Source organism: Labrus bergylta, chromosome 3 (genome assembly GCF_963930695.1).
Source record: "Labrus bergylta chromosome 3, fLabBer1.1, whole genome shotgun sequence".
Taxonomy (NCBI): domain Eukaryota; kingdom Metazoa; phylum Chordata; class Actinopteri; order Labriformes; family Labridae; genus Labrus; species Labrus bergylta.
The window spans coordinates 35,594,150-35,666,001 of NC_089197.1; the positions used below are offsets into that span (position 1 = coordinate 35,594,150).

General features: G+C 41.4%; 3 protein-coding genes and 1 long non-coding RNA gene across 9 annotated transcripts in view; 1 reads left to right on the forward strand and 3 right to left on the reverse strand.

The window, feature by feature from the left end:
* The first annotated feature begins 3,628 nt into the window (after nt 1–3,628).
* On the forward strand, nt 3,629–10,831 carry LOC109989610 (L-amino-acid oxidase). Of its 2 annotated transcripts, XM_020641442.3 has the most exons (8): nt 3,629–3,725; nt 4,150–4,204; nt 6,767–6,990; nt 7,335–7,447; nt 7,961–8,162; nt 8,233–8,301; nt 8,437–8,573; nt 9,446–10,831. In XM_020641442.3, the coding sequence occupies exons 2-8, from the start codon at nt 4,174–4,176 to the stop codon at nt 10,245–10,247; spliced, it is 1,578 nt and encodes a 525-aa protein (XP_020497098.1). In that variant the 5' UTR covers nt 3,629–3,725; nt 4,150–4,173; the 3' UTR covers nt 10,248–10,831. The 2 variants fall into 2 exon arrangements, with proteins under 2 accessions (XP_020497098.1, XP_065809295.1); XM_065953223.1 differs by having other exon boundaries at nt 3,683–3,725; nt 4,150–6,990.
* A 2,004-nt stretch (nt 10,832–12,835) lies between these two features.
* LOC109989612 (uncharacterized) lies at nt 12,836–17,583 on the reverse strand. Its single transcript, XR_010665990.1, has 2 exons — nt 17,226–17,583; nt 12,836–15,982 (listed from the first exon to the last, which is right to left on the reverse strand). It is a non-coding gene; the product is annotated as an uncharacterized lncRNA (long non-coding RNA).
* Nucleotides 17,584–20,443: 2,860 nt separating this feature from the next.
* Nucleotides 20,444–60,536, reverse strand: crtc3 (CREB regulated transcription coactivator 3). 3 transcript variants are annotated; one of them, XM_065953221.1, is made up of 16 exons: nt 60,270–60,536; nt 59,447–59,644; nt 58,669–58,779; nt 50,738–50,868; nt 50,096–50,155; nt 44,969–45,034; nt 43,781–43,884; nt 42,333–42,371; nt 42,167–42,249; nt 38,862–38,911; nt 38,526–38,746; nt 36,723–36,958; nt 36,356–36,655; nt 35,980–36,054; nt 31,715–31,928; nt 20,444–22,307 (listed from the first exon to the last, which is right to left on the reverse strand). In XM_065953221.1, the coding sequence occupies exons 2-16, from the start codon at nt 59,576–59,578 to the stop codon at nt 22,102–22,104; spliced, it is 2,028 nt and encodes a 675-aa protein (XP_065809293.1). In that variant the 5' UTR covers nt 59,579–59,644; nt 60,270–60,536; the 3' UTR covers nt 20,444–22,101. The 3 variants fall into 3 exon arrangements, with proteins under 3 accessions (XP_065809293.1, XP_065809292.1, XP_065809294.1); XM_065953220.1 differs by having other exon boundaries at nt 59,447–59,648; nt 60,270–60,535; XM_065953222.1 differs by lacking the exon at nt 44,969–45,034 and having other exon boundaries at nt 59,447–59,648; nt 60,270–60,534.
* A 1,956-nt stretch (nt 60,537–62,492) lies between these two features.
* Nucleotides 62,493–71,852, reverse strand: part of iqgap1 (IQ motif containing GTPase activating protein 1) — a 38,742-nt gene continuing 29,382 nt past the window's right edge. For all 3 annotated transcript variants that reach the window (XM_020641412.3, XM_020641411.3, XM_020641410.3), the window contains exons 26-37: nt 71,833–71,852; nt 71,554–71,638; nt 70,219–70,451; nt 69,986–70,118; nt 69,456–69,558; nt 68,371–68,506; nt 68,193–68,280; nt 67,047–67,256; nt 65,643–65,809; nt 65,073–65,192; nt 63,029–63,137; nt 62,493–62,907 (exon numbers count right to left, since the gene is read on the reverse strand). The exon at nt 71,833–71,852 is cut by the window's right edge and continues 121 nt beyond it. In XM_020641412.3, coding sequence (XP_020497068.1) covers nt 62,794–62,907; nt 63,029–63,137; nt 65,073–65,192; nt 65,643–65,809; nt 67,047–67,256; nt 68,193–68,280; nt 68,371–68,506; nt 69,456–69,558; nt 69,986–70,118; nt 70,219–70,451; nt 71,554–71,638; nt 71,833–71,852 — 1,518 coding nt within the window. In that variant the 3' untranslated portion in view covers nt 62,493–62,793. The remainder of the gene's footprint in view (nt 62,908–63,028; nt 63,138–65,072; nt 65,193–65,642; nt 65,810–67,046; nt 67,257–68,192; nt 68,281–68,370; nt 68,507–69,455; nt 69,559–69,985; nt 70,119–70,218; nt 70,452–71,553; nt 71,639–71,832) is intronic.

Below are 71,852 nucleotides of genomic sequence, written 5' to 3' on the forward strand. Positions count from 1 at the left end.
TTATTTCTAACTACTCACAGTACAACTGTGAAACTTAAACAGTGAGACATGATTTCAGCAGTGTGAGCAGAAACTGCAGTCAGTTGGATTCTTGTGCTTCACTAGAAATATGCAGAAGTAGCTTCAGTATTTAGCTAAAAAAAAATCAATTCAATATACTGATTTGGTGTTGTGTGGTAATTACCCATTAAACAAATCAGACAGCCAATTTGTGTGCAGAACCTCACCGGAGCTGGAATCAGAATCTGGACTGTTGTTTCCTTTGGGCACTGATTTCCTTGAAGACAGAAAGAAGAACAATTTAAACATGAACTTCTTGCAGAACCATAGAGGCTGTTAAAATCTTCTGCTAGTCTTCCTTACATTTTAAGAAAGATTATAAATTGTTACTAAAATTATTTTGATGCTGATAGCGGTTACAATAACACGGTCCAATCATATGAGAGATAATTTTACCTTTGAGTCCTATGTGAAGGCGTTCTCTTCAGAATCAGCACTGCAAAGACAAGATGATGGCGTCCACCTTCACAACCTGCTGCTTCAGTCTGGCTACATCATGGTCACCTACAGGAACACCACAGAAATACAATCAAAGTACTTCACTTTATTTATCAGAGGATGTACTGTATGCAAAGTAGAATTTTTTTTAGCTGTAATTCCTCAAAAAGATTTGAGACTGCTTTGTTATTTGAGAGGTTAAAATTTAAGTCTAAAACTAAAAAGTTATAACAGACAAATATGATAATGAAATAACCAAAAGAGCATTTTAAATGGAAATGAATCTTGTTGAACAGAAATAGTGTTAATAACAGGAAAGTTATGAAATAACATATGAATCACATAATCATGGAGCAAAGCAAGAAGAGTATTTCTGAACAAATTCTGAATAATCTGAACCAAAGTCACAACAAATCAACTGTAAACTATTGAATTGACTCCTGGTAGTGTGTTGAAGTCTTAAATATAAACTAAAGTAAATGAACACTAAAGTCAACCTGTTGAAGTCTTAAATATAAACTAAAGTAAATTAACACTAAAGTCAACCTGTTGAAGTCTTAAATATAAACTAAAGTAAATGAACACTAAAGTCAACCTGTTGAAGTCTTAAATATAAACTAAAGTAAATGAACACTAAAGTCAACCTGTTGAAGTCTTAAATATAAACTAAAGTAAATGAACACTAAAGTCAACCTGTTGAAGTCTTAGTAGAATATGATCAGCCCGTTTTGAGTCCTTATACAAATCATGTTTGGTTCATATTACATTTCACCATCGGCTGCTCATGTTAACATGTCCATTCTGTTTCTTTTCTTTGAACAGTTAGAGACATTATTGAACCAGATAATAATTTTAGTGTTATCTGAACACATGAAGAAATATTCTGCCTAACAAATATTAATGTTAAATTTCAGCACCGCAGCAGCATCACGGGGAGCGGAAGAAAGTCGAGCCTGTTATTCTTACAGTCTGTGCACACTGAGCAGACTGACCAACTATTAATGTTATTAATAATGCAGACCATCAGGACATATTTTATTTTACTTTAATAGACTGTAAAGTAAAGTTATATAATGCAGACCATCAGGACATATTCTATTTTACTTTAATAGACTGTAAAGTAAAGTTATATAATGCAGACCATCAGGACATATTTTATTTTACTGTAACAGACTGTAAAGTAAAGTTATATAATGCAGACTATCAGGACATATTTTATTTTACTGTAACAGACCGTAAAGTTATATAATGCAGACCATCAGGACATATTTTATTTTACTGTAACAGACCGTAAAGTAAAGTTATATAATGCAGACTATCAGGACATATTTTATTTTACTGTAACAGACTGTAAAGTAAAGTTATATAATGCAGACCATCAGGACATATTCTATTTTACTGTAACAGACCGTAAAGTAAAGTTATATAATGCAGACCATCAGGACATATTTTATTTTACTGTAACAGACCGTAAAGTAAAGTTATATAATGCAGACCATCAGAACATATTCTATTTTACTTTAATAGACTGTAAAGTTATATAATGCAGACTATCAGGACATATTTTATTTTACTGTAACAGACCGTAAAGTAAAGTTATATAATGCAGACTATCAGGACATATTTTATTTTACTGTAACAGACTGTAAAGTAAAGTTATATAATGCAGACCATCAGGACATATTCTATTTTACTTTAACAGACCGTAGTAAATAAATAAAGTAAAGTTATTGTTGGTGATGCGCAACTATATGCTGAATTTGACTACAGATCTGATCGTTCATTAATATGAATCTCGAGCACAGTTAAGTTATAGTATCATGAAGCACAGCCAGCATAGTTTATCAGTTTACAGTCTATGGCATACACAGCCAGCTATTTTTTTCTTTCGTTAACCTTCAGTGTGCCTTGGTCTGAAGAAGACCCGCAAAGGGTCGAAATGTTGCCCGTGGCAACACTTTTATTTAATTTCATTGTAAGCCCTTTTCATTTAAAAAGTTCATTTAAAAACACATTAATAAATATTTATTTGTATTTCATATCCACTTAATAAATAAAACACCAAAACATTAGCAATAAATAACAAAGGCGACATCACAAACACAAAATTGAAAAAGCCATAAACATGGTGTACTTTGATGAGGGTTGGACGGAGGTCCGTCACGGCAGGAAACGCCAACGTCCCTGCCAACCCAACTGGGACCGGGGCAATGAGATCAACCAGGACCATGAACCTCCTGTCTCCTTCGTGAGACGGGTTCAGTTTCCCTTCCCTAACCCTAAAACCTGATTTTAAATATAGAGCTATATTTCATGACATTTATCCTGGCTGTAGATAAAGCAGATATTAGAAGAATTACGGTGAGAGGAGTTTGCTGTGGTTGAAAAACAGTTGAATCGTTGTTGATTTTTAGTTATGATTTCAAAGTGGTTTCAATATTAATGGAGGAAGCAAAAGTGACGCTGATCCAACATCAGTGTAGTGGCTATTTGTCCAAAACAACAAAAAAAACTAAATAAAAATAATCAAATGACCACTGATACACCATGGGGGACGTAATGTACGCAGGCAAAAGAAATCCAATGTCCATGCAGGAGCTGCGGTATTTTGCTGGTTTATTTGATGAAAACAAACAAAAGAACAAAGAAAATCGTGGCTCCCGCTGCCTCTCTTGACCTGTTAAAACAATATGCCCACCCAGGTGCATGCCGGTCCACCACCTGCCTCTGATTTAAATAATCTCCGGTGCCCACAGTATTACCCAAATACCTAACAAAATACTAATACAAAACTAAATTTACTAAACAAATAACTAGCAAAAAAAGAAAGAAAACGTTACCCAAAATCTTTTCTAAATAAATAAAACGTGTAGAATAATTAAATAAACAACACCACCCAAATATTAGTAAACTAAATACAAAAACTAATTCTATGCCCAATTAAATAGCTCCAACAATCAGATTCAAATGTCAACGACACATTAATGTTGATTCAACAATTTTTTTATGTTGTCTTGCAATCTGGGAAAGTTACCAGTGACCATGTTTAAATGTTGGGTTGGGTCATGAGACCTGAGCAGTTGTTGTGGTAAATTCCAATTTCATACGCCTGTAAAGAAGAAACATATCATGCTGTTTGAGGTCAGCCCACACCAAGAAGCTATAAAAGGTTCTGACGTCCTCCCAGACCGCCGTAACATGAGACTGTCTTCATCATCGACTCAAAGGTACCAATCTGTCTTCATATTTTAAAAATCACCAAGAATATAAACATGTTTTAGACTGTTTGATCTTTGTTTCACTTCTGCATTCACCAGCTGATTATTATTTTATAACCTTTAAAAGCTTGTTATGAAGGAAGTGAAGTCAGGTTCAATATATATATTAACCATGTAAAGACACAATGTGTTGAAGTCAATGGTAATCTCAAATTTCAATAAAACTCGTAAATTTAACAATACTTAATGGCATGGTGAGCAGATAGATTCTACTTTTGTCTCATAAATAGTTCTTGAACTTCTACTGCTAATGAATCATTTAACGTTATTAAAAAAAACAAAAGTTAAAGATGTGAGAGTCCAGTTCAGTCCAAAATGTCCAGGATTGTAATATTGGGTCTCTCTTCTTCCTCTTCTCGTCCTCATGCTTTAGAAGAAGAAACAAAGAAAACCAGAGATGGAACTAAATGTGGTGAAATGGAAACCATGTGAGTTTGATACAATAATGTGATTTTTATTTTCATTTAGAGGAAGCATTGGAGGCAGCTATGTCTTTTTTTGTTGCTAAGGTTTTTTTTTGTTTAAATCGTATCTTTATTTGGAGCGTACAGGTAGATACAACAACATAGCAACATTAGTAAAAAAAAAAAAAAAAAAATGTCCTTCAAGTTTTGGTTGTTTTGAGTCCGGAAAAAGCGCAACACCAGCCATCCAGGCAAACAAGTCCAAAGAAAGTAAAGTCATAGATCGTGGATCAGATTTCGTTCGTCCTTTGTAGTGTCCACTCTCCCCTAATAACTTAAATTTCACAGCAATTGTGATAAAGTAATATCAGTGGGTACACACTAACCTCTTAAGGACAGTACTGACAATTTTCCCGGGATAAACAGAGCCAGAACTCCAAGAGAACTCTGACACCACGGTAAGGTAGAACAGTTTACATGAAACTATGAACAGAAACCAGGGTGGTCGTCTGCTGCTGCTGCTAATAAAAGTATGTGAGTGTTATAGTTAGTGCGGAATTATTTACCATAGGCATGGATACCCGAATTATTTTTTGGACATTTCTGCACGTTTGGCTCCTCTGGGAGTTTGTGACTGCGAGCAGAAACAACGTTCCTGGCGGGTCGTGAACTCAAGAGACATTCTGCTGCAGCTCGGATTTAAAACTCATCACGCCATCAACACAGACATGCTTCCTGAAGAAATTCTCCGGGATAACTCAGTCAGCCAAGACAACTCCGCTCACAGAAATAACAAGGTAACCAGGAGGGGAAAGAGAAAGGGAGGAATCAGAGCCAGGCTCAAACGGGAGACATGTAAACAACGGCCGCTTCCATCTATCATCCTGGCTAATGTACGCTCCCTCCGCAATAAAACGGACGAGTTACAGGCCAACATTAACCACATGCATGAGAACAGGACTGCCTCTGTTCTTGCTTTTACTGAGACATGGTTAAATAAGAACGACGATGATAACACGCTGCACGTTGATGGCTTCTCCCCCCCTTTAAGACTTGATCAAGACAGTGAGCTCACTGGGAAACAACATGGCGGCGGCGTGTATCTTTATGTAAACACACGCTGGTGCTCGACGATTGTCGTGAGGGAGAAACTGTGCACCTCGGACATTGAGCTTCTGGCTGTCTCCCTTCGCCCTTTCTATCTCCCCAGAGAATTTCCACAGCGTTTTCTTATCCTGGTTTACATCCACCCCAGAGCTAACGCAGCCACAGCCACTGAACACAAACGTATTAAATAAACTGGAACTCATATCACCGGACTCCCAAATTCATCTTGGGTGATTTCAACCATTGCTCTCCTGAAAAAGCACTAAAAGGCTACCAGCAGTACATTACATGCAGCATGTCATGCAGAAAGAAGGAGTACTCATACTGAAAGCAGAACTCATCATGAAATGTGGATGTGTTTACTGCATGTCACATGCCAAGGAGAAGTTTCCCAACACCAAGCATTCTTCTGATTCTGTAAAATGAGAGCGCTGATTTTGTGTATTTGTTCTTGTAATTTTCAGATCCACTCCGAGTTGTTGACTTTTGATCCAAGTAGAAGTTGTGCTTTTGATTGCGACTAAATGTCGTGATTAACCCAGATGAGTGTGCATGCGTGTCCTCTCTGTTACGGCTGCGTGCACCCTCGTAATTAACACCCACAGGCTGCGTCCTCCGTCCGCAGCACGGATCAGCACTGCTGGACAGAACCTCTAATCGATTTCAATTATTTCAATTATTTCCAGGGCAGTCACGCGTCCATTTTGGGACATGGAAGAAATGTCCGACGTTTGGAAACATTTTGTCTTCTGGGAATATGATACAGAACAAAAAAGTTAAACGTAAACACTGCGGAAAAACTGTTTGCAAGAAATGCAAGTTATTTATTTTCTTCTGTTTTAGAGAAGTTCATTTATACTCTAAAACTAAAATGTGTCATTTTCATTTCGTGACGTTTTGATTTCAGTTCGAAATATTCATTAATAACCTCAAAATAGTTCATCAGATATGCACTCTGTCATTAAAAACCAGCCTTAATAGTTTAGCATATTTACAGTAGAGACCTTGTCAATGAACTTTGAGGGCAAAAAAACAAAAACGAAATAATCCGTCATGAATCGTAATCGAGGTAAAATATTCAATTAATCGTGATGTTGATTTGAGGTCATATCACCCCGGCCTACAATGTATGTATGTATGGTATAAAACCGCACAAAACACACAATCAAACACAAGTAAGGACATATTTCCGCCCTGTCAAAACGGAGTGTTTTATTCTGAAAATAAACCGGATGTTTTAATTTGGTTTCGGTCACTGACTTCCCATCCCTCTTGATCTTTTCTGTGCTAAATTGATGCTCTGCGAAAACTAGAAGCCCTGCACATCTGGTGGAAGTTAGCCATTAAGGGTCTTTAGACTAAACACAGTATTTAGATAAATAAAGCATATGATAGGATTTATGGAGGCTACATTACAAACACTTCCTGTTGGACTGATGTGCGTGTTTTTTCTTTTTTTGGGGGGGGGTGTGTTTCCAGTTGCTGCTTGTCTGCTTCTGCTCAGCGTGTTCTGCATCAACCCTGCAGCTGTCAATCTGAAAGAACAACTAGTTGATTGTTTCAAGGACAGTGATTATGATGAACTGCTGCAGACGGTGCAGAAAGGCCTCCCACACTTGAACTCATCCCATCATGTTGTTATTGTTGGAGCGGGTGCGGCAGGACTGACGGCTTCCAAATTACTGCAAGACGCAGGACACAAGGTACAGACGGCGGGTGGATGCTTTATAGCCACAGAAAGGCACTTCAGGAACAGCATCTGTGTGGAACCAAATGTGATTGAATGTCTCAGTACTTCCTTTACTAAAGATGAGGAAGATTGTGAATGTGCACCCTGATTGAAAATGTACCTTTCTTTATAACGGTGGTTCTTTGCAAAAGGTTGTATCTGCAAAATTTCATAAATGTGCTTGTCAACAAATAATTTTGGGTTTCAAAATGACACACCCTTTCACTGGATACATCATTCATTTTTCCCTGTCATAAAAGTTAGACAGACACACATTGGGCGATGTGGGTTATTACTATAGTTATCTGTTCTGAAAAGGTGACTGTATTAGAGGCCAGCGGTCGTGTTGGAGGACGGGTAGAGACCTACAGGAACGAAAAAGAGGGCTGGTTTGCTGAACTGGGAGCCATGAGGATACCTAGTTTTCACCTGTGAGTTTAAATTAAATTTTCTGTTCAAAACAAGATCAAAAATGTAACGGTAAAACACATTATTCTAAATCAGCTGTAGGCATTAAACTTCTACTACGTCTCTCATCTCACCCACGTCCATTATGATGATATCCATGGGAGTTCTGTTTTATACATATTTATGTCTTGGTGCTGTTTTTATGATGTGTATCAGCTGTATGGACTTCTGTTAAAAAACAAATTGCCCCTCAGGAACAATAAAGATTGTCCAATCCAATCGTAAAAAGGACCCTTGGAGAACACCGCTGTAAAATAATCTCGGAGCGGAGTTATTATTTTTGTGATCAATGGGGTCAAAAGCTTGAGACAAATGAATGAATGCTGCAGTTCTGACCTCCTTAATGTCTAAATCTGTAGTAATTTTGTCTGCTAATCAGATCGAGACTATATTACTTTTCATGGAATCCCTATTGATAATCGTATTGATGTTCCCATGTGGCCAGAATTAACATCACATTTCTCTTCTCTCCATAGTATCATCCGCTGGTTTGCTAATGAACTCGGCGTGAAGCTGAATACATTTGTCATGGATGACATAAACACTTTTTACCGGGTCAAAGGGCTGCGAAAGAAGAATTATGCCGTGAAAGCAAACCCTGACATCCTGAAGTATAAATTGCCAAAAAGTGAGAGGGGCAAGTCAGCGGACCAGCTGCTACAGCAAGCTTTAGATAAGGTACTGTATGTTAATAAGAGGGATGCTATCTGATAGCAGTAACAACTTAAAAATGTGATCTTCTGTGTAGGTGAAAGAAGAGGTGGAGGCACATGGCTGCAAAGCTGCACTACAGAAATACGATCACTATTCTGTAAAGGTAATTCATACTGTGATCTCATGAGATATTAAGTTAGAAAATAAAATGTGTGCTGGGAGAAACAGCAGAAAAACTTATTTTCTTTTTATGGTTAATATGTAGAAATGTAGAAAACCTTTGTGTGCTTTGTCCCAGGAGTATCTGAAAGAAGAAGGTGGGTTAAGTCCAGAGGCGGTGCAAATGATTGGAGACTTGCTCAATGAACAGAGTCTTATGCATCTGGCCTTAACTGAGATACTCTACCTCCAGAGAGACGTCAGTGACAGTACCACGTAAGTTTTCCCACATTTGTACATTCATCCAAAAAGATTTTAGGTCAATGTTACAATTTACTTTAAAGCCAGGGTACTCCTGTTTTTAACACACCCCATAGGGGTCAAATGCCAACCATCAAGAGGGGACATCCCAGCAGCGTTCTGTCATATCATCTGTTTCAAAGTTCAACAAATCAACCGGTGTAGAATTTAGACTTTTGAACGTTTTGGGTAGCGAGAGAAGGAAAATGGAATGGAAACCAGGAACTGCTCATCCACCCAAACTGTTTCTGAAGGATGGTCTTTAACACATTTCCAGAGACTACACTTCCTTTGCTTTGGCACGCTTCGGAGAGGCATACTTCGGCACGATACACTTCATGCACGAGCACAAGCACATGGGTACACAACGCTGACAGCCTTCATTATGGAGAAATCCAGAGTTTCATGTCTGTATCTGACTAACATGACTCAATATAAGACACAAAGTAGCTGTCATGTTCTCTGTGTTGTTCTCCGGTGTGCAGACGCGTCTGTTTTTTTTTTTCCTTGAGTCCGCCTGTTTGTAAACTGAGCACGCTTCATGACGTTATGTATCTCAGAATGGTTGTTTGGTCCGCACCAGGGTTTGATTGATACCTTTTTAACTTGTTGCCAGCTGAACTGCTTTTGCTTACAGCTTGGCCCACATGTTTGTTAATAGACTTATAACCCTAACCCTAACCCTTTGTTACTTTCACCCTTTGTTCTTTTAGTATTTGCTAAGAATACTTCAATATTTCTATATTTTGCCATAAAAGTAGGCAGTAGCTTCACTCTGTCAACATACTATTATCACTCTTCACCATTTCTGTCTGGAAGGATATATGAGGATTTTCTTTCCATTGCAGGTACGATGAAGTCACTGGTGGGTCAGATCTCTTAACTACAGCTTTCCTCACTGTTCTTGATGTCCCTATTCACCTTAACTCCAAGGTCAAACACATACATCAGTCAAAAAAGGGAGTTACTGTTTCCTATCAGAAAGGCAACCAGTCATCTTTGACAGAAATACCCGCTGACATTGTCCTGGTAACTACCACAGCCAAAGCCGCCCTCTTCCTGGACTTTGATCCATCACTCTCCGCTAAAAAAATGGAGGCCCTGAGGGGGATCCACTATGAGAGCTCCACTAAAATCATCCTCACCTTCAGCAAGAAGTTCTGGGAGGAGGACGGTATACAAGGAGGGAAGAGCATCACAGATGGACCCTCTCGTTACATCTACTACCCCAGCCACAGTTTCCCAACAAATAAGACCGTCGGCGTCCTCCTGGCTTCCTACACCTGGTCTGATGACTCCCTCCTCTTTTTAGGAGCAAATGATGAAGACCTGAAAGATCTGGCTCTGAGAGATTTGGAAAAGATCCACGGCAAACATGTCAGGTCTCTGTGCACAGGTGTGGTTGTGAAGAGGTGGAGTGAAGATCCTTACAGTTTGGGTGCCTTTGCCCTCTTTACACCCTATCAGCATTTAGAGTACTCTAAAGAGCTCTTCAGAAGTGAAGGCAGGGTGCACTTTGCTGGTGAGCATACAGCTTTTCCTCATGCTTGGATTGAGACATCTATGAAGTCTGCTATAAGGGCTGCTAGTAACATCAACAAAGTGGTGAACAAACACTCAACTGAAAGTCAACAAAGAGAAGAGCTCTAGGGTCTTAAATTGGCCTTTTTATTAGTGGTTTTAAGGAGGAGGCTAACTATGATTCCCTCTTTTACCATGATTCTTGTTTGGTCAAACTGATGTATTTCATAGGGTTAGATATTGTCAGGAATCCGGTAACTCTTGTTTAAGAACAGGTTTTAGCTACGACTATTGCTTACACCAATGCATGTTTTTATGACTAATGTTCATCCTGTTTTTCTAAACGTTTAGCATTTAAACGTTTAGAAAAACACCTCTAATCTGCACCTATGGAGAAAGGGCCTTCAGCGACACAGCCCCCCAACCTCTGGACCACCCTCCACTCAGACATCCACAATGCTACATTTTTGGACTCATTTAATAAACTTGGAAAACACCATCTGTTCTCCACAGCCTACAACCTCCCTGAACACTGCGTCTCGATCCTTTGTTACCGGTCTCACTTTGGTTTTTCTTGTATTTTTTCTTGTATTTTTCTTGTACTCTACTTTGTAAAGTGCCCCCTAAAAGGTGCTATATAAATTCAACTCATTATTATCATATTAGTATGGAAGCCCATTTCCGCCAGTTAAAAAAATAAAAATGAAACCTTGGCTTTGTTGAGATTTCTTTTGCCAATATGAAGTCAAAATTATGAGATAAAAAAGTCATAATTATGAGATAAAAAGTCATAATTATGAGATAGTTGAAAGGAAGAAAACTTACTAAAGACAAAGCAGTAGCTTTACTTTGGTTTGAGCTCTAGCTGCTGTTTAATATGATATGGATTGTGAGTACACTGAGACTTACTTTAAACGTGGTTATACCACAAATGAAATATTATCTTTGCTAGCGGATTCGCATGGGATAGTGCTAAGCAAACGCACCCTTGAAAGGATTTTAAGGAAGAAGCAGCTCTGGCGAAGAAAGAATAAAACTGATGTGACTGAGGTGGCTACCTTTATTGAGAATCAACTGGAAGCATCTGGTCAGTGCCATGGCTACAGATGGATGCACCAAAAATGTTGGTTACATGGGATTGTGACTGACAGAGAAACAGTTCGAGTATTGCTGCAGTTATTTGATGGTGAAGGTGTTGATGTCAGGTCAAGAAACAGACTGCGGAGGCGTGTTTACCACAGCTGTGGTCCAAACTATGTTTGGCATATTGATGGCTATGACAAGCTTAAGCCATTTGGAATTGCAATCAGTGGATCCATTGATGGTTTTTCCAGGAAGATGATTTGGCTTGAAGCTTACAAAACAAACAATGACCCAAAGGTCATCGCTGGCTACTATATGGATGCTGTGACCAATGCTGGTGGTTGCCCTGCCAGAATCAGACTTGACTTGGGGACAGAAAATGGCCATATGGCTGAAATGCAGCAGTTTTTGCATTTTTCTGAGAACCAAGCTGAAACAGACAGTGTAACCTTTGGTCCAAACACTGGAAAACAAGGGGATAGAACGATGGTGGTTAACCTTGAGAAGTGAGTGTGTCCAGTTTTGGATTGAGCTATTTGACAAACTGAGAGAAGATGGCTACTTCTCAGACAACTTCTTGGACAAGTCCTTGATCCGGTTTTGCTTTCTTCAAACGATACAGGTAAGTGACACATGAAAATATTGCCCAATTATATTTTTAAGAGACACAAATGACCATGTGTGATATAGTCATTGCCTTTATGGTGTATGGAGACTAAAAAATACATTTTGTTTTGTTTTGTGGTTAACAAAGAAATCATGATGGTTGGGGTAATTATCAAATGAATTCATATCATATAATATACAGATACTGTATATAGAATAATTTTATAATTGTATGATAAATGACATCACATGATGATGTCAAAGACAGGTTTTTTTTTACATTTTGATAGCTGTTATATTATGCCTGTAACAGTAGTTGCAGTGCAAAAAATTACAATTTGCTGGTATTCATATTATTGTGCGAGCCCACTGTATCACAAGCAAGGACAAATCTCACAGATAAAAACCAACCATGGGTCAGGACTACTAGCCAGGGCAGTAATTATTAATGGCTTATATTTTATGCACTGACTAAATATGATGTGCCTTCTAGGAAGAACTTGATGAGGTTGTTCTGACTTGGAATAACCACAGAGTCCGCCAAGTCCACAACTCACGCTCACCTCATGGACGTCCCTCCATATTGCATGCAGTCCCTCAACTGTACGGAGGCAGGGATTGTTTACATCATGTGGATATGGAGAAGATTCAAATCTGCCTTGAAGAGTGTGTGTTCAAGGATGAGATGTGTTCCACATCTGTGCGGACCTAATGTCAGAGTATAATCTAAATTTGACCAATGATGTGTTTGAAACAGTTAACCTGTACATCAGACTTAGGCAGCTGATCAACAATGAACTGGACCTAGATGATTAACTTCCCTAGGCCTGTGTCACTTTGTATATTCCCCTTTTTATGTTTTTCTCACAAACACAGTTTTCTTCCATGTGTTTTGACCTGGGAGGAATGCTAATGTAATTGTAGTTACCTAAGAAATGTTAAAGATATACAAACTATGTTCAGTGCATAAAGTTCTTTGTTGAACTGACATTGACTACTTGTAAGAAGTGAGTAAAAATGCAAATTCACACATTTAGAAACATTTTTTTTATTAAAACATTTTTATTTCACAGTATACAAAACTGCTATGTTTTCATTTTAACTACAATGTAATCTAACTTATACAGCAGATAGTATATAGCAGTAACAAAGTTATTGGCTTATGTAACAGTTGAGAATGCCTTGCTCTCTTTTGATAACCAGCAATAACAGCACCTGAAAAAATAGTGCTTGAGATGTGAAATGACAGGAGTATTAAATCAAAGGTACCTGTTTTGTTATAAAGAAAATAACTTACATAAATGTGCTGGAAAAACTCTGAACTGAAAATAATAAATGTACCAAGAAAATAACACAAATATTTCATTTGATAATGATTTTTTATCATAAGCTTATGTTTTTTAAATTAAAACAAATATGTGCATTTGGAACAAAAAAAGGTTATGCAAACATGACATATAATGACATTACCCTGTCGTATCAATAAAAAAAGTAGAAGTAGGTAAACTTATGCAAGATGCAAGCTCTCTAATGTGTCGACAATAGAGTGAAGCTTAAAGTGGGGATTTCCCAAAAATAAGACGGAGGCTTGTTGTTCTGTGTTTGTGTTATGGAGCCAAGGTACAATAAGCTGAACAAATTCTTTCAAGCTTCAAAAAACACCAGTTGTGAATGTGTCAAACAGAGCACAGATGGTTAAGTTCCTTCATTTTTCTCTCTCATCAAAAATTACCATTGACATTAGAACAAGAAATTTATGTTATAACCGTAATATGTTGTCTGAAATAACTAATTTGTTGGTGAAGTCTACACCATCATTCTTAAACATCGTACTTAATAAAGGTATTCACAGTACTCGGCATTGAAACATACTTCTTTAAATTTCTTAAATTGAAAGCAATGATGAACAACTTAAAAGTGGCAGCAGAAGAATGTTGAAAGCATGTTAAAGGACCACTAGGTAGAATTTAGGGAGATTTATAGTCAGAAATCAAATGTTATTATTGTTTAATCATCAGAAACTAAGGATTGTTGTGTCTTCTTTTGTTGTATTCTATTGGTTGCCAGTGAGCAACCTCACCACAAGGTGTCACTAATTTCTACACACTGGTCTTTTAAAACTGTGATACTAAAGTAAGGTAAAACATGGTGTCTGTAGTTATTACTTTAATACCCAAATTTAATCTGAAAACCTACAAACCTAATCCTGAGCCTCTGAGGTGAGTCAAGCACATTTGGGCTGAAATCTTTTTATCTTAGATAATGTCCATTACCCACACACTGCTTTCTAGGACTTTGTTCATTTCATGTCAAAACTCTGGGTAGCTGTCATAACTGACTGGCAACTCCAAGAAACAGCCACATGTATGAGCAACAGGTCTTCTCTGAAATCCCTGAAGTTGTGAGAAGGTGGCAGTGATGCTCTTGCCTATGAACAAGTCTGATCCAGTGCAATATCTGAGGAAAAAGGAGAGGTGCTGGGTGTCTGACTCTCTAAGATATGTGCTTACATACTTAACAATTTGTTTCTCCTTGGCATTCTGGGTTCTGGGGTAAATAATTGATCTCATGATCTTTTGTGATGTCGGTTGTAGCTCTTCATAGATTGCTGAAATCCCTTTTAACTCTGATCTAATGGGTCTGAGCATTTTCTTCCAATGTTTAATCACAAAAGAAGGCTCCTGAATCAATTTCTGGTGAGCAAGCTCCTTCAAGATTTGCTCAATGTTATCTGCTGTTGGAAGCCTCCGGCAGTTGTGAATATCCATAATTTCCAACAGTTCTTCCTGGTCAACATCTTCAAAATGTAAACGACATGATTCAAGGATCACTTGCTCAGACTCTGACACATACTTGAAAAAGATGCCCACAATATCACTCTCCACAAAGCCCAAAAGAGCTTGTTCCAACAGCACGGGTGCAAGATTTACAGGAAGGTACTTCTCTTTTTTCCAGCCAAATGTGATAATTCAGCCTACACTTTCCCATTCTTGTTCACGAAAATCATGACGTAGGTATGGCACTTTGAAGACATTTCCCAAAGTGCACTGCTCATAGAAGTCATTCCAAAATTCTGACAGGACATCCCTCAAAACACCTCCATCATCCACAGCTTTTTCAAGCATTCCATCTGGGAGGATAAGTTGAAAGTAAAGGTTATCCTCCATGATTCTTTCCTCCAAAAAAACTTGAATAAGTTCTTTAAGAATCTGTCCACGATGAAGAACAACAATTTTCTTTAGTCCTTCTCTCTGACGGGCTTGTTCCTGTCCTATATCCGTGGAAGGAGGCAAAGGTGGTTCCTGAGGCAATGTATCATCAAGACTGGAGTACTCACTTACATAGACGCTTTGTGTGGGGAAAGTTACAATGTCACTATCCTCTAAGACATCCAAATTAAGTAATGTTTCATGTTCAGGGAAACTACGTAAATCAGTTGGGTCAACCGTGGTATAGAGAAGGGACACACTCTCACTCCTTGCATCTGTAAATACTGTGCTGTTTCCAACAAAAATGATATCTGGGGTATTTATCTCCACATCTGTTGCTTCTGCTGGAGAGCTGTGATGGTTATCAGATCTAACATGTGTGTTTTCACCTTCTGTGGTTGCATCACTATCTTCCTCCTCCAGATGTATGTCTTGCTTCTTGGTTGTTAAATAGAAACCTAAGAGAGGTAACTTTGTCTTTTCATACAGTTCCCCAACTGTGATAGTATCGTCCAATGAATGCTGCTGAAAATCGGTCAAATCAATGTCAAAATCAGTAAGGGTACCCTCTGCATTTTTTCCATCTGGAAAAAACAAGTGCAGAGCCTTTTCTAGTAAGTTCTCTTTTTTACTTTCCTTTGAGACACTCTTTTTTCTGGTCCCTCCACCCTTTTTGGTGCGTACCTGCACAAATCCTCTTTCTCTGAAATGCATCCATCCTATCTCAATTTTTCTCTGATTCTTTTGGGCGTTGTTTGGAATGGTGTGATGTTCTCTTTCAGGCACATGATCACCCTTGCTTCTTGATAGTTTTCCTCTAAGCCGCTCAAAAACCTTCATTTTGCGACTCCTTGGTTCGTTTTCCTTGCGTCTGCAGTATCCAAAAACAGCCAGCCGATCACCATATGATGGCAGATAATCCCTTAGCTGTTCATCTGTCATGAGGTTTATGACACTGGTATCAATCTAAAAGGGAGAAATATTTAATTAATTATTTGGTAAAGTGCTTTCAATTATAATAATGAACAACCTGCATAAAGCCAAACATATTTGTGAAGCTGATCTCAACTTTTGTTTTTTAATATTAATATATGACTCAGTTCCTATATAAGTACCTTCTCCTGTTCCATTCACTGTATGTCTTCCTCAGGCACATGCCTGGACCTTAAGTAGTCACTGAGCTCATCCATCTTGTTACAGTTCAAAAACCCTCTGCACCTATGTTAAATAGAATTAAAGCTCAAACATTATAACCTAATACATAAAATCTCTGACAAATCTCTCCCTTTGTAGTTTTGCTTTTTAAGCACCTTTCCAGTCAATGGTTAGATAATATATATAGATATAGATATTTAACTGATGTACATATGTTTGATTTTTAACTTATTTTTATTTTTTATAATTATATTCCTGGTTCCTGTTTTTTTGAGCTGTTGTAATGAAAAAATTCCCCCATGGGGATCAATAAACTTTATCTTTATCTTTATAAGCAAAAACCTTTTGTTTTACAATGAAGAAAGGGAGCAGTCTCATTTTGTGTTTCATGTTTCTAGTAGTGTTTTTAAAAAATAAGTCACCTGATCAAAACCTGACCCATGATGCTATTACAAACGCACTACTTAAAATGGGTAAGAGGGCATAATCACATAATCATTTGATTTAATGTGAAGCAGCTTATGACAGCACTGATTGATCAAGTAGGCCTACCTTAAAAAAACTATAGCTTGTAATAACATGCATAGCTGGATGTTGAATCAGTTATCAATAAAATACAGAAGCCTTGATTAACAATGCATCTCTTCAAAATGTAAACATGTTTTTGTAAAATATAAAATATTTTAATAAACAAATATAATATAAACACCGGGGCCGGTGAGGAGATGAAGCAGCTATTCAACAGATTTCGGGTGTTCATGGCTTTAGGTTACATGTATCGTGATGACCCCCTTACTCCTTACTCAGAGAGCAATGCGAAGGCCGATAGCCGCCTCACTACAACACTTTGTTTACGTTTCAGGGACACCATCTAGTACCGTGAGCGTTAGCCTACTGTGTAGTAGCCTACAGGCTACATTGACATTTGAGTCAACGTCAGCGCTACGTAAACAGTAATGTAATGTGTTTAGTTCTAACGACAACCGGATTAAAAGACACAACTATTTGGGCTATCATGCATCTAACATTTATTACATTTGGTAGAATTAGTTACCTTGTTTAGGATTGCATTGCGTGGCTGGGCGAGTGAGGGGATGCAGGGACTACAATGCCAGCTGGATCACATGACTTTTTTATCTCATAATTTCGAAAAAATCTCAATAAAGCCAGGTTTTCATTTTTATCTTTTTAACTGGCGGAAATGGGCTTCCATATATTACAAAGTATATACTAAGTTTTTTTTAAATGACATATTATTTTCTTTTTTCAAAAATGTATTTAGTGAATGAAAATGACAGTTCTGATGAATCAACATCTTAAGGTAACCATCAAACTGAGAAATAATCTGACAAACATTCGGTTAGTAGAAATCTAGGAGTTCTATTTGATCAAGAAATGTCTTTTAGCTCTCACATCAGGCAAATTTCAAGAACAGCCTATTTTCACTTTCGTAATATATCCAAGATCAGGAATATCCTGTCGCAAAATGATACAGAAAAACTAGTTCATGCACTCGTTACCTCCAGATTGGATTATTGTAACTCTCTTTTGTCAGACCATGGAGCAGACGCATCAATTTAACACAGAAAAAAGCAGGACGGGAAGATATATGCAGCGAATAGAGAAACAATGACATTCCTGTTGGAATAAATGACACATTGGGTGCGTCTGAATTGTCTTTTTTGCTTAGGAAGGTTCCTAACTGAGTGAAATGACCTGGAAGCATTTCAGTGGCTGTTTGAATTCTCTAAAAGCTAAGGAAAGGTGGGTCAATGCTTCCTTTATAACCTCCTTTGGCCTAGGATACACTGGACCATCCTTTACCAAAGGAGATGAGATATGTGGTCCCACAATTCCTTGCGGATGCAACATTTAAAGCGAGTCGTGAATCCGACCGATCTGTTTGAGGAGAAATGCGGAGACAATCTGCATTTGGTTTATTAATTGATTTGACTTATAATTTGTAAATGCCTTTGTATTTATTGTATTTCTTTCATTCTATTTAGTGTGTGTGAAGAAGGTGAACATTGCTTTTATACATTCTTGTATCATGTCAGGCCTTGCTGTTATTTGATGTTGATTCATACGAGAAATTGTAATATAAAACATTGTTAATAAAACAAGAAATGAAAAGAAACGATGACCGAAAAGGGACATGAATATCTCTGCGCCTCGGTAACTGTCCCTGATGTGTGCTAACATCTTCATGTCACAAAAATAGAGAACACTTTCCAGTTTACTGTTTGTGCCCCTTGCTGAGGTCAAACATGATCCATATTGAAGCTCAGACCATGAAAAATATGTTTTTATACGTCCCAAACTTCATGGAAATAGTTCAGGAAATTGAGTGGCAAATTCATTATGGCACAGCTGGCAAGTTTTAGGAACTATATCGTTTGGCACTGTCTGACGTCACACTGATTTTTATCCATCCAGATGTGTGCATGAAACACCGCATACTCAGCCTTTATACAAGAGGCCCCAGGACATGTTCAAATCTGCTATATTCTCTGAAATGGACTGGGTCCTGATTGAATAGGAGCTCACTCCTCCGTTTCAACCTGTTGAGGCCCTCGCACAAACATTAAGGAAGGCTCAAAAAACAAGGGTAAACCCCATCTTGGCTTATTCCAAGACGGTGTGGCGAAAGGTTCATAAAAATTGTAAACGCTCTGAAACTAACCAAAAATATGGTATAATCCTAAAATAAAAATAGGTAAATAAACAATTTACTGGGCGTAATGGCTAAGACGAGGTATCAGAATGATTGGGGACCTATTTGAGGATGACCAGTTTCTTTCTTGTAACAGGATGATGGAGAATTTTAACTTAGAGGGTCATGGTCATCTCTGGAAGTATCTGCAAATTAGAGACTGTATGGAAAAAATGTTTCACTTTCCTTAGGAAAAAAACACAATCGAGCAATACTTTCAACTACCGGTAATGTTCCTTAAAGCCTCAAAGTGGTATGAAATATGTCCATGGTTAAACAATAATGAAGGTAAAAATCTTCAGAGGATTTGGGAGAAAGATTTGGGATAAACACTGGATGAGGAGATGTGGGAGAGGATTCTTTTACAGAATGGGAAGTATATCAGAGAAGCGAGGGGCAAATTTATTCAACATAAAATACTGAATAGATATTATTACACCCCTGCAAGACGTAATAGTATGGGTTTAATCCAAAGTAGTTCATGTTGGAAATGTAAATCAGAATGTGGTACATATATTCATGCTTAATGGGAATGCTGAATGGTCTTCCCATTATGGAACAATGTTTTAGCACTTATGGAGGACTGGTTGAGATGCCAACTTCCCAGATCACCTCAGCTTTGTCTCCTGGGGGATAAAGGTGTAGTACCCTTGTAGGTATCCACTGAATGAAGCCGTAGCTTGACGCTCCCAGAACTCCTCTCTTAAGTAATTTTCATCCAAAAAATCCATGGGACCAAATGATCAAAGTTTAAATGTTTACTTAAACATAAATAAACAAAAAACAGATACAGGTTAGTCCAAAACTATACAAAAAGAGAGATGAGGAGAGAGAGGTCAAAAGACTGTGTGGCTCCACTCTCTACTAGTCTGAACTGAGCCCAATTAAGTCCACAAGCCCCTCCCCCTCCCGGATCCAATGAACAAAAAGTATTACATGCCTCCATAAATTTAACATGATGAGCAATAAGGCTCCTACAACCCTATTTAAGCAAATACTCATTTAAAGTATTAACAACTGGCTTAACAACATGTGCTCGGCTAATTCTTAGATTTGGAAAGAATCAAGAACTCTGACACTGAAAATGTGGAAAGAAGAAATGATGACAATAGCTGCTTGTGAAAATATGCTTGGAAAGGTGAACTGTAAGAATGACATTTCTAAGGAGCAATGGGACAATTTTAGCCAGTTTATATCAGGAGAATGCAACACATCACTGGCAGGGTGTTGATTGACTTTTGTTTGTTAGTAAGCACACATCACCCTTCTGGTGATGCACTGATGATACTTTCTGCATCGTTGTCTCTAATCTCTGTCATCCATTTATTATCTATTATGTTTCCTGCCTGTTTTGTTGTTTGTTTGTTTTTATAATTGTTTGCTATCAAAATGTTGTCATAAAATCAATAAAATATAAACTTAAAAAAAGAAAATCTGCTATTTTCTGTTAAAGTAAAAACATTCTGACATCATGATGGCATGCCTATCTACCCCCATACTTCAGTGTGTTTCAGTACACTGCTGCCCTCTACTGGCAGGAACAACAACCACATCCATAATTCAGACTTAAAGTTTATTGTTTATATCAAACCAGAATGATTACCACTATGACATCTGTTACAGACCAAATATGTTTTAAATGTGGGATTAAACAAACTCAAATTACATAAAAAAATAGCCACACTAGTGGACAAAAATATTCTTTAAATAACATGACATGTGCATTTTAATATGAAACTAAAGAGTAAGACAACAAAAAAACAACAACAATGAAACAGACAGAAAAGAAGACAAATGCTAAAACAGGAGGTGAAAACTGCTGGAATAATAAAATAAAGTAAGGCAGCAGACGGCAGCAGGATTATAAATTTACAGAGTTAAAATGCAAAGCGGCTCCATCATGTTAATAACAAGAGTAAAAATGTGTAATAAGTCAAACTGAATATACTTCTTATAAAACATCATAACCAACAGCCCTCTTCATCACAATCGTCCACACAGTGCAGGTCTCACATCAAATACAAACCTCTTTCAATGTTTTTATTCCTGCAGGAGCACAAACCCGTCCATATGTGGACACTGGACTCATGTCATATCGGGCTTTTAGCTCATTTGACCCCCACATTATGAAAAACATGTTCAGAGTTGGGGGGGGGGGGGGGGTCAGGGGGTATACTACATGATGTGAAGTTTAACCTGATCCACAGGGTTCACTGAATACAAAACACCTTTGCATAGTTTAATAAATGCTTCAGGGTTAAAAGGAGAAAATCTCTGAATTGATTTTCATGGTCACTAGGGGGCGCTCTATTCCCAGAGAGTCCAAGTTAGTACAGAATCAGCTGTAAATATTTTTTAAAAATAATCAGATGATCTAAGAATAATCCATTTTTAATTCGTTCTGATCTTTGGGATAAAAAACTGACCATGTGTAAAAATATCTCGAGGAACAATTAGTGCAAAACAAGTTAAATACAACGTCACATGAAGTCCACATGATCACTGTGTGTGTGTGTGTGTGTGTGTGTGTGTGTGTGTGTGTGTGTGTGTGTGTGTGTGTGTGTGTGTGTGTGTGTGTGTGTTTTGGCGGTTACAGAAGTCAGGTACAAACATTAGATACAAACTGGGCGCACAGCAGCACAGAGCTCGCCCGTCTTCTCGACCACTCGGCTCCATCTTTTAGTTCTTAGAGTCTTTAGTAATATTTTATAAAATCGTAAACACTTGGCCCTTTTTGTTTCTCTTTTAAAAATACATTTGAATAGTGTTCGTTTATAACTGTCAAGAAAAACATTTTGAACAGGAGATCCAAAGTCTTAATTTCTCCCACGATTGTTTCAGAGCCTGAAGTATCCGCAGCTTGCTGCCTTTATTCACCTGAAGAAGAAAAAAGTCACAAGTTTCCAGAAGGAACAGAAAACGTCTCCGAGCACAAACATGTCTTTCAAAGTACAAAACCAGGAAGTGCATGTTTCCATGGCGATAGGGTTACCATGGCTTCAGGGCGCAGTCGGTGAGAGAGGTCGGAGGAATCCTTGCTAGATCGTCCATCCTGATCCGGGTTTTCAAAAACACGTGTTCACATGTCACATGTTAATGTGTGTGTGTGTGTGTGTGTGTTGTTCCCAGGTAAACATGCTCACATTGACTAAGTGGATTCATGTCGGTAAAGTCTGTTCAGATTAAACTTTTTTTGTGTGTGTGTGTGTGTGTGTGTTCACAGTCTGTCGCTACGGAAAGAATCCTCCACAGATGGGTCAGGGAGCACCATGTCAGGGTCACTGAGCATGCTCAGACCGTCCAGGCTGAGAGGCTCTATGTGCAGCTCATCCTCCAATCGAAAGCCCCCCTCAGAGTCGAAACATTGAGGAACAGCAGAGAGCGCGGCACTGATGTCCTTGGACAGAGTCTGGTTTGAATCATCTGAGAGACAGAAAGAGGGAGAGGCTTATCATTTTTACAGTTTTTATCTTTACAAGAAGTTTTTAAATTGTACAGTTTTTACTCCTATAGTTTTTATATTTTAAGTCTTATTTTACAGTTTTATTTTTACAGTTTATATTTTTAGTTGATATTTTTACATGTTGTATATTTAACTTTTTATATTCTACAAATCTTCAATTCAATTTGCAAACGCTATTATCCAAAGCAACATACATCAGAGAGTAAGTACAATACTAATCCATTCATACACGGTCACTGAAGCAGTGGGAGCAATGTGGGGTTAAGTGTCTTGCCGAAGGACACATTGGACATGTTGCTCAGCTGGGGATCGACGACTCTACCAACTGAGCTAGAGCCGCCCTTACTTTAATTGAACACTTTTTATTTTTTACAGTTTTAATTGTTTTTTTTTGTTAGAATTAAGGTTAGAGAAAAGTTGACAATTCTACAATTCACTTAGCAGACGCTTTTATCCAAAGCGACATACATCAGAGAGTAAGTACAACACAAGCAAGGATCTAGAAAAAGTGAACAATGTCAGTAAGAGCAAACGAACAGCTTTGAGTCTGATTGGACACACAGGTGCTGAAAGGCATTGCACAGAGGCAAAGCACGACATTGACGGCAGTTCTTGCGAGCTCTAATCAGTATAGAAACCATCTTATAAGTCATCGTTATCAAACAAAAACAATCGTGACAACCATCATCATCATCAATGATATCGAAACCATCATCATTAAGTTAGTAGGTATTCATGAAAGAGCTGGGTCTTTAGCTTTTTCTTAAAGATGCAGAGGGACTCTGCAGATCGAATGGAGTTTGGAAGTTCATTCCACCACCGGGGGGCAACAGAGGAGAAGAGTCTAGTCAGAGACTTAGGACACTGTTGTGAAGGTTGGATCAGACACCTTTCATTGGCAGAGCTTAGTGGGCGGGAAGGAGTGTAGACCTGGATGAGAGAGTTAAAGTAAGGAGGAGCCGAGTTTTTTTTGTTTTTTTTTAAAGATTTATTTTTGGGCTTTTGTGCCTTTAATGCAGAGATAGGACAGTGGATAGAGTCGGAAACCAGGGAGAGAGAGTGGGGAATGACATGCGGAAAGAGGCCACGGGTGGAAGCGAACCCGGGCCTACCGCTTGAGACGACAGCCTCAATACATGGGGCGCGCTGGTGGCGCAATGGTTAGGGCGCGCGCCCCAAGAGTTTTAAATTTGATGTGAGCAGTAACTGGGAGCCAGTGTAAGGAGATGAACATGATGAGTGACATGTGCTCTTTTAGGAAGGTTGAAGACCAGTCGTGCTGCTGCATTGTATATCATTTGCAGAGGTTTGATAGTGCATGTAGGAAGACCTGCCAGTAGAGAGTTGCAATAATCGATGCGTGATATCACAAGAGCCTGTACCAGGAGCTGCGTAGCGTGTTCTGACAGGTAAGGTCTGATCTTCCTGATGTTGTACAGGGCGAATTGACATGACCGGGCAATCGAGGCTACTTGAACCTTAAAAGTTAGCTGGTCATCAATCATGACACCCAGGTTCCGGGCAGACTTTGTGGGCATGAGTTTGGTTGTTCCAAGCTGGATATTGATCTGTGGTTGCATAGAGGGACTGGCTGAGATGACAAGGAGCTCAGTCTTTGAAAGATTGTGTTGAAGGTGCCGTTTATTCATCCATTTAGAGATATCAGCAAGGCATGATGAGATTCTTGTAGAGACTGTAACATCGTCTGGCGGGAATGACAGGAAGAGCTGGGTATCGTCAGCATAGCAGTGGTATGAGAAGCCATGAGAGCGGATTATTGAACCAAGTGAGCTTGTGTATATGGAGAAGAGAAGGGGACCAAGCACTGACCCTTGAGGTACCCCTGTGGATAAGCTGTGCGCTTTGGACACGTCTCCCTTCCACAACACTCTAAAGGATCGCCCAGAGAGGTGGGACACGAACCAGCAGAGGGCAGATCCTGAGATGCCAAGTTTAGAGAGTGTGGATAGGAGGATTTGATGGTTGACTGTGTCAAAGGCAGCAGACAGGTATAGCAGTAATAGAACTGAGGACTGACCCGCAGCTCTGGCAGCTCGTAGCGATTCTGTTACTGACAGTAGTGCAGTTTCAGTAGAGTGGCCCCGCTTAAAGCCTGACTGATTTGGGTCAAACAGATCGTTTCTGGACAGGAACTCAGAGACTTGAGGAACTTCCGGTTTGGTGAGCATGTGAGCACAGCGTAGTCTCCGTCCCCCGTAACTCAAACTTAAATTTACTCTTAAAAACCCTTTTTTGCCACACCTACAAAACGAAAGTACGAAACTGAGTAATAAACATCATTATTCTCGAAATGCTAAGGCAAGATGTCGAAATCTTCTAAACCGCAAAGGAAAGCCGAAGCAGAAGCCTCTGCCTCATGCAGACTTGTGTCTGACTAGCATAGCTAGCCTGCTAGAGGACCACAGAGCTAGTATCTCAGCTAGTATCTCGGCCGATATAAAGAAAACTTTTGCGGCTGTGGAATCTAGATTGGACAAAATGCAGACCACGGTAACAGAACACGGACAACGTCTCGAGTCTTTGGAAAACAATGCTGCGTATTCAAGCACTGGAAGAGAGGTGTGTAGCCTTGACAGATAGCAACGCTAGGCTAGCGGCAAAGGCTGCGGACTTGGAAAGCCACAGCCGCAGGAATAACATCCGAATCATCGGCCTCCCGGAGTCTATTGAGGGACCCAGGCCCACAAGCTTTTTCTCCGACCTCCTTGTTGAATTGTTTGGGGACGAGACCCTTCAATCTCCTCCCGAACTGGACCGTGCACACAGGGCACTCATCACTAAACCACAACCCACGTCGCGGCCGCAGCCTGTAATCATCCGTCTCCATCGTTACCAGACCAAGGACCTGATTATACGGGAGGCACGCAAGAAACGAGGTACACTTCAGTACCGTGGGTCCCCTGTCCAGATTTTTGAAAACTACGCTCCGGAGGTTGTTGAGGAACACGTTAAATATCGGGCGGTCATGGCCAAACTGTACAACCTCGCTCTTAGGCCGGCTCTGCTCTACCCAGCCCGCTTGCAGATAACATTGGATGGCGGGGTAAGGAAGAGGTTCTCATCCCCTGAGGAGGCTAACACTTTTGCGGCTAACTATCAACACACCCCGAGGCCCGATTAGCTGCACTGCTAGCTCGCTCGGAGTTTGAGCGCTAGCCACACTAGCCATGCTAACACGGTCTTTCATCAAACTATACCGACACGGCCAGGGTAAGACTCTTTGACAATTTGAAAATGCTTCAAGTGCACAATCCCTTTGGCTGTATCAGGATGTAAAGGACACTATGATGACACTCCAGGTCTGGGATGTTCTGATAGCCCCTTACACTTTACTGTTGGCCTGGAGGCTAACCGGCTAGCCATACCATCATCATGTACACTTAAAGTGCCGTGATGAGAGACAATATATTGTGGTAATCTGAGTTTGTTGTTTACTCGGACACTTTATGTTTGATTGTTGTCTTTGTTTTATCTCTCCACCTTTTTTGTTTATACTGTAGACGTCTATATCATTGATGCTCATAGGCTGGCACTTTATCTGAGGTGTCCATGGTTCTGAGGTGCTAAAGTTCACAATGTTTATGTGGCTACAATGTCTACAAATTGTATTTATAAATGAGGCCTTATATCTCATTCACACTTGGTGCTGAATAAGTCTATCATTCTGCAGTCTGGAGCCAGTTCTTATTTTTCTTATTGTATTTTTCTATTCAATGCAGTATAGCTCAGACTGTCTTAAGACCTCAATTTGATACTTGCAGACTGTTTATTTTTTGTACGGTGGTGGGCCAATATTTCATATTGTATTCAGAGGGTTACATATCTGATTTTTCTCTTTTACGAGTTATGGGATCTGAGATGAATCCCGAAGGAGTGAGGACGCAGAAAGGGAAGTACACATCTTTTGTTTTGGTTGATAAGGATTTGTTAAGGGACATGGGTAAAGTGGGTTGGGAGGGATGGGAGGATCGTTCTTTCTATGGGGAGGTTATTTGGGGAGGGAGAGTTGAAGCTGGAAGGGAGTGCCAGCTCTACGGGTGTGTAGGGAGGGGGACCTCTGTTAACCTATCATTTTTGTGATGTTTGTTTTATTCGTGTTAACTTTGTTGTTACTGTGCTATGTTGCTCAGGTACTCGCTGCTTTTCACTCTTTTGCTGCTCGCATCCTAGGATTGACCAGAAACTTTTGCTGACCTGTGCTGTGTCATGGCTAGTGTGACCAGTGGGGGGGCGGCTGGCGGACAGGCGGTGAGGATCGTCTCCTTAAATACTGGTGGGTTAAATGCTGCAGTGAAGCGAACTAAAATCATGACACATATCAAGAGCCTCAATGCCGACATAATGTTCCTTCAGGAGACACATTTACAAAACTCTGATCACCGGAAGTTGAGCAGGCAGTGGATTGGTCAGGTCTTTCACTCTAAATTTAATTTGAAAACAAGAGGCACAGCCATATTAATAAGGAAAAACGTACATTTCACTCCTACTAGCACAATCCTAGATTCAGACGGCCGTTACGTGATTATCTCCGGCATACTATACCAGAAGCCAGTTGTCCTGACGTCGGTCTATGCTCCAAACTGGGATGACCATAATTTTATGAAGTTGTTACTGTCCTCTATCCCGAACTTAAATTCCCATACTCTGATATTTGGGGGTGACATGAACTGTGTCATAGACCCAATATTAGACAGATCTAGCTCACGGCCGGCCCCACTCTTAAAAATGTCACAGACCATTTCGGCCTTTATGGATCAATATGGTTATGTTGATCCCTGGAGGTTTTCGCACCCCTCTACCAGACAATATTCCTTTTTCTCGCACGCTCACCGATCGTTCTCTCGGATAGACTATTTTTTGGTTGATAAAACACTTATTCCGTCAATTATTTCCACTAAATACTCTCCTATTACTCTGTCTGATCATTCTACTGTGATTCTGGACCTCCGCTTTGACCTCAGACCAAAGGAATTCAGAGTTTGGCGCCTAGATCCATTATTGCTGGCCGATGTAAACTTTTGCAAATGCGTTGCTGATTCGATTAGTTTTTTCTGCGAAACTAATGAGAATGATGAAACCTCCCCCTCATTATTGTGGGAAACCATGAAGGCTTTCATTAGAGGCAGAATTATCATGTACACGTCTCATGCGAACAAGCTGCGCAGGGCTCGCCAGAGGGAATTAGAAAAATCTATAGATAACCTTGATGTCTTACTGTCGACTTCCCAATCACCTGACTTGTACAAAGAAAGGCTAGGACTCCAAACGGAGCTTGACCTTCTTCTTACTACAGAAGCTGAACGTCTCCTCCTCCGCTCTCGTGGGTCTATGTACGAACATGGCGACAAGGCGGGTCGCCTTCTGGCCCACCAACTAAAGGCCAGATTGGCTTCCAACCAGATCACCCAGACACAAGACGAGTCAGGCTCTCTAACCTCTGACCCAGATGAGATAAACGACATATTTAGGTCATTTTATTCTAAGCTGTATACCTCTGAGTCCCCTAAGGATGAAAGTCAGTTACGTAATTTCTTTGATAAATTAATTTTACCAAAAGTTTCGCCTAATGCTAGTCGGACATTAGATGCCCCTTTAACACTCTCTGAAATCAAAGAGGCCATTTGCTCAATGCGCAGTGGCAAATCACCAGGCCCTGACGGGTATCCTGTGGAGTTTTTTAAACAGTTTTCTGACCTGCTTGCTCCACTCCTACTCAGAATGTTTAACCAATCATGCAAGCTTCTATATCTCTCATTCACAAGAAAGACAAGGACCCAGCAAGCTGTGCGTCCTATCGCCCAATTTCACTCTTTTTTTGTTGACGTTAAAATTCTAGCTAAGGTTCTAGCCCGTCGTCTGGAGGCTATTATGCCCACAGTAATCTCAGAAGATCAGACAGGATTCATAAAGGGGAGGCTTCTCTGCATCATTCACACCCCGTCCTCTTCTACTGAGCCTGAGGCTGTAATATCTCTCGATGCCGAGAAGGCCTTCGATAGGGTGGAGTGGCCTTATCTCTTTTTCACCTTGCAACGGTTCGGTTTTAGTGCCAGCTTCATCTCCTGGATTAAGCTACTCTACTCCTCCCCTTACGCATCTGTGTGTACAAACACACAGCGTTCAAGACCTTTTCCTCTTTTTCGCGGCACTAGGCAAGGCTGTCCGCTCTCTCCGCTGTTGTTCGCACTCGCTATTGAGCCATTATCAGTTGCTTTAAAGTCGGTTGGAGGGTTCGGGGGGATCAAAAAGGGGGGGGTTGAACATCGCGTCTCGCTTTATGCTGACGATCTCCTCCTTTATGTGTGTGACCCCCTGACAAGTATTCCGTCTATCCTTTCGCTCCTTTTGGAGTTATTTCTGGATATAAATTAATATTAATTAATAATTATCTAATTTTATCAGCTACTATTGGGCAGCCAATGTTCACAAAATTATACTTTGGTTTATCTCACCCCAGTGCAGCTGGTGCCGATTAGAGGCTGACTCCTGCTCCTCTTCTCTCCCATCTCTGGTGTGTGGCACCCTTCCCCTCTCTCCTTCTAGCTTCACGTCTAATACTGTGGTAATAGGCACACTTAAAATATGGTCACAAATTAGACGACACACGGCTCTCCCTCTCTAAAGTGACGCCCATCTGTAATAATCACCTTTTTATACCAGCTAGGATTGACCCACGATTTGCATCTTTGGAGAGGAATGGCCTGCGCTGTCTGGGTGACTTATACGTTAATGATGTTTTTGCCAGTTTCAACCACTTTTTTCGATATTTTCAGCTCCGTGATTTTGCTAGGACCCACTCACCGGCATTTCCTCATGTTCCAAACCCCAGTGTTATTGATTTGGCACTCAAGGCAAGAATCTTGCCCAAAGGTCAGGTTTCCTTCCTTTATGACCTCCTGTTCACAACTGACGAGTACGCGGTAAAAAAGGTCAAGGTTGATTGGGAAAGCGAATTACAAACCAACCTTTCTGAGGATTTCTGGGAAAAGGCGCTTGGGGCTGTTAATTCTTCTTCTAGCTGCGCTAGGCTGTCTCTTATCCAGTGCTCCACAGACTTCATTACAGCAATATAAACTCTCCAGAATATTTCTGGATACAACTGATGAAACTTGTGGTAGATGCTCTCAGGCTCCTTGCAACCTGACTCACATGTTTTGGTCCTGTTCTAAATTAGTTAATTATTAGAAATACTTCTTTAAGTCCATCTCCGACATTTTAGGTATAAACATCAATCCATCCCCACATATAGCTATTTTCGGTAGGTCTCCTGACGATCTTGCCACCTCGACCACTCAGGAGAATGTTATTGCTTTTGCCTCTTTAATTGCCCACAGGAAAATCCTTCTCTTATGGAAATCTTCACAACCTCCCTCCTTCAAAGCATGGCTGCACGATGTCTTATTTCTTATTTCTCACAGAAGTTGGAGAAATTAAATTCTCTCTTAGAGGGTGCTCTGATAGGTTTTACACTCACTGGAGACCTCTGCTTCAATATTTTGAGAAACTCTCACCTAACGAGGTATTGTAGTAGTACACCTTCGCCTGCCGATACTGATCCTGTCCTCGCGTGCCTGTCCAGGCCCCCCCCTCAGGGCAAACCTGTGCGTAATTAAATACCAAATTTTCTGTTCTGACCATACTTCTTTCTGTGCGCGGGTTCTTCAGCCACGTGGTGGCCTGGATGTGAGCAGCTGTTGTCTTTCCTTTTATTGATCAAGTTTGGATTTTTGCCATTTTCTCTCTGCTGACCTCAGCCCTGCTCTTTGCTCTCTTATGACTTCCATGGGCTAGGGTGGGTTTTGCGAGCAGGTTTGGACACCAGTGGGCAGAGCTTGTTCAGATATGAGGCTAGTGTGGAGCAGAGTGTGTCTGTAGCCTCGTCTGTAGAGAGTGCGGTAAAGACCTTTTGGGCAGGCATGGCAGCCATTACCTCGTTAGACAGCTGAGCTGGCTTGAGTGATCGCATGTTTTGGTGGTACGACACCATTTGTGAGTGTGCCTGAGGGAGTTCCGGCAAGGAGATTGTGAATTGAAAAAAGTGGTCTGATAGATGTAGAGGAGTGACAGTCAGGTTTGCTGTCGAGCAGTTCCGAGTCAGGATTAAATCAAGAGTGTTGCCAGTTTTGTGGGTAGGAGGAGTTGGGACCTGCGTGAGGTCAAATGAGGATAGGAGAGCAAGGAAGTCTGTAGCCTGGGCTTTATCAGTGTGTATATTCATGTCTCCCATTACAATCAGTGGTGTTCCATCATCAGGGATTTCTGAGAGTAGCATGTCCAGTTCCACAACAAAATCATTCAGATTACACCCTGGTGGGCGGTAAATGATAGCAATGTACATTTTAATAGGAGCAGTAACCAAGATTGTGTGATATTCAAATGAGGAGTTGTTGCTCAGTGGGTTCATTGAATTTCCAGGTATTAGAAATGAGGACACCTGTACCACCTCCACGTCCAACAGAGCAGGGTGTGTCAACAGAAAGAGCAGCTGGTGTGACTGTATTTTCTGGGCAGATCCAGGTTTCAGTAAGGGCAAGTGCCTGAATGTCTGACATTTTTGCAAGTGTTTGGATAAATTCAGTTTTATTCACAGCAGATTGACAGTTCCAGAGGCCAAAAGTAAATGAAGGGTGAGTAGAAGAGGCTTTCTTAAGCCGAGCCAAGTTGTTAAGATTTCGTTGTCTATGACAGATGTGTCTTTTCCTGTTACCATGAATGACAGAGATTTCTTTTTAGCACATGTTGCGTTTAGCAGATGACCAGAGAAAATAGGCAAAAGCAGTAGTCGTGTATGCCCGGGCTCTGTGGCCACGCTGAAGCGCTACCTTCCTAGTTTTCAGATCAGAGCTAGTTCTGCTGCAGTTTCGGATTCAGACTCTTTTAAACTTGGATTTTTGTGAAAATCCAGCCCCAGATTTTCAGCTTGCGAGGGTGTGACACGCGTCAACTGCCTCTCCTGTTGATGCTCAGAGAATGAAACTTAAGTGCTCAGTCCAAACAAAGCCTGACAACGACCCACTATCAATATCTACTCAAAGCAAGTTTCGATTCACCCACCTAGCTAGTTGACGTCTTCAATGTTGTCATAATGTGTGACCTTGTCAGCAGTTGTGTCTGAACAGCTTTAATTGAGGTTCTGTTGCCATGGTTACTCTTAAATTACACCCAGGCTGATGGACACAGTCTTGTTGAAGAACAGTGAAGAGAGAGTAAAAATGAGTTCTACTTCTTTTCTGCGAACATGACTGTAAAGGCTTAGAATTAATTATTTTCTTTGTTCTTTCTTTGTTTCCTCTATTGATAAATGAACAATCAAAGCACAGAGAGGGAACATTGTGGTCACACTGACCTGTGAGGATGATGTTGGGCAGTCCTCCACTGTAGTTGGAGTACAGCATGTTGGACCTCATGTTCTGGGGCTCCTGCAGGCTGCCATGGCTGCCCCCCAACTCCGACAGGGCGGCCTGGGAGTAAAAGAGCAGTGAGGAGGAGGATGGGGGGTTGAAGCCTGAACTCCCCGCTGACGAGCTCAACGAGTTCTCCAGCAGACTGAACTGGTCCAACTAGGTGACAGATGGTGGAGAGGAAACGGCCAATCAGAGAGAGGCTCTCTTTTATATATAAGAACCTCTTAGACCCGACACAGACGTTTAGAGATATACCCCACACAGACGTTCAGAGAACCTCTGAGACCACACACAGACGTTTAGAGATAGACCCCACACATACTTTTAGAGACAGACCCCAGACAGACGTTTAAAGAACCTCTTAGACCCCACACAGACATTTAGAGATAGACCGCACACAGACGTTTAGAGAACCTCTTACACCCCACATATACGTTTATAGATAGACCCCACACAGACGTTTAGAGAACCTCTTAGACCCCACACAGGCGTTTAGAGAACCTCTCATACCACACACAGACGTTTAGAGAACCTCTGAGACCCCACACATACATTTAGAGAATCTCTTAGACCGCACACAGACGTTTAGAGACAGACCCCACACAGACGTTTAGAGAACCTTAGACCCCACACAGGCGTTTAGAGAACCTCTCATACCACACACAGACGTTTAGAGAACCTCTGAGACCCCACACATACATTTAGAGAACCTCTTAGACCACACACATACGTTTAGAGAACCTCTGAGACCACACACAGACGTTTAGAGAACCTTTTAGACCCCACAGAGACGTTTAGAGATAGACCCCACACAGACTTTTAGAGATAGACCCCACACAGACGTTTAGAGAACCTCTGAGACCACACACAGACGTTTAGAGAACCTCTCAGACCCCACACAGATGTTTAGAGAACCTCTTAGACCCCACACAGACATTTAGAGAACCTCTTAGACCCCACACAGATGTTTAGAGAACCTCTCAGACACCAAACAGACGTTTAGAGAACCTCTGAGACCCCACACAGACGTTTAGAGAACCTCTTAGACCCCACACATATGTTTAGAGAACTTCTGAGACCACACACAGACATTTAGAGATAGACCCCACACAGACGTTTAGCGATAGACCCCACACAGACGTTTAGAGAACCTCTTAGACGTTTAGAGAACCTCTGAGACCACACACAGACGTTTAGAGTACCTCTGAGACCACACACAGACGTTTAGAGATAGACCCCACACAGACGTTTAGAGATAGACCCCACACAGACGTTTAGAGAACCTCTTAGACCACACACATACGTTTAGAGAACCTCTCACACCACACAGACGTTTAGAGATAGACCCCACACAGACGTTTAGAGAACCTCTTAGACCACACACATACGTTTAGAGAACCTCTCACACCACACACAGACGTTTAGAGAACCTCTCACACCAAACACAGACGTTTAGAGAACCTCTCAGACCCCACACAGATGTTTAGAGAACCTCTTAGACCCCACACAGACGTTTAGAGAACCTCTTAGACCACACACATACGTTTAGAGAACCTCTCACACCCCACACAGACGTTTAGAGAACCTCTTAGACCCCACACAGGCGTTTAGAGAACCTCTTATACCACACACAGACGTTTAGAGAACCTCTGAGACCCCACACATACATTTAGAGAATCTCTTAGACCGCACACAGACGTTTAGAGACAGACCCCACACAGACGTTTAGAGAACCTCTTAGACCACACACATACGTTTAGAGAACCTCTGAGACCACACACAGACGTTTAGAGAACCTTTTAGACCCCACAGAGACATTTAGAGATAGACCCCACACAGACTTTTAGAGATAGACCCCACACAGACGTTTAGAGAACCTCTTAGACCACACACATACGTTTAGAGAACCTCTCACACCACACAGACGTTTAGAGAACCTCTGAGACCCCACACAGACGTTTAGAGAACCTCTTAGACCCCACACATATGTTTAGAGAACTTCTGAGACCACACACAGACATTTAGAGATAGACCCCACACAGACGTTTAGCGATAGACCCCACACAGACGTTTAGAGAACCTCTTAGACGTTTAGAGAACCTCTGAGACCACACACAGACGTTTAGAGTACCTCTGAGACCACACACAGACGTTTAGAGATAGACCCCACACAGACGTTTAGAGATAGACCCCACACAGACGTTTAGAGAACCTCTTAGACCACACACATACGTTTAGAGAACCTCTCACACCACACAGACGTTTAGAGATAGACCCCACACAGACGTTTAGAGAACCTCTTAGACCACACACATACGTTTAGAGAACCTCTCACACCACACACAGACGTTTAGAGAACCTCTCACACCAAACACAGACGTTTAGAGAACCTCTCAGACCCCACACAGATGTTTAGAGAACCTCTTAGACCCCACACAGACGTTTAGAGAACCTCTTAGACCACACACATACGTTTAGAGAACCTCTCACACCCCACACAGACGTTTAGAGAACCTCTTAGACCCCACACAGGCGTTTAGAGAACCTCTTATACCACACACAGACGTTTAGAGAACCTCTGAGACCCCACACATACATTTAGAGAATCTCTTAGACCGCACACAGACGTTTAGAGACAGACCCCACACAGACGTTTAGAGAACCTCTTAGACCACACACATACGTTTAGAGAACCTCTGAGACCACACACAGACGTTTAGAGAACCTTTTAGACCCCACAGAGACATTTAGAGATAGACCCCACACAGACTTTTAGAGATAGACCCCACACAGACGTTTAGAGAACCTCTTAGACCACACACATACGTTTAGAGAACCTCTGAGACCACACACAGACATTTAGAGAACCTCTTAGACCCCACACAGATGTTTAGAGAACCTCTTAGACCCCACACAGACATTTAGAGAACCTCTTAGACCCCACACAGATGTTTAGAGAACCTCTCAGACACCACACAGACGTTTAGAGAACCTCTGAGACCCCACACAGACGTTTAGAGAACCTCTTAGACCACACACAGACGTTTAGAGATAGACCCCACACAGACGTTTAGAGATAGACCACACACATACGTTTAGAGAACCTCTTACACCACACACAGACGTTTAGAGAACCTCTCACACCAAACACAGACGTTTAGAGAACCTCTCAGACCCCACACAGATGTTTAGAGAACCTCTTATACCCCACACAGACGTTTAGAGAACCTCTTAGACCACACACATACGTTTAGAGAACCTCTCAGACCATACACAGACGTTTAGAGAATCTCTGTGTTAAAGAACCTCTGAAACCCCAAACAGACGTTTAGAGATAGACCCCACACAGACGTTTAGAGAACCTCTTAGACCCCACACAGACGTTTAGAGAACCTCTTAGACCCCAAACAGACGTTTAGAGATAGACCCCACACGGACGTTTAGAGAACCTCTGAGACCCCACACAAACGTTTAGAGATAGACCCCACACAGACTTTTAGAGAACCTCTGAGACCACACACAAACATTTAGAGAACCTCTGAGACCACACAAAGACGTTGAGAGAACCTCTTAGACCGCACACAGACGTTTAGAGAACCTCTTAAACCCGACACAGACGTTTAGAGAACATCTTAGACCCCACACAGACGTTGAGAGAACCTCTTAAACCCGACACAGACGTTTAGAGAACATCTTAGACCCCACACAGACGTTGCGAGAACCTCTTAGACCCCACACAGACGTTTAGAGAACCTCTTAGGCCGCACAAAGACGTTTAGAGATAGACCCCACACAGACATTTATAGAACCTCTTAGGCCGCACACAGACGTTTAGAGATAGACCCCACACGGACGTTTAGAGAACCTCTTAGACCCCACACAGACGTTTAGAGAACCTCTTAGACCGCACACAGACATTTAGAGATAGACCCCACACGGACGTTTAGAGAACCTCTTAGACCCCACACAGACGTTTATAGAACCTCTTAGGCCGCACACAGACGTTTAGAGATAGACCCCACACAGACGTTTAGAGAACCTTTGAGACCACACACAGACGTTTAGAGAACCTCTGAGACCGCACACAGACGTTTAGAGAAAGACCTCAAACAGACGTTTAGAGAACCTCTTACACCCCACACAGACGTTTAGAGATAGACCCCACACAGACGTTTATATATCAGTGTGTGTGTGCGTGTGTATGTACCTGGTAAGGGAGGGTCTTGCTGCGATTGGTGAACTGGGGGTCAATGAAGGCGTCGTTAAAGAGCGTCGACATGTTCTGTCAGAAGAAAAAAAAGAAGATTGAAATAAAAAGCAGTTAATAACTTGAAATGTTTAAAGAATAATACAACATAAAATACTACATAATTCAATAACTTAACACCCGATGATGAAAATCAACTTTGACATTAAAATCAGTACATAAGTACAAAAGTTCACTAATAAACTTCAAACATGAAACATTTAACACCTTTACAGGTATTACAGACAGGTAAATACACACCTGAGACTTTGATCTCTCACTGCAGGTAGACAGAGACAATTCACACACACACTGACACACACTTAATGTTTCTCACTTGGCCTGTGTTGAAGTCCAGCGATCCACTCTGGAGGGGGGAAACAGGTTTGTGTTGTTGATGTTGTTGTCGATGTTGCTGCTGTTGTTGTTGATGTAGCTGTTGTTGTTGTTGATGTTGTTGATGTTGTTCTTGTTGTTGTTGATGTTGCTGCTGTTGTTGCTGATGTTGTTGCTGATGTTGCTGCTGCTGTTGGTGCTGGTGTTGTCGGCTCTGGTCAATGGCATGCTGGGACTGTTGGTAAAGTGGGTAGGGTGGTGGCGGCTCCCTCAGCATATTGCAAGTATCCAGAGCAACTCCCTGCACAGACAGAAGGAAGTTAAGGATTTCAAGTCTTTAAGTGTCATTAAATTAAAAGGGACAGTACCTGTGTGATGGGGGACAGAGCAGGAGACATGGTGGGGGACAGCTGCTTGGACAGTCCTCTACGCTGGTCGTTGCCAGGCGACAGAGTGAGGGGGCTTATTGGAGCTGGACGCCTTCGGGGGGAGTTGTTGGACAGTCGTAGAGAAGAGTTGATGGAAGGATTACTCAGAGACGACTGCAGCTGACAGGTGTTCAGAGACGCCTGAATGGATGGATTACTGAGAGACAAGGACAGACCTGCAGGGACAGAAAGGACTTTATTCTATACAATTAATAATAATCAGTAAATTAATAGATGGATTATTGTCATGCATGAATGGAGAACAGACTCAGTAAACAATAAAGATGAACATATATCTTTGAATATAACTTTCTTCATACAACATACAGCTTTATCAGATTATTTATCAAATTTCTCTAATTGTTCCCTCTGACCGATGATGAAGTCTCTAAGATTATGCTAGACTCGCAGCGATAGCTGACGATGTTTTTGATGACGATATATTCATTTTAATTACTTTTAAAAAGTGCTCTGCCTCTGGTCACTTCCTGTCAGTACCTGTGCTCTGCCTCTGGTCACTTCCTGTCAGCACCTGTGCTCTGCCTCTGGTCACTTCCTGTCAACACCTGTGCTCTGCCTCTGGTCATTTCCTGTCAGCACCTGTACTCTGCCTCTGGTCACTTCCTGTCAGCACCTGTGCTCTGCCTCTGGTCATTTCCTGTCAGCACCTGTGCTCTGCCTCTGGTCACTTCCCGTCAGCACCTGTGCTCTGCCCCTGGACATTTCCTGTCAGCACCTGGACTCTGCCTCTGGTCATTTCCTGTCAGCACCTGTGCTCTGCCTCTGGTCACTTCCTGTCAGCACCTGTGCTCTGCCTCTGGTCATTTCCTGTCAGCACCTGTACTCTGCCTCTGGACATTTCCTGTCAGAACCTGTACTCTGCCTCTGGTCACTTCCTGTCAGCACCTGTACTCTGCCTCTGGACATTTCCTGTCAGCACCTGTGCTCTGCCTCTGGTCACTTCCCGTCAGCACCTGTGCTCTGCCTCTGGACATTTCCTGTCAGAACCTGTACTCTGCCTCTGGTCACTTCCTGTACTCTGCCTCTGGTCACTTCCTGTCAGCACCTGTGCTCTGCCTCTGGTCACTTCCTGTCAGCACCTGTGTGTCCAATCGGACGAAAAATTGTTTGTTTGCACTTCCTGATGGTGTTTTCTCTAGATCCTTGCATGTGTAAGTTCCTCGCTTTGGATAAAAATGTTTGATATGAATTGTAGAATTGTAAACCAACCAACCAATCAGATCGGACCTTAATGATGAGCAAAACCCTCCAAATGTCACATTACGAGCTTCAAATAAAACTAAAAATATTTTATATCAATAATAATGAGAACGAGCTGTTTGATTGAATTAAGATGATAAATAATTATTTGAATTAAACAGCTCTAAAGGCTTTCTTTTTTTTTTAGCTTTTTAATTTGAATCTGAAACACTACTACTACTACTACTACTACTACAATAAAACAAACGTTTCATGATATTTACTTTAAAGTTATATTATTATAACTTTTAAAAACAATTTTGCCTTCATTGGATAGGACGGTTGAAGAGAGACAGGAAACTTTGGGAGGAGAGAGAGGGGGACATGCAGCAAAGGGCCGAGGCCGGATCCAAACCCTAACACAAATGTAGCCTCTGTTCATGGGCAGCACGTTATAACCACTAGGCTATCCAGCGCCCCTACATGATATCCATTTGTTTTTGACTCCAATATTCAAAAACACACACACGTCGCTCTGCCCACCCTGTGTGTTGCTGATGCCCAGGTGCATCATAGCGGCCGGCAGGTTTCCAGTGCTGCTACCCCCACTCAGGTTAGGGAACCCTGCGTGGTCCTCGGGGTCGAGCGGCGTAGAGAGTGGGGAGGGGAAGTGAAGATTTGTGAGGTCAGGCAGAGAGCCGCCTGAGTTCAACAAACCCTGAAAGTGAGAAAAACCGGGGCTCTGATCTGGAGACGAATATACACTGAAGAGAGAAAAACATGAAACAAATAAATACATTGAAGTATTAAATACAACTGAAAAGAGAATCCGTTATTAGAGGTCGTTAGACGTCTTAATGACATTTTCCTCACACTTACCTGATCCCAGGCACTTCACAGGATTTAGGCCTGGAGGCCAGAGACTGGACCTGAGACACAAACAGAAATCATTACTTTTTATTACATTGAAAAAATAACACTTATTATTTTCTGAACATGGTTTTAAACTAGTTGACGTCACAGCGACCTGAAATCATCCGAGGTTTCTTTAAGTGGAGGGAAAATGTGTCTGCTCATGGAGGAGAAAAAACATTTATCAAGGTTTAGTTTCTGCTCTGACTCTGATGCTGAAAACATTTTTATTTCTCAGTTAAAAAACCTGAACACACTCAGGGCGCTGGTGTCCTAGTGGTTGTCTATCTCTGCTTTCCTGTCTCTCAAATAAAGGTTTAAAAAATCCCTGAATAAAAAATAAATAAAAACCTAAACACAAAAAAATGTAGACGAGACAAAGCTAAAGAATCAGAAGATGGAGAAGGTTGTGAATAATAAGAATCAGATGAATGTTTTGTGTCTCAGCAGTTAAATCTGTCTGTCTTTCTTTCTTCTTATGACTTCTTTCTTCTGCTTCATATCTAAACATCATGTCTTAAAGCACCAATGTGTAACTTTTCCACTTTCAAAAAGTCGATCTAATAGGACTATAACCTCCAACAGGGAGAATAGAGTCTCTCTCATGTCCACAGAGCGCCCCGCTCGCCTGTTTTCAGCACTATGTAACTTTTTCAGCGGGTCGAGGTAGTGGTGGGCGATATAACAATCTTAGATCGTGAAGGACTTTAACGTGCTTACGATCTGCCAAAGCAGGGAGATCGTAGAATCAGGCTCATGTGTTTATTCTATCATGCTGCAGTTTATGCTCCGACACAGACGTGTCTCCCCCTCCCCTTTTGCTCCACAGTGGTGAAACCGAAAACTAAACTTAAAAGTAAAGTCCGCAAAAACAACTCCATCCCGGTTATATGCAACTGTTCTGATATTTTTCCAAACCGACACGGCGTGATCAACAGTTAACTTATCTGCATAGTTTGCATAGTTAAGTTTACATCTCAGATAGCGACACAAGAAACCGTTTAACGAGCCGGAGAGACGTTAACAGTCTGCAGAGAGTCAGACAGAGAGGAGCTCAGACAGACAGTGATGAGAGATATAACCCCGGTGTTTAAAATGTTGCTGTCGGTGTTTTCTGCTCTCTCTCAGTTTTTAAAAGTTACTATCAAGCTTCTCCACCCGAAGCTCACCTGTTGTGATTACGGAATTTATAGGGATTACACTAAACGACGTTACAAAGCAGCAGTCAGGTGAAAGTGAGTAACCATGGTGACTGTCTGTCTGTCAATCAACAATGTCCCGCCCTCTCTATGAATAAAACTCTTCTGTCAGTAAAACTTACTTTGATCATGTGTCGCAGAATGAACACATTCTGTATTATGTTTGATTATATGTAAACAAAACTAAAGTTAGTCCAATGATGTCATAAAAAACAACAAAGACTGCAGAGCCTGTATGAAGCTACAGCTGTAGGAACTCTGCAGGGCTAAATAGAACAGAAACACTTGAAGTCTACATGTTTTTAAATGAATGCATCACTGCATGAAAATGTTCCTGATGAACATAAAAAGAGGACACATAACTAAATCACAATTTCAGTGGTGAGGAAAACCTTCAAATTGTGCATAAATATTGATCAAATCGAGGGAAAGACGTTTCTGTTGCTAAAGATGTTCTGGGTGAGACCTCCAGACCTCCTTCAAAGATGTTTTTCAAATACACTGCTCAAAAAAAATAAAGGGAACACTTAAACAACACAATGTAACTCCAAGTCAATCACACTTCTGTGAAATCAAACTGTCCACTTAGGAAGCAACACTGATTGACAATCAATTTCACATGCTGTTGTGCAAATGGAATAGACAACAGGTGGAAATTATAGGCAATTAGCAAGACACCCCCAATAAAGGAGTGGTTCTGCAGGTGGTGACCACAGACCACTTCTCAGTTCCTATGCTTTCTGGCTGATGTTTTGGTCACTTTTGAATGCTGGCGGTGCTTTCACTCTAGTGGTAGCATGAGACGGAGTCTACAACCCACACAAGTGGCTCAGGTAGTGCAGCTCATCCAGGATGGCACATCAATGCGAGCTGTGGTGTCTGTCAGCGTAGTGTCCAGAGCATGGAGGCGCTACCAGGAGACAGGCCAGTACATCAGGAGACGTGGAGGAGGCCGTAGGAGGGCAACAACCCAGCAGCAGGACCGCTACCTCCGCCTTTGTGCAAGGAGGAACAGGAGGAGCACTGCCAGAGCCCTGCAAAATGACCTCCAGCAGGCCACAAATGTGCATGTGTCTGCTCAAACGGTCAGAAACAGACTCCATGAGGGTGGTATGAGGGCCCGACGTCCACAGGTGGGGGTTGTGCTTACAGCCCAACACCGTGCAGGACGTTTGGCATTTGCCAGAGAACACCAAGATTGGCAAATTCGCCACTGGCGCCCTGTCTGGAGACGCCGTGGAGAACGTTCTGCTGCCTGCAACATCCTCCAGCATGACCGGTTTGGCAGTGGGTCAGTAATGGTGTGGGGTGGCATTTCTTTGGGGGGCCACACAGCCCTCCATGTGCTCACCAGAGGTAGCCTGACTGCCATTAGGTACCGAGATGAGATCCTCAGACCCCTAGTGAAACCATATGCTGGTGCGATTGGCCCTGGGTTCCTCCTAATGCAAGACAATGCTAGACCTCATGTGGCTGGAGTGTGTCAGCAGTTCCTGCAAGACGAAGGCATTGATGCTATGGACTGGCCCGCCTATTCCCCAGACCTGAATCCAATTGAGCACATCTGGGACATCATGTCTCGCTCCATCCACCAGCGCCACGTTGCACCACAGACTGTCCAGGAGTTGGCGGATGCTTTAGTCCAGGTCTGGGAGGAGATACCTCAGGAGACCATCCGCCACCTCATCAGGAGCATGCCCAGGCGTTGTAGGGAGGTCATACAGGCACGTGGAGGCCACACACACTACTGAGCCTCATTTTAACTTGTTTTAAGGACATTACATCAAAGTTGGATCAGCCTGTAGTGTGTTTTTCCACTTTAATTTTGAGTGTGACTCCAAATCCAGACCTCCATGGGTTAATAAATTTGATTTCCATTGATAATTTTTGTGTGATTTTGTTGTCAGCACATTCAACTATGTAAAGAACAAAGTATTTAATAAGAATATTTCATTCATTCAGATCTAGGATGTGTTGCAAAGTGCACCAAATCTAATTCCTCTATAAGGTTGATTTAACACAAAGAGATTAAAACAAACTGATGTCAGATAGAAAAGGAGCCAGGTGTCTCACCTTCTTGGCCTCCCACAGCTGCATTGGAAGAGGTTTGACTCCCATCAGACTCTCCTCATTAGCGAGGGGGGGGAAGGAAAAGACTGAGCAGAGACCAGAGGGACACTTTAATAATTACATAAACACGTGTTCATTCAATGTCAATGGAAATGTATATTAAACTCACTGTTTCCAGAGCCGTCCACCTCCGCCTCGTTCACACTTGCTGTTTGTCACCCGCACAGACACACACAGAAAGAGTAACAAAGGAAAGGAAATATTAATCAGCTGTTTTTCTGTCACAATGAAACGTCACATGGTGTCCATGGCTCCACACCTTATTCAGGTCCTTTTACCTGATCAGGTTATTCAAACTGATTTCTTATTAATGATTGTTATAACTGTTAACAGCTCAAGGGCACTTTGGCAGTGCTCTGGAAGTGTCCAGGCACCTCTCCAGCTACCAGACCAACTTACAGATTATGGTCCACATTGGGACTTGAACCAGCGACCCTCCGGTTCCCAACTCACCAGCACCACGTCATGGTGTCACCACATGGTGGTGCTGGTGTCTCCACATGGTGGTGCTGGTGTCACCACATGGTGGTGCTGGTGTCACCTCATGCTGGTGCTGGTGCTGGTGTCTCCACATGGTGGTGCTGGTGTCACCTCATGGTGGTGCTGGTGTTTCCACATGGTGGTGCTGGTGTCACCTCATGGTGGTTCTGGTGCTGGTGTCACCTCATGGTGGTGCTGGTGCTGGTGTCACCTCATGGTGGTGCTGGTGTCACCACATGCTGGAACTGGTGTCTCCACATGGTGGTGGTGCTGGTGTCTCCACATGGTGGTGCTGGTGTCACCTCATGGTGGTGGTGCTGGTGTCTCCACATGCTGGTGCTGGTGTCTCCACATGGTGGTGGTGCTGGTGTCTCCACATGGTGGTGCTGGTGTCACCTCATGGTGGTGGTGCTGGTGTCTCCACATGGTGGTGCTGGTGTCTCCACATGGTGGTGCTGGTGTCACCTCATGGTGGTGCTGGTGTCACCACATGGTGGTGCTGGTGTCACCATGTTGTCTGTGATTACTGGTGCATTGTGGTAACAGCTGGGTCACTTTGAGTTCACTTAAATACAGATATTTATGAAATACTAATAATAATAGTAGTTCAGGATTTAAACTTGACACTGATTTTCTGTATTTCGGATTGTTATGGTTTCAAACTTAAACTTTCAGGTAAGCCACTGCTGAGCGGGTTTAACATGCTATCAAAAAACAAACAGCAGCCGCAGATCCAAAGTCAACTTAAACATTTATTAACAGAAAACTTTCAGCAGAAACTAAACTTGACAAAATAAACAACTCAGATCGCTATCACGCCTAAGCTGCAGTTGAAAAACTGTTCCACTTTTCACCTCCCACACTCACCCCAGGTGTCCTTAATCACCTTCAATGACGCCGCCGCAGCTCGGCTCCACAGAGGGAGGAATAAGACACAAATACCCCCAAACCAAAATAAGACAGAATAAACAATAACATAAAGAAATCATTCTAATTCATTACTGTTAGGCTCTATTTCTAAACAAGAAATAATCCAGATTCCTATCCCAACATGGATATGATGTGTGCATCTCTCACCGTTGCGTTGGGGAGGGGCTCTGCTCATCTGCTGATTCATACCAAACGGGTCCTGAGGGTTTGGATTCATAACACTTGTATGAAGAGCCGAGTCCGAGTTTGTTCTGAGGAGAGGGGGAGAGGGTTAGAGAGCTGTTCACTTGTTAAAAATGTTCCTGTATTTACTGTAAATACTTATTTCATGCACTTTCACTGCCGATGATCATTTTTTGGATTTGGAAAATCTTTATTGTCCCCTAGGGACATTTTGACGTTGTGACTTTAAAGAAGTTTTTTTTTTTTTTTTTAGGCACTGTAGTAAACGTTCGACCCGCTTATTACAGTACAGTCTGTGAGTCTGTATTACCTTATGACAGAAATCTATGCATTTCCTGTTATTTCTGACCATTTTATAAATAATAATATCATTATGCTTAAGTTACTGAAATACAAATTAAATCTGGTAAAGAATTTTGTTTTATTTTAACAGTGAAACATGGGAGGAGTGGGATTTTGAGGGAGAGGGGAGGTCACATCCTGCCAGTGCATTTCACCCTCTTCGCTGCTTTACAAATAAAGATTGATTGATTTAAAATTAGGTCATTTTTGATGATCCTAAAGTAAAAACCTGGAAAAGAGACTGTCACATTTATAGATTATAAATCATTAAAATGATTGACTCTGAAGTTAGGGGCGATTAATAAAGATGTGTTTTTAAACAAGCGTCATTTTTTAGTGAGTTGTCATAAATCTTATTCTAGTAAAATCATGTCTTTATTTAGTTTTATACGAGAACATTTTCACAAAAGGAAAACAAAAATGTATTCTGTCTTAAAATAAATTCAGATCTGCTCATGAGCTTTAAACTCAAACTTGATAAACAATAAAATAAGAAAACGTTCCTTTATATTTTTTGTTTTATCCTCAAATCTTTGAAAATACAAACATCTGGAGGAGGATGTAGGAGGCTGAAAGTTAGAAAATGTGAATCAGGAGCCTTCAGTCCTGTGTCTGGTTAGTCAGAGAAGAAATGAAAGAAAATAAAGATCATATAATTAACGACAGACTGAAATTTGTTTCCTCTAAAAGAAAGAGAACCGAGATGTTAAACATCAGATTTAAAAGACAGAAACAAGAAAAAGTGTTAGTGTCCGTGTGAGCGGGTGATGAACAGCTGAAAACAGAGAGAACGACAGATGTCAAAGTCACCTGTTAAGTTGTGAAATTAATCTAAACCCAGCAGGCCGTTTGTCCTCCGTCCACGCCTGCTGCTCCCTTTAAACAAAGACAGACACCTTTATAACCCCCAAAGATGATCAAATATATGTTATAAACACAATAAGCCAGTGTTTATAACCCCTAAAGATGATCAAATATATATTATAAATACAATAAGTCTGTGTTTATAACCCCCAAAGATGATCAAGTATATGTTATAAATACAATAAGTCTGTTTATAACCTCTAAAGATAAATGGACTTGAGCTTATATAGCGCTTTTCTAGTCTTCCGACTACTCAAAGTGCTTTTACACCCCCTGTCACACTCACCCATTCATAACCTTTCACACGCTGATGGTAGTAATCGCTATGTAATATCATCAGAAGTAACTAATCCCATTCATACACCACCACTGAAGCAGAGGGAGCAATTCAGGGTAAAGTGTCTTGCCCAAGGACACACCAGACATGTTTCAGCTGGGGATAGAAACCTCGACCTTCCGGTTGAGAGGCGACAACTCTACCAATTGAGCCACAGCCGCCCCATGATGATCAAATGTATGTTATAAATACAATAAGTCAGTGTTTATAACCTCTAAAGATGATCAAATATATGTTATAAATACAATAAGTCAGTGTTTATAACCTCTAAAGATGATCAAATATATGTTATAAATACAATAAGTCAGTGTTTATAACCTCTAAAGATGATTAAATATATGTTATAAATACAATAAGTCAGTGTTTATAACCTCTAAAGATGATCAAATGTATGTTATAAATACAATAAGTCTGTGTTTATAACCCTATAAAGGTGATCAAATATGTTATAAATACAATAAGTCAGTGTTTATAACCCCTAAAGATGATCAAATATATGTATAAATTAAGTAAATAATATCAGCCTCTCAACCTGTCCAGATATTAAAGAATGAATTCCATTCATCAAAATAAATTTTTAAAAACAATGAAAATAGTTTTCAATGAGAAACTTTTAAAGATATTCAAACATATTATGAAAATAAAGAGATAGACAAGTTTATCAGCAGCTCTGTGGGAGAAACAGAAACGACTTAAAGTGAGGAGTCCGAGAATCTTCAACAAAATTTATTTATTAGAGTTTATGTCATGGAACACAACACATACTTTACCCAGAAAATACAAAAACAATCCAGAGAGATTCAATTCATTCATCTGGTCGTCATCTGCTTACTCAACAGTTTTTAAACAGTAAACTGTTGACAAATAAAATAATTGGACTCACTAACAAACAAACATGTCTTCACTGTGAACTGTTAAAAACATGACTTAGATATTTTTAATTATATTAACCTGGTTATAAATAAATTATCGTGGTGGAGGGGTTTGGGTGTTCCTGTGAAACTGGCTGTTTGCCCCGGGTAACCCAAGGTATATCGGTCACAGAGGAGGGTCCAGAAAAAAAGAGTTAAAAAACTTCCATGAATGTTTGAAAAGAGTACAAGGGGAACACCGAAACCTCCCAGGAAGTGGGAGACCAGGGCATCCCTCTGGAGCCAGACCTGATGGCCAGTTCTCCTCCATGGGGCCTGGTCGGGATCAACCCAAGAAACAACATGGAGCCACTACGCTGTGGGCCTTGTACTCACAAGCCCCTGGCTGAGCGACGCTATATTGCTATATTGGGGTTTTCCAAGGTGAAAAAGAGGGTTTACTGAATGCAAGTGGCAGGGAATAAGGCTCTGAATTAAAAGACTTGTTTGTGCTTAAGCACAGAATGGCAGTTTGGAGTATGCACCCTTGGAGTCTCTAGAGGCGGTCCTGGAAGGGGTTCTACCTGGGGACTCCATAGTGATGCTGGGGGACTTCAACCCTAATGTGGGAAGTGATGGATAAACTTGGACTAAGGTGATGAAGGGGAGGCAGAGTCTGTCAATCCAGGGGAACCTTATCTGTATTTTTGGAAGAAGTTGCTGAGGTAGGGAGTTTGCTCATCCAATTGACGTGTTTTTGTGAACATGGAGGAGGCTTCTGATGGTGTCCCTCCTAAGGTCATGTGAAGGGTCACCGCGGAAATATGGGGTCCTAGGGCCTTTGCTGCGAGCCATCCAGTCCCTATATGAACGAAGTGAGAGCAGAGTCTGCATCTTCAGCACAAAGCCAGACACTTTCCTGCCGTGTTGGTCTCCAGCAGGGCTGAGTCACTGATTCTGTTCCTGATGGTCAGGATCTCAAGGCAGGAGGGTTTCCGGTTTTTGGGGCTTCAGAAATTCATCTTTGCTTTTTGTAGATGATTATATTCCGTTAGCTTTTTTAGACTGGGTCTCCAGCAGGCATTTGGGTGATTTACAGGCGAGTGCAAAGTGGTTATGATGATTCTCTGTTAGGAAACGGTTAATTTCTCCTGCTGGTTGGAGTGTGAGTCCCTGAGATGGCAGATTGGGGCAGCAGAAATGTGGGAGTTGTGCTGTGGCCGTCGTAGTGTTGAGGGAGGCGAGCAGAAAGGTAAAGCATACCATTAATCAGTGGATCTTCGTTCCAACCCTCACCTGTGGTCATTAGCTTTAGATTGTTTCCGAAAGAATGAGATAGTGGATACAAGTGACTGAAAAGAGTTTTCTACAAAGGGTGTGTGGACTCAGCCTTAAGACTGGTTCACACTTAACTAACTACAAAGAACAAGCTGTTCAATCCATACTGATAGCAGCCTAATCCCAACTGGATTGTGCAAACTGCATACCAGCAGGCAGTGGCTGTTTGCTATTAGTCCCTCAGACTTCTTATAATTTTTCTGCTGAAGGCGTTCGTAATTACCTCTACTTGAGAAAATGTGTAGACATATGGAGACTGTGCGTGCCCTCTTGAATTGTCATTTGTTTTCAATCATCACTTCCGTTTCACTTCCCGTGCTGTCTGAGAGCCAATCAGAGTAATATCTCTCCCAGAAAGGTTGACGATGATTCTACATGTTGAATCCACAAAAAGCCTCGGGCAAGCCTTGAGCAGTTCCAACACTGCTCTTCAGAACCAGACCAGAACCACTGACTCTCTCTGACAGCCCTGATGAGTCCCAACTGTCGCCTAGTGTATACCTAGTGTTTCCAGAAAGGATGAGGGGCTCAGACATCTGGAGGGAGGCCGGAGTAGGGGGCCACTGCTCCTTCGCATCGAAAGTAGCAAATTTAGGTGGTTCAGGGATCTGATCCGGATGCCTCCTGGTTGTGTGCCTTTGGGAATTTTCAACTGGATCCCGACTGGAAGGAGCCCCGGGGGTAGACCCAGAACACACAGGAGGAATTCATATATCACATCAGGACTGGGAACGCCTCTGGATCCACCAGGAGGAGGTGGAAAACATTGCTGGGAAGACAGACATCTGGGGCAACTTGCTTAGCCTAAAACGATTTCCAAGATCATCAAGATAATAGAACATATTTTCTCCCAGAAGGGTTTAAGTGTACAGCAAGACCACAACATATGACTGCAGGACCCCTTCTGTATTTGAAGGACATTTCTGAGTGCATAGCATTCAGTTTTACCAGAGTGTAACATGTTATAGACCTATATAAAAATCTTAGCTGACTACATACTGACCCCTTCTGAGCCCCAGATGTGCAGAAACTACATTTAATGAACTTTTTTTTTTAAATGCAATCATGTAAAAATATATTTGTGATCTTATCTGCCATCAGGGACAGGTCATTATCGTACCAGCTCAATAAATTCATATTGTGCATCCCTTATAATATTGTAACAAGCTTTGGTTTACAGTGTGCAGTGTCTGGTTTGTATCACCGTGTGGTGTGATTTCAGGTTGAGAAAGAAAAAAAATTGAGTCTTTTTAAGGGAGAGCAGTGATAAGACCACCTGGATGGAGGATAACATCTCTGTAGAGCCATCAGAGTAGATTGTTCTTCTTTTCTACAGAGATCTACTGAGAGCTTTATCTCAGACTTCCTCCCCAGAGAGGCTGGCTCATGAAAAACAGACCAAAGATGGCTGAACAGAGGAGGAAGAGAGCGTGGGACTCTGACCCTGAAACCGACCGACTCTAAAGATACAACAGAGTCTGAGGAAAGTCCCCCCTAAGAGACCCTCTCCATGAACACCATGCAGTCAGATCCTTACTTTACTTACTAATTCATAGTCTTTATACTATGCTGAAAGGAATCCACAGAGGACAGATGTACTCACACATACACACACTCATCTCATAAACTAAAGTTTGTTCCTGTAGAAATAAAAAATCTAAACCAGAGAAGATATGTTGTCTGTCTCTCGCTGATTGGGCGTATAAAGGCTGTGAGAACTGATCTGTCCCCTGAATTCAGACATGCCAGTCGGTCCCTGAGCACCAAAACACTCTCTGGATTGAACTACAAGAGACTGAAAACTACAAACAGGCAGCAGAAAAAGAATGAATGTTCTTACAGCTCAGCAGTGTAGTGAGCTTCAAGAAATAAGAAACATGTGTCTGAGCTGAATCTATAACATAGAATCAGATGTCACAGAGCTGTTCACCACTCTTAAATAAATAAATATCAATTCATAAACACTGAACACAAAAACATTTCAACAAAAGTCATGATGGTCTCTGAGTCGGCTCACAGAACAAACATGTTTCTGTCTGAAACAGTTTTCAGGTTTAACCATGCAAGTGTGAAACATTTGATGCTGCTGTTGATAATTGTTGATGTTTGCAGGTTTTTGAACCAAACGTCAGATTTTTTGGAAGATTTTGATCAAAGACGATAGGTGAAGATGTACTTCTGAGACATAAATGTGATGTGTGGTGTTCACCATGTTTCTCTTACACAAACAAGGGGCGTGGTCGAATTCACCTGAACAATGTGTTACTGACTGCTAAGAGTCTGCACCTGCTCAGATGAGCCGATGTTTAACTCTGACTGGCGTTCATTAAAACTCAACATTAAACTGCTGCATGACCTTTAAAGACAACCCTCACAGGAACTTCACTGCACCCTGACAAATGGTGTGTGCTTTATATACACCATTTTACACACGTTGTGTTTTTTTTCTGATCCACAGGTAACAGGTGGACAATAAGAGCATGTAAAGAGGATTCAGAAATGGGTTGACAGTACAGCAGTCAGTGCTTGAACAGGTATGTAACTCACCTTCTCCAGTTGTTGTCCAGAGGAGGGGACAGGTACACCGCTCCATATGGAGAGCTCTCCATGTAGGGTTAGTTAAGGTAAATATTTTCACTGTTACTAAATCATCAAGATTATATGTAGAAGTAAAACTTAGTGGTCCTTCTGTCTGTGTGATATCATCTGAGAAGTTCACTCTGACCTTATACCCATATATACTTTATCCTTATCTTTCCTCCTTTTGAGTTTTCTAATAGTCACTGTTGTTTTAGTGTTTATGCGTCAATGTATATTTTCGAGGTCAACGTGTGCTACATTAATTACAGCTTAAACTTTACTGTTGATGCACTTAGAAGCCATGTTGGATTTTACAAATGAAGGTTCCCAAAAATGTAATTTTGAACTACTCAATAATCCTTCTGCAGTTGACACTGAAAGAGCACCTGAAACAACTCATCTGTAAACTTCCAAAGAAGCTAGTAATGGCATACTCAAGGCAAAGCATGGTCTGTAAATGCTGCAAAATCTCCACACTCCATCCCTGGAGAGTGTGTTTAATACACAGAGCATCAACTCACCACACATACAAAGCTGTGAAACACAAAAACGACATCATGTTCCATCCTCTCCCACATCTCTTTAAGTCAGCTGATCAAAGTTAAGGATATCTGGCGGCCATGCTTGTCGATTGGTCGGCGGTGGGGGGAGTTGATGCGGTTTCGGTCCCGGTGGACTCTCTCGACCAGCCCGTGGTGACGTGTGCCTCTGACTGAGTCCAGTCCTGAAGGAAATTCACCCTGAGGATCAGAAACCGTACTGTTTTAAAGTGATGTCTGGCAGAGCTAGGACATGTTGGTAAAACAGTTTTCTCCTTTTATGAACCACTAAAGGAGAAGAACGTTAAAGCACAGCCTCCTTATCCTGCTCAGCTCAAAGTGTTTCTGGACTCTGGGACCAAGACTTTTGCTTCAATACGGGAGGCTGCACCTCTGTTAAAAGAGATAGGGATCAATGTTGCAGAGGATGAAACGGAGAGACAACAGAAGGTGATGATGCAGGGCAGCTAGACCACAGTGAAAGGACGGAGGGAGAAGAGGGGGTCGCCTTGTATGACAGAGGAGGACATGCATGCCTTTTTCAAGTGAACTCATTTATTCATTATAGTTTTACAAGGTAAGGGGTCAAAGCATGAACGGTAATAAGTAATTGCGTGCGCAGTTAAGGTTATAAAACAAACAGTCAAACAACCAGAATATCTGCCGGACTTGAAATGGAAAAATAATAGTGAGCTGGTTAATGATGCAAAACTAATTTGAAGCTGACAGAAAAGTTGGCAACAAAGAGCAGAATTTAGACTCAATTTGAGTAAAAAGCAACTTACGAAACACCTAGGAAGTTGCAGGTGCACATAGTGCTATTCACCAGAGAGAATTTGCCACATCTCTCTGAGTCTGGGACTTTGGGGAGTCATGTTATTTTGTTATATTGTAGTTCTAAAGGAGATGCTTATTGTTCTTTTTGCTGTGCTATGTTTTGCACAGTTGTTGTTTTTTCACAGAGGTACAGAGTTGAAAGGTTTAAAATTAAACAAGATGAATAAGCTAAATATAATTTCATATAATGTCCATGGTGCAAACCATCCCATTAAAAGAAAAAAAAGATACTGAGTCAACTAAAGAAAATGTTCTATAGCTCTTCTACAAGAAACACTATAGCGGCTTTCCTGAAGATGAAGCCGCTGAGAGGCTGAGGTTGGGCCTAATATCTTTATCCGACGCGCTTTCAAAAGAATACTGTGATACGTAAAAATAAGTTTGAATACGTTTTTTTATTAACGAAAAAAGATAATCAACTTAACTTATGATAACGTGCATTAACTCATAATCACAGTGAGCCATAGACAATAGTGGTCAACAAATACGGCAACCCAACTCACCCCCTCTCTTCCACTGAGAACAAAAGGTGAACAGGTGAGTTAAATCAATAAATCTCCGCCCATACCCATGTGACCCGACATCCCCCTACTCAATATAATCCTAATAAATGATATAATAATCAATAACCCAAAACACCAATATATAACAGACTACCTTAACCTTAAATAAATACTACAAAGACAATTATATCAATCCATGGCTACAACAAACACACTTAACCGAGGTTGAACATAAAAAACTGAAAAGGGAATGGGTAAACCATGTATTTTATGCCTCATACGGCAAGAAAAGGGGTGTAGCAATATTAATAAATAAATCAGTACCATTCTCTTTAGAAAAAAGAAATAAAAGATAAATATAGTATGTATTTATATTAGTAAATATATATGCCCCACAAGAGGAGAACGAAACATTCTTTAAACACTTAGCCAATGTTATTACTAGTGATGCAAAGGGGATGAAAATAATGGGAGGGGATTTAATACAGTACAGAATGGGAAGTTAGACAGACTACCATCAGAAAAGGGATCGATCACACAAAAATCCAGAGTATTAAATAACACTAAAAGAGTTAGGCCTTATTCATCCATGGAGAAACATTAATCCCAGGAGCAAGGATTTTACTTTTTACTCCAATCCACATGACAGCTATTCAAGGATAGACTCTTTCTGTGTATCCAAAGAACATGCACACAAAATCCTAAACTGTAGCATTGAGAGCATAACCATAAGTGATCATGCCCCCATTACAATAACTGTGGATTTGGGTAACGAACCTTCTTTTAAATACTGGAGATTTAACGTGTCACTTCTATCTGATGAGCAGGTGTCGAAGGAGCTAGAACAACATCTAAAAGAATACTTGGGGATAAATGACAATGGCCAAGTATCGCCTTCAATTTTATGGGAGGGGGGGAAAGCGGCGATGAGAGGGAAAATAATAGAACTAACATCTAGACTAAAAAAAGCAAGACTGGAAAAGCAAATAAGGTTAGAGAGTAAAATAAGAGAACTAGAGTTGAACCACAAGAGAACATCAGACAACTCTATACTACTTGACCTAAAAAAGACTAGAAATTACCTTGAAGATTTACTGACATATGAAGGTGAAGGGGCCCTACGTTTCACTAGCCAAAGATATTATGAGATGGGTAATAGAGCAAGTCGCCTGCTTGCATTCCAACTTCGAAAATCCCAATCAAATAGAACAATTTCAAAAATAATTCACCCCAACTCCAAACAACTTGTGGTCAAACCGCCTGATATAGCGGAAGCATTCTCAGAATACTACAAAAATCTATACCATGATTCAGACTCTGATAACATAGAAGGCAAAACAAAGATATTCCTTAAAAAACTACAACTACCAACTTTGTCAAATGAAGAAGCCACTGACATGACAAGGCCAATTTCATGTCAAGAAATATTGGACACTATAAAAAAAAAATAATAATAAAATCCCCTGGCACGGACGGGTTCCCGGGGGAATTTTATAAATGTAATACACCAGTATTATTTAAAGTCTTTAATTTTGCTCTAGCATCAGGTAACCCACCAACAACGTGGTCAGAAGCCATCATTTCGGTCTTACATAAGGAGAGGAAGGACCCAACTAATGAATGCACAAGGGAAACGTTGAAAATATGGTCGATAGTACGAAAGAAATTAGGACTGTCAAACTCCACTTGCAGAGCGACTAAAATAGCATTAAATCCAGATTTTGTACCCTCAACTATGGATACAGGATACAACAAGTGGGCAAACTAAGGATTGGTTTATATAGCAAAAGTGTTTAAAGGACAAAACAGTCTTTTGAACAACTTAGAAAGGAGTTTAGTCTACCTGCACAAGATTTTTATAAATTTCTACAATTAAGGAGTTATCTTCAAAACCATAAGGAATGGGATAACATTTGCAGAGCACCCTCTGAAATACAGCAAGTATTTATGTCATTTACAGAAAAAGATACTAAGAAAGGTGTTATTTCAACAATGTATAAAGCATTACAACATGAATCTGAAGAAAACAACATGAGGGTTAAAGAAAAATGGGAACTAGAAACAAACATTATAATAAGAGATGAACAATGGGAGGAATCATTCAAAGAGGGACATAAATTAACAAACAGTCCAATGTGGAGGGAGTTTGACTGGAAAGTCAAAATGCAATACTTTAACATCCCATCCATCACCTCAAAATACAGCAGTACTTCTGAGTTGTGCTGGAGGGGATGTGGACTAGTGGGGGATTTTACACACACTTTTTGGGACTGCCCCAAAGTTGTAGACTTTTGGAAAAATGTACAAAAAGAAGTAAATCAGATTCTGGGCATCAATCTAATCTTGGATCCTTCACTCTTTATTTTAGGTATAGCTCCTGATACCAACATGGACAGAGACTTGATTTCCTTGCTTAGAATTTTGCGATTGATAGCAAAGAAAACAATAAGAGCATCCTGGCTGAAACCACAGCCTCCCAACATAATTCAGTGGAGACAAAGATTAAAAAATGTTTTCATCACAGCCAGATTACAGCTGAAAACAACAACAGCAAATTACCAATATGTTTGCAGAAATTGTTAGTCAATCAAGGAAAAAGGATTAAAAAACGATGTGAAGGCTGCCATATGTGTGGTTATATGCAGGGCCGGCCCGTGGGATAGGCAGTATAGGCAAATGCTAGGGGCGCCAGCCTCCATAGGGGGCGCCAGCCTCCATAGGGGGCGCCAGCCTCCATAGGGGGCGCCAGCCTCCATAGGGGGCGCCAGCCTCCATAGGGGGCGCCAGCCTCCATAGGGGGCGCCAGCCTCCATAGGGGGCGCCGCTGGCGCCTCAAATGAATGAGGCAGAAAAGTTGAAGATAAAAATAAGAAATAGGAGGGAAAAATGTGTTTAAATATCACTAAATATTATTTATTTAATATGATTTTCATGGTTTTAATTAGCAATGTTATGAAAGAAGCCATGAAACCACAACTAGGCTACATCACATATTTAAAAAGGCTCTATTTTCTTGTCTCCTGCTTGACCCAGCACATCACAACACAGCTGCTCGTTACCTGCTTGTTGTGGAGGAGGAGGGCAGGTGACTTATTAGAAGTGAGTGGCAATGAGTGTACCGATTAATATCACCTTTATAAATGACGTGACGTAAAAAACAACAACAAAGCCCTTGGGAACCCAGGGACGAAAAAGAAGAGGAGGATAAATAATATGAAACAGACACAGAGGTAAAGTGCTGCATGGATCACTTATTTATCTGCTGTAGTTAAGCTAGCTTGTTATGGATGGACGTCAGTGTTTACTAATTCCTGATCAGTAGCTTGAGTTAACATCTGTTAGTTCCACTGTACTTTCATTAGATAAAGATTATTCTTTTTAAGAAAATAATCAGTGTAAGAAATACACTTCTTATTTTCTTCTTATGTTGTTGGACACAAAACCTACTTATATATTTTTTGACATCTTTGTGAACTTAGTTAGCTTTCACCTTAGTCGATTTAAATGTTTATTTTCCTCCTCCTGTTGTTAATAGTTTTAAGCCCTTTCCTTTAGAGCATTTTATGTCTAAGAGCCTCACTGAATAGATAGTTGTGCATGCTGTAGGTCTGGCTGTAAGGAAAACATTTGGGCTCACCTAAAAAACTATGCTGTATGAGGTTTCTGTTTCTGCTCTGAAAAGAAAATAATATTTTGTTTTCACACTATATTATAAAATGCAGATTGTTTCACAAATGCTCCTCTTCTCTCTCCAGATGCAATCATAAAACATTTAAATCCATCCCCTGCCATACCCCGGCCGTCTGGGACCACTTCTGCTCCCTGCACTGTATGGTATTGTTTGTTCTGTTACACTAGTTATTTGCATTTATTCATAAGAAATATTAGTGTTATTACCATAATATTCAAGTTTTTTTAGAAGTATTTTTTGTTTTAAATAAAGAAATTATGCTAAATATAAAGATGTATGCCAGTTTTCTTTAAGTGTATGAATATTGTGATTAATGGTCAAACTGGCTGCAATTTAAGGGGCAACCGCTGAAATCTTGCCTAGGGCACCAAAATGGTTAGGGAAGGCTCTGGTTATATGCATGTATGTAAGTTTATGTCTATCTAATGTAGGTATGAAGGAAAGGGTGTGTGTAGTTGTTTGGTAAAATGACATGTTAGGATTTCATGAGAAAATGGACAAGTGTAACTGAAAAGCATCTCCTGAAGTTGTATGTTTTATCTGTGTACTAAATAAAAAATAAGTTAAAAAAGTTTACAGTCTAAAATGATGACTGGGTTTGTAAAGTTTACAGTCTAAGATGATGACTGGGTTTGTAAAGTTTACAGTCTAAAATGATGACTGGGTTTGTAAAGTTTACAGCCATATTCTAACTGGGTAAGCAAAGTGTACAGTCATATTTGTAAAGTTTACAGTCATGTTTGTAAAGTTTACAGTCATATGATGACTGGGTTAGTAAAGTTTACAGTCATGTTTATAAGGTTTACAGTCATATGATGACTGGGTTAGCGAAGTTTACAGTCATGTTTGTAAAGTTTACAATCATATGATGACTGGGTTAGTTAAGTTTACAGTCATGTTTGTAAAGTTTACAGTCTAAGATGATGACTACGTTTGTAAAGTTTACAGTCATGTTTGTAAAGTTTACAGTCTAAGATGATGACTGGGTTTGTAAGGTTTGCAGTCTTATGAGGACTTTCCTTCCTACACTTATGAAGTGTAGGAGGGAAAGGAAACACCAGATGTTACGTCAAAGACCGCTGCATAAGGAAGCGGGAGCCGTAATGTAGCTGTTTGTGCTGCTGTGTGACGTTATGTAAATTATACTTGGAAACATCGTCTGTAAACATATTGTCTTTCTCAGGTCGTTTTCACCTGTCCTTATTAACTACAGACAACACAGAGTTTTCACCGTTGGATTCCCCACTAGCCTGTTGTGGTGTTCCTCAAAGGGTCTGTTTTGGGCCCTCTGTTGTTTTTGTTGTACCTGCTCTCTCTGGGGCATCTTATAAGAACTTTTAAAGATGTGTCCTATCATTGTTATGCAGATGACATTCAGTTGTACGCACAGTCCGAAATTAACTTTTTGACTCAGCGGCCAAGGTGGCAGGTATATGAAAAAATTCACCGGCCAAAATAACAAATTTTGTTTTTGTGTCCTATACACATCTGTTACAGTACATTTAATTGAGAAGGCATTATGTTTTGTTTAATCAATAACAAATTTAAGTCATAGATTCAATCATGTCATCAGATAAGGAAATTGTAAAAAAATATATTTGCTGGCCTTTATTTTTTTCTTAGGGCACGGTCACACTGGCCATCCGTACCGTGCCCAAGCACGTTTCAACGCTAAAGCCCAGTTCGTTTGACCAGTGTGACCGCTCCGTATCGTGCTCAGGCACGGTACACTTCCTTGGCTTTAGCACACTTCAGAGAGGTGTGCTTCGGCATGGTACACTTCATGCACGAGCACAAGCACGCGGGTGCACAACGCTGACAGCCTTCATTAAGGAGAAATCCAGAGTTTCCTGGCTGTATCTGACTAAAATGACACAATATAAGCCACATAGTAGCTGTCATGCTCTGTGTTGTTCTCTGATGTGCGGGCGTCCGCGCGGACTCTGCGCGTCTATTTGATTTTTTAAATTTATTTATTGCTGTGTCTGATTAAAATGGCTTAAAATAAGCTGCAAAGTCAGTAAAGTAGCTGTCATGCTCTCTGTGTTTTTCTCTGATGTGCAGACGCGGAATCGACTGCGCGTCTCTTTTTCTCTCTCTCTCTCTCTCTCTCTCTCGTCCGCTTGTTTGTAAACTGAGCACGCTTCATAATAACATAAAGCGTGCATGTATTGTATTACGACGTTATGTACAAGAGGTAATCATGCTTAGGCACGGTAAGTCCATGCCAGCGGCCAGCGGGGGAATGGCGCTGCGGGGGGGCAACCGTGCTTGGGTACAGCACGGTACGGATGGCCAGTGTGACCGCGCCCTTAATGTATTATCTGTAGGCAGAAGTAAACGGCGTGTGTGCGTGCGTTTTCGCTGCAATGTATGTTGGTGTGTCTCAGTGTGCCCCGTGATGTTCACTGACAGTCATGACAGCAGAGAGAGGAGCAGGGAAAAGTAGCTGCAGCTAGGCTACATCAAATGTGCTTAATACTCAAAATTGTTTTTCATGACTTTTTGATAAAACATTTACCCGCCCTGTGGCAGATAGCCCTCTGAAAAGTACTCGCCAAACGGAAAATCTACCTATCTTTAGACCAGCATGTGAACAGTTTGGTCTGCACATCCTTATGTCATCTAAGGAATATAGCGAAACTCAGACCTGTTGTGTCCAGAGCCGAGCTGGAGATGATTGTTCATGCTTTTGTTTCATCAAGGCTTGTGTTTAAATCAGCTGTTACCCTGACGACGCCTCGCCTGACTGTCACCGCAGCTTTAAATCAGTCACTTAAATCAGTCTGTAAATCAGACACTTGGAAAACACACTAAAGAGCATATAAAACCAGAAAAAGCATAATATGAGACCTTTAAAGAATACCATAATCATTCATTATATACACTTTATTAAAGGACACCTTAATCATTCATTATATGAATGATATATGTTGCTTTAAATCAGCTGTTACCCTGAAGATGCCTCACCTGAAAGTCACTGCTGCTGTTGCTGATCTGGTTCACATTGGGCAGAGAGCCTCCATAGTACGGCGCCCTCGACTGAGTAAGACGAAGCTGTTGGATCTTCTGGAACTGAACCTGTCAGACAGAAAGCAGGACAAAATAACACAGGAAGTTCTGGACCTGTAGGGGTTAACCCTTACCCTCCTGAAGTATAGTTACTCTCTATAGAGACAGTATATAATGAATATATGACGTATAGTTAGGGCTTAATAAAGTGTATATAATGAATGATTAAGGTGTTCTTTAATAAAGTGTATATAATGAATGATTAAGGTGTTCTTTCATAAAGTGTATATAATGAATGATTAAGGTGTTCTTTAATAAAGTGTATATAATGAATGATTAAGGTGTTCTTTAATAAAGTGTATAATGAATGATTAAGGTGTTCTTTAATAAAGTGTATATAATGAATGATTAAGGTGTTCTTTAATAAAGTGTATATAATGAATGATTAAGGTGTTCTTTAATAAAGTGTATATAATGAATGATTAAGGTGTTATTTAATAAAGTGTCTATAATGAATGATTAAGGTGTTCTTTAATAAAGTGTATATAATGAATGATTAAGGTGTTCTTTAATAAAGTGTATATAATGAATGATTAAGGTATTCTTTAATAAAGTGTATATCATGAATGATTAAGGTATTCTTTAATAAAGCATATATAATGAATTTTTAAGGTATTCTTTAATAAAGTGTATATCATGAATGATTAAGGTATTTTTGAATAAAGTGTATATTTACCCTGGACACAGTGAGGTCAGTCATCAGCTGCTCAAAGGCCCGGGTTTCCTCCGCCTGTTTCTGGTTGTGCAGCGCGATCTTCTCGCTGAACTTGCGGGGGTTGGAGCCTCCTGTTCCCGGGGAGCCGGCCATGTTGGAGCCGCTGATTGTTCAAGTAGTGAATAAAAGTGATGGAGGAGCTGGAGAGTGTGTGTCAGACTGTCTGTGAAAACACACACACACACACACACACACACACACACACACACACACACACACACACACACACACACACACACACACACACACAGTAAGCAGAGCTTCGGGCTAATGAGGCTATGCTAACGGTAAAGCTGCGGTAATAAAAGTGTTGTTATTGTGAATAAAACTCGGAATAAATAAAAGAGTGCATTTAAAAAGTTCTCTCTGATAGTTTTGATGAAAGCTGAGCTGATTGTGTGGAGTTAACTCTTAAATATAACTTAATATTGACACATTTACTGGAAACCACTTGTTTGAATGTTAACATGATGCTAGCTGTCATGCTAACAGAGCATTAGAGGGTAACAGCTGCAGCTAGCTAAGTTAGCTTAGCTGCTGTCAGTGACACTCAGAGCACTTTGACAGCCGGGGTGTATTTAATACAGAGTTTATAAAGACGTAAAAACGAGTTCATAAAAAGTTCCAACGACTTTATGAAAAGTTTGTTAAGACTTTATAAAGATGCTAATAAAAAAATACGTTTTTTAGGGTCATATTCAGACGTTAGCCCTTTTAGCTGAATGCTAACGTTAGCACAGCTCTCAGGTGTTTCTCCTCTGAACTGTCCTCAATATAAACTCACGAGCTTGCTCCGTAAAGCGCAGGTATCCTCAATTGAGGCGAGATTAAATCCGCAGGTTTTCATCAAAATTAATCCACGAAGATGAACGAAGAAAGCCGACAGCAGCTCGTCCACCGAGAGGGAGCAGCGTCCGTCCGCAGGTCCGGATCCGCAGCTTTCACTGCCGAGGCAGGAGAGAATGACTCCCTCTGTCCACCAGGCGCCGCCACAACGGCTCGTTCCCACAGGCCTGATTTACTAAAGGTTTGCGTGTCTTAAAACGTGTGCAAACTTGATACCACCCATAAAAAAAAGAAGTGTTATCTGATCTACTAACAGCGCGCAGTGAGGACTGAATCTTTCATATGAGCAAAACAACACGCATTGACCATTTAGTATGTTTGACTTAATGAATATTCAATATGGGGCGTTTCTGCCCTAGGGTACAAAATACTGGGAGGAGAAAATGCAAACAAGTTAAGTTAGTACACGCATTGTGATTTACCAAGTGGACAAAAAGACTGAGATGATTGTGACGGTGTCTGAGTTTAACACCTTTGAAAAGAACGTGCTAACCCAGGAGACCAGTGTTACACACAACAGACTGCTGTTATTGAAGTTAGGAGGAGACATAAGCGCAACAAAAGAAGACATACAGATCACTTTATTCCCCACACATGTTAATATGTTTGGAATGACAGCAGGAAACACCATGATTAAACTATATTGTTGCCTATTTAAACAAAACTGAACATTCACAGCCTCTGCATTCTATAGAATTTCAACATTGACATTTATGTCTTCCTATTTCCCTCTTTTCACCAACATTATATTTTAAACTGGGATTTCCTTTTTCTCGGGTTGCGCCTCTCTCCCCCAGCTCGCCCCCTCTGGTGCGCTCCTCTCCATAATGCGCTCGTCTCCTCCCTCTAAAGCTGCTGCTACTCTGTAGGACGCTTTGATTGGGGGACCTCACCACTGTTTGTACCCCCGTCTTCGATACCTCTCTCCATAGCATTTCTGTCTGACAGCGCTGGCCAGCTGTCTGTTGCTCAACCCGAGTGTCACACCTGAGCGCCACAGAGGACACAGCTCACAGCTCACACCTCATGCACAATGTATGACAATTTATCTTCAAAAGATGGAGGGCAGAAAAGAGAGGCCCTGTTTAATAACGAGGTTTTCTTATAATCCAAATGTTTTTTTTACATATTCAGTTTTATCTGCTATAACTCGAAATAAGTTTGCCTCTTCAACTGATACCTATTTTGCGCTTGCAGTCATCCTGCTTTCCGTCCAAACTCGAACCCGCAACTCACACATACTCCGAGCGCGCCGCGGTCCGTCAGCGCCACGGTTTCGTTCTATCGGACGGCTCGCGCCCATTCACACTGGATCCGTTTCTGGGACGTCAGCGCAGCGGAGCGCACCCATGACACATCACAGGAGAACTACAAGATCCCGCGGGAATAAAGAGAAAAACATTAAAACAACATGTTGCTTTGTCTTTCTGAAGATGCATTGTTGTTAATTCGGTTCCTGTTTTGACGTAATGTTGATAAAGTGATGAAAAATACGATCACGAGTCCGTATATTGTTTTATTTTGAAGTTGACCGGATGCTCTGTGCGTTTCCTTGTCTGACTTCCTGTCCGGGCTGTCATATTCTGTCTAGCTTGACGCGAACTAGCAGCGCGCTCCGGTGAAAATAGACTCTCTGCGTATTTGAAACGGAGCAGAGCGCCGGAGATGGACCGCAGCGCGCGCTGTGTGAACACAATGATTGACTAGAGTGGAATCTAAGTACAACGTAGTGCGCGGCGCTGACGGACCGCGGCGCGCACGGAGTATGTGTGAATTGGGCTTTAGGCAAAAGCCTAACTGAAATACTACCGCCTCCACAAGGTTTGAACCTGTTGTCATTTACGCAAATTTCTTAGTAGATCACCCGCAAAACGCCCACTAACCAAATGTGCAATTTTTGGGGTGAACACGCAATTTAGTACTCTTTACTTAGGATCTTAAATAAACCAGTACCCATAGACTGTAAACATGAAACCTAACCAGTTAACCCAGTACCCATAGACTGTAAACATGAAACCTAACCAGTTAACCCAGTACCCATAGACTGTAAACATGAAACCTAACCAGTTAACCCAGAGACTGGATCCATAGCATGAAAGGGTGGGGGAGGGGAGGGGTGGGGAGAGATAATTAATTAATAATTGATGTTTACAGATGTTGAGACGTTTATGAAGATTGTATTTATTGTTATATTTAATAAAAACATGAATAATCTACTTTCAGCTGGATCAGAGAAATGATGAAGAAAGACACCAAACAGGAAGTTGGTGCAGCATGTGTTTATGTTGGAGCTCATGAGATGTTGAGAAGCTACAGACAGAAGAAGAATCAGCTGTTCTCTGCTCCTTTAAGAAACAGCACTAAAGAGGTTTGCATAGAAGGAGAAGTGCAGAACATGTTCAGGACTTTATCACACGTACTAATATGACTTAATGCGTTACACATGAAGCACCTTTTCTTCTTTATTTGCCATAAAACTTTTTGTTGAGCAGAAAAATGAGCAGGTTGACGTTGATGGTCGCTCGATCGAAGAGCTTCATCACAGCAACGCCTTCGTACTGCAGCTGCAGGAGGTCCTGAATCACAGGAAACAGGAAGTCAGACTCATTTATACATCATGTATTTATTCATAGAGACAGCTCTGACAGCACTCTCAGCCTCTAGAATCAAATCATATTCATAGAAATAACATGGTACCTGATACTCCAGCTGCAGCGTCTCCAGGTGGACGCCCATCAGCTTGGCCTTCACATCGAACACTCCCACAGCCTCTGACGGCGAAATCTCAAAAATCACGTTTTTAAACCTGCAAAAGAGAAAAAATATGAATTTCATTCATCAAGTGAGATGAGAGTTACAAAGTTCTTCAACAGTCAGAAATAAAAAAAATAAAAATACAGTTTTTATAAACTGAATATTTGAAGGACAAATGTCAGTAATCAGAACAGTCGCCTGTAATTGGCTGTCAGAACAGGGGGCGGCACCTCCTGTCAACTCAGGCTCTCATTGGATATTAAAGGCTGGGGGGGGGAGGAGAGACAGTTAATGGAAGGTCTTGATTGGCCAAATGAGGTGTCAATCAAAAGGCCAAAGTGCGGCCAGCAATTTGATGCATCACGATCAGTAAAACAGAAAATACAGCGGGATGCTGGGAGCAGGGATGACAAATGTTCAATCAGTTGGTGAATCTTTGTGATCGTGATTGTGCTTGGATTAAATCGTGGAGACTGGTTCAGATGCAGCAGAACCGATTCTGTCAGAATAAGATAAAACCAGCCATGACTCAAGTGCAAAGCTGGGTCAAAGATTCATGTCTTCAATTAAACGCAAAGAAAACAGTCTGCATGATGTTCACTAAACAGCCAACCAGCCTTCAGCAGTCCGACGTTTACCTGGAAGGTGTAGAGCTTAGTCTAACCCTAACCCTAGCTAATGAGTTTAAATATTTAGGCCTAACATTGGACCCAACATTAACATTTAAAAAACACATCAAACAATTAACAAAGACGGTAAATTTTAATATAAACAATTTTAGACAGGTAAGATCCTTAATAACTGTCAATGCTGCTCGAATGTTTTTACACTCGATGACTTTTTCACATATTGAATACTGTATAACCACATGGTCACTTTCTGCTGGCACAACATTTAAACCAATACAATCTCTTTTTTAAAAAGGCCATAAAAATCTTTGACAAAAAGCCATTTTCGTTTCACCATTGCACTGTTTTAGATAAACATAATTTGCTACATTTTCATAATTTTGTTCATTTTAAAAATGCATGTTTTATATATAAAATTTTGCACGGACTTGCTCCTCCTCCTTTGAAGGACGTTATAAAGCTGAAGTCTGCCAGTGGGATCAGCACCAGGGCCACAGCCCGAGGAGACTGTGAGGTCCCATACAGACACACTACATTCAGACAAACTGTTCTGTCAGTCAAAGGAACTAAATATTGGAATATTCTCCCACTCACAATAAGAGACTTACACATATGCAACCTTCAAAACACACCTCAAACAGTGGATAAAAGAAAACCAAGTCTGTGACCACTTTCAACCTTTAACCTCTATTATTGTCTTATGTCACTTGTGCCTTTGTATTTGTATTTTATTTGTAATTTGTCTTTCTCTGTTACCTGCCTAGGGACAACATATGGAAACTAGCACTTCTGCTATAATCTGGCATTTTTACAGCTGTAATTGTTACAGCTGTTCATTAATATGCACTGTCCCTAACAAATAAATAAATATATAATAAATAATAATAAATAAATCTTCAAACGCTGAGTCAAACAGGAAACATTGACCTCACCTCACCTCACCTTTCCTGACCTCACCTTTCCTGACCTTGCCTTCCTCACCTCGGCTCACCTTTCCTGACCTCACCTTTCCTGACCTTGCCTTCCTCACCTCGGCTCACCTTTCCTGACCTCACTTTCCTCACCTGTATCAGACTCCTACTTTATCTCTGAGACTGATGAGTGATGCTCTGCTTTATGTGCTGCACACAGTGCTGAGTGTAGAGTATGGAGCCAGAGCGCTCTCTGCTGGACAAACCCCCCATATGATGACCCCTCTTCTCAATAGGCCCAAACATTTGTAAATGTGATAACATATAAACTATATGTAAATATATGTATAAATCTATCAAGTGCTAAACTTTATTTCACCATTTCCTGCACCTGCCAGAGTGAGGCTATAAATAATAATCATAATAATAATAATAACAGTAACTCACTGGTTGGGCTGCAGGTCTTCGATGGCGATCAGGACGCCTTTCTCGTGCAGCCGAGAGGCCGTGTACTTCTGAGACACCTGTTTACTCTTCTTCGCCTTGTTGTCGGGTTTCTTTGACAACCTGAGGACACACACACACACACACACACAGTGTACAGTATGGCAACACAGCAACACAGCAATCAGGACCCCAGTGGGTGTTTGGGTTTCGCAGGTCGTTTGTTTAGGCTAAATGGTAAATGGACTGCTTTAAATGAAGTGCTTTTACAGTGCAGGTCACACCTACACATTCACACACTGATGGTAGAGGCTGCTGTGTAAAGAGTCCATCAGTATTAACTCATCCATTCACACACATTCACACGTTGATGGTAGAGGCCGCTGAGTAAAGAGTCCATCAGTATTAACTCATCCATTCACACACATTCACACCCTGATGGTAGAGGCTGCTGAGTAAAGAGTCACCTTATTTTATAAATCACATTTAAAGACAGCTGACCAAAGTGCTGTACAATGTTTTCAAGAAACTATTTACAGGAGTCCTCAACATCCACAAGGTTGTCTCACGTACTTGCCCTTGCTGGCCAGGTTGTCCATGCAGGTTTTGATATACTGGTTGTAGGAGTCGATTTGAACGTTGAAGAAGTTGGTTTTTGAGTTGAGGGCAGCATTTGTCTGCTGGAGCCGGACCAGCTCGGCTTTCCGCCGCTGACGGTAACGTCTCTGATTTCTGATGTCCTGAAACACAATAAGGCATCAAAGTGAGGAAACTGTTAGATTCTATGCAAACATTTGAACTTCAGTTTTGAACCTCCTGTTGATTTGTCCTCTCAGGTCACGTTTACACGACCATGATTTCAGCTGTATACGGGAACGTCTCGCTGTGTTTTGTTCGTTTACACGAAAACTGAAAACAAAAACTATTAAAAACGACAGTGTTTCCGTCGTCGTGTAATCTGATAACGTAGATAATCTGAAAAAAGAGACTTTTTCCACATGCTCAGTACAGCTCTAGTCAATTACCATGAGTGAGTAGGTGGACTACAACAACAATGGCCGACTCCTGAGTACTGTTTGTGCCACTCACTCTGTTAAATGGATCGACAGAGTCACTGTCAGGCAGAGATGCTTTACTGATCCTGAACCCACCAACACGCTGATGAGGGGAAGCTTAAAGGTGATGAGTCATGTTAACACCTCACCGCTCTGTAGAAGTCCTGAACCCACCAACATGCTGATCAGGGGAAGCTTAAAGGTGATGAGTCATGTTAACACCTCACCGCTCTGTAGAAGTCCTGAACCCACCAACACGCTGATGAGGGGAAGCTTAAAGGTGATGAGTCATGTTAACACCTCACCGCTCTGTAGAAGTCCTGAACCCACCAACACGCTGATGAGGGGAAGCTTAAAGGTGATGAGTCATGTTAACACCACACCGCTCTGTAAGGGTCCTGAACCCACCAACACGCTGATGAGGGGCAGCCTAAAGGTGATGAGTCATGTTAACACCACACCGCTCTGTAAGGGTCCTGAACCCACCAACACACTGATGAGGGGCAGCCTAAAGGTGATGAGTCATGTTAACACCACACCGCTCTGTAAGGGTCCTGAACCTACCAACACACTGATGAGGGGCAGCCTAAAGGTGATGAGTCATGTTAACACCTCACCGCTCTGTAAGGGTCCTGAACCCACCAACACGCTGATGAGGGGCAGCCTAAAGGTGATGAGTCATGTTAACACCTCACCGCTCTGTAGAAGGAAGAGTAAACCAGCATGCATGTCTTGTTTCATTACAAAGTCACAGCACCAACCATTGGCCTGGCATGTTTAGTACACCCTTGATAGTGGTGTGAGCGGCTTTCAAGTGGTTGTTATCAAGATGCCTGAATGCAGACACTTTTTGAAAACACTCAGAAAAAAGGACTCAGTCTCATGTAAACATGGCCTCAGACAGGAACCAGGGATTTCTGACCTTAGCGATGTCGTTGATTAGGTCCTGGTAGCGGTTCTGGGGGTGGACTTTTCCCAGCTCGGCCAGTCTCTGCAGGTTGCTCCGGATCTTGTCTTTCTTTCCCTGGAGGGTCAGACTGTCGTCCACTACCGGATTCACCTGCTTCATCTTCTCGGGAGTCTTCGCGTCTCTGATGGCCCTCCTCTGCATCGCCCTCTGGTACTCTGCTTCCTGTTTGTAAACAAAACAAGATGTCTCTGGTCTCTGGAGTCTGGTCTCTGACTCTGGTCTCTGGCTCTGGTCTCTGGCTCTGGTCTCTGGCTGTGGCTCTGGTATCTGACTCTGGTCTGGTCTCTAGTCTCTAGTCTCTAGTCTCTAGTCTCTAGTCTCTAGTCTCTAGTCTCTGACTCTGGTCTCTGGTCTCTGACTTTGGTCTCATCTCTGACCTTGGTCTCTGACTTTGGTCTGGTCTCTGGTCTCTGACTTTAGTCTGGTCTCTGGTCTCTGGTGTCTGGTCTCTGACTCTGGTCTCTGGTCTCTGATTTAGATTTGGTCTCTGGTCTCTGACTGTGGTATCTGACTCTGGTCTCTGACTTTGGTCTGGTCTCTGACTCTAGGTCTCTGGTCTCTGACTTGGTACCTGACTCTGGTCTCTGACTTTGGTCTGGTCTCTGGAGTCTTGTCTCTGACTTTGGTTTGGCCTCTGGTCTCTGACTGTGGTATCCGACTCTGGTCTCTGACTGTGGTATCTGACTCTGGTCTCTGACTTTGGTGTGGTCTCTGACTCTGGTCTCTGGAGTCTGGTCTCTGGAGTCTGGTCTCTGGTCTCTGGAGTCTGGTCTCTGGAGTCTGGTCTCTGACTTTGGTTTGGCCTCTGGTCTCTGACTTTGATCTGGTCTCTGACTCTGGTCTCTGGTCTCTGACTTTGGTCTGGTCTCTGACTCTGGTCTCTGGTCTCTGACTTTGGTCTGGTCTCTAGTCTCTGGTCTCTGACTCCGGTCTCTGACTTTGGTCTGGTCTCTGGTCTCTGACTCTGGTCTCTGACTTTGGTCTCTGACTCTGGTCTGGTCTGGTCTGGTCTGGTCTCTAGAGTCTGGTCTCTGGTCTGGTGTCTCTCTCTGATTGACTCTCATTTGTCAGTCAAGTTTCATTAAATCTAGTTTTGACCTGTTCGGTGCTCGCACTGGAGTCCAGGATCTCGGTCAGAGTCTCTCCAGGTTGGAAGCGGATCACATCCACGATGAGCCTCTTTGTGCTGAAGACAAAAATGTAATTAAAATGATTAAAATAATAAAGAAGACATACGCCTTGTTTTCACATGGAATTATTCTCCATTCAAACTGACTTGAGCAGAAGCGTCTTGGCGTCCGTCTCAACGTTGGCCTCACCAGGAACATCAAACTTGTTGGTGAGTGTGAGGGAAACTTCGGTTTTTCCCATCAGCTCTTTGTTTGGATCGTTGGGAGGAAGAGGATTCTCACCTGGACAGATACACACAGGTAAAAATCAGACAGGTGATCCAAGTTTATAATGACTTTATGAGAGTAAATCACAGCTGGTTTAAACACTTCAATCTGAGACATTTCAGAAAAACTATCAGAAACAGACTCTCAGGAGAAGGTCTTTGAGATGAAGAATCTCATGTATAAGAGAGTCCTGACTGAGACATTAAACACAGATCAACAGATCCTGAGTCACAGAGCAGAAAGTCATTCTTCAAAGCATCTAAAGCATCTTCCTCCAGCACCTCCAATCTACTTTTAAACCAGCAGAGAACCTGACACTTCTTTTGAACAGATAACAACAATAGGTTTGTGACTGAGTCACAGAGAATGTGGCTAACAGCACTTCACATGAGTACACTTACACATGTTTGAGGGGAAGCAGGTTCAGTAAAGCCTTATAAATAAGGACATGCTAATGAGTTAGTCTACGCTGAGACAATGCAGGCCAGCAGACTCAATTATACAGAGTAGAATGATGAGTCAGAGCCCTGAGATTAGTTATAAATCTCAACGCACCATGATAGACAGTATCCAAAGATTTTAGGCACTGAGATGATGCATGCCTATATAAAACATCTCTGTAATCAATCAGGGGCATGAAAGTAGCAGCAACAGGTCTCCTTTTTTATGTGTTGTTCATTGTTGCATTTGTCTTGTTATCTGTGTGTCATGATGGATGTCCATCTTACTGGCTGCAAACAAATCTACCTACAGGTACAAATAAAGTCTATATATCTGAAGTTTTTCTGTTAGATAAATAACGAATCAAAGGCCTTCGACAAGTTGATCTCGGACTACATTTAAAGTCGCTGTAGTTAAGATATCGGACCTTTTTGTACCATTTCAATAAATCCGTTCAAACAATAAACACAACCATATGCATTTATTTAGTTTTAACATTAAAGTTAATACTTGTCCGACCTACCAATCAGAGACTCGACTGTGGGAACCTCGCCCAGGTCCTCCAGCAGCTCGTGAACCGGGTCGTTGTGTTCTGGAGCTATGGCGTCCTGATGATCCAACAGCAGCTACACGAAACGCCAGAGAGAAAATATTTCAAATAATGTGGAAATATATGTTCACATATATTAAATATAGAGACTAAAAACATGTTGTCAAGATGAGTATAGATATAGTTTGTAGAGCAGAGAGTCAGTCTGAATATAGAGACTAAAAACATGTTGTCATGATGAGTATAGATATAGAGTTTGTAGAGCAGAGTCAGTCTGAATATAGAGACTAAAACATGTTGTCATGATGAATATAGATATAGAGTTTGTAGAGCAGAGAGGCAGTCTGACTATAGAGACTAAAAACATGTTGTCATGATGAGTACAGATATAGAGTGTGTAGAGAAGAGAGTCAGTCTGAATATAGAGACTAAAAACATGTTGTCATGATGAGTATAGATATAGAGTTTGAATTATTGATAATTAAAATGATCACATGTCAGACCGTGTGAGTGTTGATGATTTCTCCAATGGAGATGTAGATGACGGGTTTGGTGACGGTGACGAGGTCGGAGTATTGATCCACGTTAAACTTCTCCTCCAGGGACGGGACGTCACATGCTGCCAGGAAGAACCGCCTGAGATAAACAAGATGGAGACGATGAAGACGGGGAGTTGGACTGGTCATTAAAATATCTCTCTTGAACTTCCTGTTTGATCACTTGAAGGTCGTCTCACCTGAACTTCAGGTAGGAGGCGCTCAGGTACTCGTTGATGGGGTTCAGGTGTGCGTTGTCTCCCAAAAACATCTTGTTGGAGGCGGCATGCTGCAGCATCTTAGCGACTGAGCCCAGATTTCTTCTCTGTTCGGTGGTCAGCTGACCGCCTGCCGAAACTTCAATGATGTCGAAGGCGTCGGGCGCCACGATGGCAGGGTTCATATAGCGATAATAGAGCAGGTTCCCCACGATCTGAAGGAATATCAGCGAGCCAGTTTACATTAAAGGGTGATTCTGTGCTTTCATAATCAAACAATACAAACATCATTCACACGTCTTCTGGAGAAGAGTTTTCATGAATGTGTTTTTGCTGCAGGAGGAGAAGCTCTGGAACTCGGCAGGTTGTGGAGGAAGAGGAGGAGAGGATGAAGAGCGGCGTGACTCGCCTTTATGTCAGTAGACAGAGAAGGACGGCGCGCTGACAGAGAGGCTGCAGCTGATTGGACAGAGAGAAACAAGGAAGAACAGAAAGAGAACAAGAAAAGACAGTTTAAGAAACAGAGCATGAAAAAGATCAAGATGATCAAAGTAAGCGGGCTGTGGTGAGGGATTGGTGGTCAAAGAGGCGGCTGAAAGTGATGAAACTCCCTACAGTGTTGCTAAAATGCTGCTAAAGCGCTCCTACGTCGCTCCTACGTCGCTCCTACGTCGCTCCTACGTCGCTGCTAAGGCGCTGCTAAGACGCTGCTAAAGCGCTCCTACAGCGCTGCTAAGGCGCTCCTAAAGCGCTGCTGAAGCGCTCCTACGGCTCTGCTAAAGGGCTGCTAAGGCGCTGATAAGGCACTCCTAAAGCGCTGCTAAAGCTGCTAAAGAGAAGGAAACATACGAGTACACACACCGGCTTATCAGAACATCTGGTATGAGCTCTTAGAATGATTTTATGCTCATGAGCAGTTGAAGTTTTGAAATAAGTAAAATCTCTTTAAATTATCAAACAAAGAAAAGAGATGCTCTCTGTCACATTCAGCTACAAGCTCATCAGAATTTAAAGAGGTCTTCTTGTTTGAAAATCATCTATTGAGCACCGCTATCTAAAAACCATAAAGGATACCCGACCCCAGAGAAGCAGAGCATTAAAGGAGCGGTTCTCTGAGTTTGACTGTAAAGTGTCTTCAGAGGGACAAGGACGTCCAACATGTCTGAATCTATTTCAATCTGAATCTGAGCTCAGCTGTTCTGACATCCTCTCAGTGTCTGCATGCTCAGGTTAGGGTTAAGTCAAGGTGCTTAGTGGGGGTTAGTGTTTACACTGAAGATTGCTGGTTTCATAAGACCAATCCACAAACATCCAGACCTTCAGCAGCTCGTCCTCTGTAGCATCTGGAAACTTCTCATGAAGAGAATCCTTCAAAACCTTCGAGACGAAACGCATCCCGTACCTGAAAGACAAAAACTGACAGCATTTCACCTCTGTGTGTGTGTGTGTGTGTGAGTGTGTGTGTGTCAGTGTGTCTGTGTGTGTGTGTGTGTGTGTGTGTGTGTGTGTGTGTGTGTGTGAGTGTGTCTGTCTGTCTGTCTGTCTGTCTGTCTCTCCCAGTCAGACAGACATACAGGCTGTGATTGGAGGACTTACGGGATTTTGTCTACAGAAAT

Coding starts and splice junctions, on each gene's coding strand:
- LOC109989610 (XM_065953223.1), top strand. CDS start 6,676: ATGATAGGATTTATGGAGGCTACATTACAAACACTTCCTGTTGGACTG. Junction 8,163..8,232: donor TACAGCAAGCTTTAGATAAG/GTACTGTATGTT, acceptor TCTTCTGTGTAG/GTGAAAGAAGAGGTGGAGGC. Junction 8,302..8,436: donor ACGATCACTATTCTGTAAAG/GTAATTCATACT, acceptor GCTTTGTCCCAG/GAGTATCTGAAAGAAGAAGG.
- crtc3 (XM_065953221.1), bottom strand. CDS start 59,578: ATGGCCGGCTCCCCGGGAACAGGAGGCTCCAACCCCCGCAAGTTCAGC. Junction 45,035..50,095: donor CTGGACAACAACTGGAGAAG/GTGAGTTACATA, acceptor CTTTGTTTAAAG/GGAGCAGCAGGCGTGGACGG. Junction 36,055..36,355: donor TGGACTTCAACACAGGCCAA/GTGAGAAACATT, acceptor TTCTTCTGACAG/AACATGTCGACGCTCTTTAA.